Source organism: Cyprinodon tularosa, unplaced genomic scaffold, assembly GCF_016077235.1.
Source record: "Cyprinodon tularosa strain WSP-4 unplaced genomic scaffold, ASM1607723v1 ctg280, whole genome shotgun sequence".
In the NCBI taxonomy this organism is placed as follows: domain Eukaryota; kingdom Metazoa; phylum Chordata; class Actinopteri; order Cyprinodontiformes; family Cyprinodontidae; genus Cyprinodon; species Cyprinodon tularosa.
In genome coordinates this window covers 221,232-291,103 of record NW_024038986.1, presented here as the reverse complement: position 1 = coordinate 291,103, position 69,872 = coordinate 221,232, and the positions used below count along the sequence as shown (strand labels likewise).

The following is a 69,872-nucleotide window of genomic DNA, read 5'->3' as shown; positions in this document are numbered from 1 at the left end:
AAATGACCTGGCCCACTTTATCTTCAAGGGTCTTAACTGACAGTTCCTGTTTTCTTTATTAAACCTCTCTGCTCATCCTGTTTTCTTTCCATTTTTTTATGAAAAAGCTTTTGAGAGTCAATGGCAAAATAGAAAGAATAGAGTGAACAGTGAGATCAAAAAACAACAGGACGATTTAGCTTATAGCTATGCTACCTGCTACATTTCTTTACTTCTTTACTATGTCAAAAAAAAATATTACTAGTGTATACTTTTCATATTCTGACTTTTAAGTAAAAAAAAAAATCTCAAATAGAAATATTTCTATTCATCCTTAAAAATTATTTTCTCTTACCATAAAGTCCTCTTACGATGATTTTAATGTCTTTCCCGCCAAATATTCTGACCCCTAACCCGTTTGATCCATTTTTCAAATGATACAGTGTGAAAATAAACACAGATCTCTACATTTTAGTGGCATAAAGGTATTTAAATAATTAATGAGCAAGAATAATTGAACAGAGTAAAAATGTAATTAAGATCATTAAAAAAGCAACAAAAATGGTTATTTCTGATTCTTGAGGGGGAAAAAAAGAAAGTTGGACTGGAAAATTAACTAAAAATGGTTAGAGAACACAGTCAAATGTCCTGCATGGTTCTAGTTCTGGGTTTATGGATTTAATTCAGAGGACCTAAGAGGTCTGGTTAGTTAATACACCGATAAAAAGTCTGTAATGTACTTTGGAGCTAACACATTCCAGCATTTATAGCCTTAAGTCTATTCACTGAGATGTGGGAAGTCAGAAGAAGGCTGATATTCTCTACTTTCTTAGTGTAGTGAGGATGCTGGCAGCAGCATTGTGGATCAGGCCAAACTGATCAAGGTTAAACTCTGTAAGGCGAAGTCTTTCTGTATATATTTATTTATTCAATTATAATTCTGATATTTTTGCTTTTTTTATGGTAATACTACTATAATATCTATAAAAGGGATTTAAAGCAACACTGGTTTCAATATATTTGTTTACGCTGACAGATTTATGTTTTAATCAACCCACTGATCTTAAATGAATCCTGCAAAGAATGAATGTATCCACGGCTAAAGCACAGTCTTTTAATCAAAAAGTTGAAAAGCAGAATCTTCTTTGTTCTTTCAGCTAAATGACTTTTTAACACTCATGTGAGATTGTTAGTTCTGGTCAGAGGAGATCTCAGAAATGAAAGAATAAATCTTCATTGTAAATGCTTTTGTTTTGTCACCTGTCAAAGGACAACAGTGCAAATCAGGAATCAGTATGGATTGTCAACATTTATGTTCGAAAAGTAAACTTTCCCTTTTTAAATAAAGTTTGAACTATTCTTTTGATTGCCTCACTAAAAAATAGCTCTCCTTTCCAAACCGATTGTGCTGTAAAAGCAAATGTTCTTTAGCTTTAGGAGGAGGAAACACATGCATCTGGAAGAACCAGATTTGACACACAGTTAGCAAACTACCACAAAAATCAGTTACTACCAACAACAGAGCCGCAGGGATTTTCAAACAGGTGAAAAATAGAGGGATCACACCGGAAGAACCAGACCCTGGTTACTCAAGCTTGTTAATAGTTTACTCACAATGAAGGTGCAGTGAAGCCATTAGTCGCTTCAGCAGCAGGGCGTGCCACATCAGCACTGCAGTTTTTCCAACATTTTGTTCCTCTATAACCAGGCATTTAGGGAATTAAATATATATGCAAAAGGGCAACACAAAGCAGAGCATAAAAGCTAAGTAGTAAAAAAACGAGTGCCCTGAATAAGTAAAAATGTCCTAAAATAAATGTTTTTAGCCTTAATTTGAGCAGCTTAATAAGACGATCTGCCAATGGAATGAGTATTTTTACCCCTAAAATAAGATAATTAGATAATATGCCCTTGAAATTAGACGATGCAAATATTTTTTTTAATTTAAATTGTCTTGTTCCATTGGCAAAGTATCTCACTCATCTCCTTAATTCAAGATAAACTGCACTTATTTTGAGAAAAAATTACTTAGTTAGATTTCCATTTTTTGCAGTGTGGTTTTCAACATTTCTTTACAGTTTAAATTGAAAAGTCAGGAGAGAGGCTCGTGCTTAAAGTCTGACACTAATGCAAAAAAAAGCACATATTGGAGAATCTGCTAGGATAACTATTAGCCACACTTGGCTTATGAGATAGATGGAAAGAAGGAGGCCACAGTCACACAGAAACTAGAGGAAGTCGGAATGTGGTTTTCTACGAACCATTTGGAGCAAAACGAGACCTGCAGAGTGAGTCTTCCAGCAAGATTTACACTGCAATTTTTTAATTTGAGCATATTAAAGTGTTAGATTTGCTCAGTCTATGTCCAAACCCAGATCTGAATAGATTTTCATTTGTTGTTTACTGATATGTAAAGGTGGTAAAGACAAAACATGCAGCTATAGTTAGATTAAGAGGTCCAATATTTCAAGATCATTGTTGAAAAGATCCTTTTGCTCTGTCCCGTTGAGCAGATTTTTTGTGCTACAATGTGACTAGCAGGGAAAAAATAGCTTGGAAGTGTGAAACTTTTTCCATGGATCTTTGCTGTGGCCTACGAAAACCATGCAAATAAAGAAAAATTTCATAGTCAATTTTAAAAAGTCCTACAGATACAAAAATTATACTAGAAAACATACACATTTGACTAACACACAAACACAAAACAAACCTGCATGGAAAAAAACATTACAAAGGAGAAACAATCACAGAAAACAGAACAGGAAAATGGAAACAGCGCAAAACACATAACCTGCAGCAAATACATAAATGATGCTAACACACAAAACACATGTAAAGGAAAAATTTTGCAAGTAGCAAAATAGAGACAATAAATAAAGAAAAGTTCAGCACTCCTGACCACTAGGGGCAGACCGACATAGGGCTGCAAATACAGATTTGTGATTGCCGGACTTTTTAAACTTACTGCGATATTATATATTAATAAGCTTGGCCCCTCTCAGCCACCATAGATCTCAGCTGCTCTTATCTAAAAAAAAATCAACTAGTTGCTGACTTGTCTCTTCTATTGTAAAATAGAGGGGAATGTTTATTTTGGTTAAAACAGAGGAACCAGAAACTTTGCAGCTGTTGGATGTTATTCTGCTGAAATATCTAGTTTTGGCTGAAAGCAGAAAATGTTCAATGAGCAGCCCAACTTAAAATGTTGAGAGAAAATGGTTACTTAAAGTGGTTGAATTAACTTCTGAAGTAATGGTAGAGCAGGGGGCTTACATAGAATACATAAAGTTAGATAGCATGTCACTGCAGATTATTCTTGGAACAGGTATGTGATGTCCAATCCAACATAAACCAGCTTTATTTGAGGAGCGCTTTAAAATTATCCTCCACAAATCAAGTTTAAACTCAAGAGATATAACAAAAACATCATGATATTTGTCGTGTTAGACTTGAAATTGTGAAAATGGCTTTGGTATAACCTTAAATCAGTTAGATAATAATAATTTAAAAAAACATTATTTATGTTATTCCGTAAAAATTCAAAAAATATCCACTGGACTTGGTTTTCAAGATTTAAAGACGTTTCGCCACCTCTCCAGGAAGCTTTCTCAATTCAAATGTGAGCTTCCTGGAGAGGTGGCGAAACGTCTTTAAATCTTGAAAACCAAGTCCAGTGGATATTTTTTGAATTTTTACGGAATGACTATGACCTGGATGACTGAGAACCTTCATCAGCACATTATTTATGTTAGCTTTTGAAAAGGAAAAAAAGACTAATTGCAATTAAAAATAGTTTATATGTTCTATATTCCTGCTTTACTGAAGAAAATCTGTCTAATCTGACGTTCTCTTCCCAATTTCCCCTGTTTGTTTTAGGGGGGAAATTCAAAAATGCATTGGTCAGCTCAATAAAATGTACCTTTAATTGTACTGGTGTAAGTCTCCTGCGGTTAAACCTATGACGTTAAACATACAGCAATAAAACAATATTTCTAAAACAGCAACTGGCCTTTTTTCAGGAAGTAGAGATGTAAAGATAAATACCAATAAAGGTAACTGTGGTTATAATCCATCTACTGTCCTTCTTTATTGTTTTATTACAGATTTCTCCCACCCATTGAATAAATCTTCCATCACCTATGATTAAAGAATAAAATAATGTGAAGACTCTTTCGAGGAACAATGCAGAGTAAAAGAAAAGCAGGGCAAATTCACAGATTTTCAGCAACTACTATTTGAATTAGTTTTTTGTTATTTTTGTTATATAAATCAAAAGTGATGAGGAGAAATGAAAACTCTGCTTTCATCTTAATTTACCCCTAAAATGGATCAGGTTGAATCCAAATGAGCTGTTTTTGAGTTGTTTTAAGAATCAGTTGGATCTGCTTGTTCATGTCCTCAGTGACCAAGCTAACAGTTATTAGCAACACAAACTAACAACAGTTTGGTTAATTTTGATTTAATGCCAATAGTATGCAAATTTACGCTAGCTTGGAGGTCTTCAACAGGGGGTCCGTGACCGTGACCCCAGGGGGTCCACTAAGGTACTGCATCCAGTAATTAAAGTGTCTTTAAATATACATTAACATGAATTCAACACAAATATTAAAGGGAAGATGTAAGAAAAGGAAGCAGGATGCTTCCTATTGATATTTCACTTAGCATAGGGACCTCCTGACATTTCTCTCCCCCACATAGGAGCTTTACGGTTACCCACAATCCTTTGCAATGTACACGTCTTCATAGGCTTCAGTTTTTTAAGGGAGCCACAGCTATTAGCTATATTTGTGTAACTTTGGTTTTTGTAGTTGTTTAGCAGTAGGCTGTTGTACCAATTTAACAAGCATCATCCATGCGCATTTCTATTACATAATGAAGTTTTTGAAGCTAGAAGTTGTCTGGATTCAATATACCGGTAGCGGTCCGGAGCTCCTTCCCTACCCTGCCAAAGATGCTGAGATAGGAGCAAGGAAGTTTTTTATATGATGAGCTGCCATATTGGAATTTGGCTCAAAAAACTTTTAACTTTCCCCGAGTTTTTTTTTTACTTTTTTTCCAGTCTGTAAAGTCTTTAAAACTTAACTTTAAACTTAAAATGGAATACCTTGGCATTCTTCCATGTCAGTCCTCTACATTTCAAAAATGTACCTTGTAAATGTTCTAATACAGCTCATTTTAACATTTTGTCTCAAACTTGAATGTCTTTTATATGTAGTTATAGGATAGAGAAACACAAAATAGCAAGATTGAAAAGTAAAAGAAACATGGTAAATAGTTAAAATACTTTTCCTAATTCCAATCTAAGATACTAATGAAATAATATTTTTTTGAGCCTACATTCAGTCTAAATTCCTTCTTACGCCCCTGCCCTCCTCATACCCAGCATGCACAGATGTAACTTTCTTAAGGACTGTATATATACAAAATATAAAGTATATATACAATAATTAATACAATTAATACAATCATTTCAATACATAGACTTTGGCTCTCAACAATATGTGGGAAAATTTTCTACATTTGATTTTGCCAAATTTGAAGGAGGATAATCAGTGATGTAACTGAAAGGGAAAACATAAATCAGCCCATCCAAATTGGATTGATGGATGAATGAATGAAACTGAAATTGTGTCCATACTAGGGAGGCATGATATATTGTTGTTGGCATTCTACCAACTATATAAAAATAGTGTATTTTTGTTCTTTTGTGTTCTAAACAATAGGAAAGCATTCAATGGATATATGTTTGAGGTCATTTTTTTAAATATAAACCCTATTGAGTTGAGTAACTGTAGGTCCATCCGCCACCAGCCTTAAAGTGTCCCTTCCAACTTTCATCACCAACTAACACCCTTACCAGCATGCTTCTCAGAGGCTCCTTTATGGAGTGAATTTTCAGCCAAAACGTCGACAGCTGAAAGCAGCGTCTACTCCTCTCTCTGAAAGCCAACAGCTATTTGTACGTTTAAAAACGTTCTTTAAAAAAATATCTCATTGTTTCACAGGGTCTAAATGTTATCTCATTGAATGCTTGTCAATCAAGGGCGTAGGTTTGATTTCAACTTTGGTAGGGACACTATTGGTCTGATGTCATTGGTCCTATGCAAAAATATGCATGCTCGTTTTTTGTTTTTTTATGCTTGACCTGAAAATAAGGGTGTATTTTGTTTAAAGAGAAAAACAGTATTTCTTGCTACATTTGTAAAAATTGTATAAGCGCTACACACACTAGATGCTGTTTATCAATGTTTGAAGCATCATCGGCTCTGATGAATGAGGAATTATGACTTTTTTCCACTTTGAAAAGGTTTGCATTTGAAATTACCAGAGACTAAGACAGAAAGTAAATCTGTGCCTATTTAACAGAATATAGTCTAAATATGTCTGTTATATGTGGATTTATCCTGTTTTTTCTTTTGAAGATATAGAATTGTGCAGAGGTAAACCCCACTCTTGTTTCTCTCTGTATCATGAAAGAAAGCAAAATAATAGATTCAAGGGACACCAAATAAATTTATTGTATTTACATGAGCACTGGAACTGACATTGAGCATTTAGAATATTAATTTCACTCTACAAGTCATCTAGGCTGTAGTTACTCTATTTAACCCATATCATGTATTTTATCTTGCTCTGAAACAATTCATCTGAATAATCGATTATTGAAATATTAAAAAATTTAGCAATCGATTAACCGTTAGCTGGAGTATAGAGACTCTAAAACATCTCTTTAGCTCACAGAGCGACCCACTTAGTGCAGGAATTATACCAAAATTGTAAAAAAAAAAAAATATAAACAAAAATGTTTTCGTCTGTCAATATTATTCATCCCCTCCAGGGGCGTCTCTAGGTTTAAGAGACAAGCGTGGCTCAGCCCCTAGAAGATAATGCGCGCGCATAGCGCGCGCCGAATTTTTTCAGTGCACCTGCTAAGGCGTTGTCTAAGACAAGGGTGTAACTTTGTGTTGAAAGTTGGTGGGGACGGCTCATAAGGAAAGGGAGGTCCCTGCGCGACGCCTTTTTTTTTTGTTGGAAAGGATAAAGCCAAAAAAATGCGAATAACATTTATCAATTTAATGCTTACAGTTGAAAACATAACTGTTACAATATTCACTTATATATTTTGTGCAAAAAATATCACATAAATCTAAACAGACAGTTCAAATCAAAGAAATCAAATAAATATATCAATTTTGTAGAACATTTATTGACAGTCAATTTTGGGTCACTTTTTAAAATTAATTTACTTTTAAACCAGGACTCGGACAAGATCTTATGGGGCCTTAAGCAGAATATGATTAAGCAACTCCGTCTTTCTGTCAAGAACATCCACCAGCAGGGTATCCAGGGGGGGATTTACCATTAGGCAATACTAGGCAGTTGCCCAGGGCCCCAAGTTCCTGGGGGCCCCATAAAACTCTGTTTCCATGTATGGTTAATACAACTAATCCTTATTTGTGCACATTAATTATGTTTTTGATAAAAATCCTTTGGCTAAAATGCCATCAGAACGCTGATAAATAGAGAGGAAAAAGGGACAAGGAGAGAGGGACAAAACCTAGAACAAATAATAGATGTCTATTCTATTAACATTTCTCTATCTGTAGAATGGGGCTGTTTTATGGGTTTTCTTCTCAGGGGGCCCCCTGCCTGTCTTTGCCTAGGGCCCCAAATTTCCTAAATCCGCCCCTGAGGGTATCAATACTGATTTGATAGAATCTGGGAGAGCGGACTATGTTCAACCATCCATTTTCTTTACCCTTATCCCTCAGTGGGATCAGGAGGTGCTGGTGCATATCTCCAGCCAGGTTCTGGGTGAGAGGTGGGATCACCCTGGACAGGTCACCAGTCTGTCGGCAGTATGTTCAACCAGCTTAAAAGTAATCGGTAATCAGATTTATTGTTTGCACTTTTACTAAGTGAACTTTCTAACTCCCTTAAATCTGAAATTCCAATGCCAAAATTGTTTAAATCTTTTATCTTTGGACCCCCTGCAGAGTGACGTCACACCTGCAAGATCCTATCCTTACCTTCCTGCTAGATTGCAAAAAGCAGCTTGCTCATGAGTTGTCAACATAACACGCTAAATCTTAAATGTACGTGTACATATAAAAGAAAAAGGGGCGCAGTGCTTGCTACTGAATGGCAACACTATCAAAGTCAGGAAAAAGTTTTAAGTAAAGCCGGGATTAAAACAGTAGCTACAAGAAGCTTCAAATAAAAGGTGTTCTTTATGTTCAACCTAAACACCAACTCCGATAGACCATCAGTAGAGCAGCTGTTTAAATTAATCAATCACTGCTGCGAAAGCTTATAGCAGTGAAAGCTAATATACCACAGTCATCACTTAATAAACGCAAAATAAACAACCCTCTAAAAACGGAAAACTGTAATGGACTGAAAGTCCTGTTTTTTATGTGGGAAATTATTTGCGTGTGTTTTAGTATAATTCTGATATATTGGCGCTGTTGTCTGTTTCTATGGCAACGATACTGAATGTAGTGTAGCTTAGAGACCTGCATGGGTCGAGTTTTACCAACCCGCACCCGCCCGAACCCGTTAGGATGACTACCGAACCCGACCCGTCACCCGCGGATATCTTCAATTCAAATGTTATGGGGAGAGGTTGGAGGGGGGTGATGGGGAGAAAGCGAGAGGCAAAAGATTCTTTTTTCTGAGTTTTTGTCGGGGTTTGTGGACGGTGAGCAGCGGGGAGAACTTTTTTTATTTTCTTTCTGAGGAGCGGCATGAATGGGGTTTTAATCAGATATACACAGCACCGAAAGCAAAATACGTGTACAAAATATTGGTGGGGACTGTCCCCCTACCGGTCAAGATTGGTGGGGACTGTTGGGATCCTCAGGCTTGCCCACCAGAGGGCGCCGAGGATCCTTTTCTGCTCTCTTTGTTTTTTCCTTAGGGCTGGAGTCACTGTCAGGTTCTGGAGATTACCCTCTGCCTCCAGCAGAGTGCGCCGTGGGTCCTCCTGAGCTGAGCCTCTCACACACCTGTGGCTGATCTACTAATCAGGAGGACCACAGTATTTAAGCTGCCTTCAGACCTGGATTCCACACCGCAGTGTTGATCTTAGTTGGTTAGCTTCCTGAGCCTCTGTTACAGATGAATCTTTGTTATCTCTTGTGAGATCAGATTCTAATTCTTCCTTGTCTCTGCCTCACAGGGATCCTGTCTCTTCGTGAAAGCTCTGGATGAGCTAAACCCCCTGTCTCCTCGTGAAAGCTCTGGATGAGCTTAACCTCCTGTTTCCTTGTGTAGCTCTGGAAGAACTGTCTCTCTGGCAACCTGTCTCTGGCCTGCAGCTCTGGGAGAGTTGCATCATAGGAAGCCAGTCCCAAGCCTGACGCTCTAGGGAAGCTAACCTGCTAATCTGCCCTGGTGAGCCAACCCAAGAATTCTACGTGGATGCTACCTGATGACTTCCCCTGTGGAGTTTCCCTAAGAGGTTCCCATGTGGATTTCCCCTGTTGTTTCCCTGCAGTGAGCTGGAAGCTCAAATCCTGTCTTCACCCTTTCCCTGCACGGACCCCAGTGAATCAGCCCCCCGCCTGAACTGTTATTCACGTGCTTGTGCCTTAAAATAAACTCTTTGGACTTTTTACCAGTGCCTCTGTGTGTGTTCTGCATCTTGGGCTTTACTCTAAGAGAACCCATCATGACAGGGAAATGTCCACACCAGTCCTTAAAGGGACACTATGCAACATTTTTCAGTTAATTAATGTATTCCATAACGTTTTGGATGATTAAATGAGTCATTTCAGGTTGAACAAAGGTATTCTCGGCCGCCCTGGTGGTCTGTGGGGGAAATACTGCACTTGCAATTGCAGGAGCACCGACCCACAGGCTCAGAAGTCTCGTGAGAGTCAGTCTTGCTTTACGGCGAGAACTGCTACACGCCCCCAGTTAAAAGCATTCTTGTTGCTAGCACAGTGGCGATCTTTGTGCAGTTATGCTACGTTCATGCAGCAAAAGCAGCAAAATCGCGTCTGCTGCTTCATTTTTGCTGCTTGTACCAGTTAGTTCTGACGCGTGGCTGAAGCAGCTTTGCTGCTCCGGCTGTGTCTGACGCGCGTTGGGCGGAGCTTCACTATCCTTTCTCTGCCTTGCAGCTATATTTGCTGTGATCAGTGGGAATAAAGTAGTTTTAATGTGTTTAAGTGAGAAAATACACCTGAAAACGTAATCAGTGCCGTCAGTTCATTCAGATTATTATCCTGCCTTCAATATTTTTTCTGTCGGAGCCGCTCAGACCCCCACATACCAGCGGGGCGCCAACAGTATGGATCCCTTCATCAGCAGCGGTTCACCGCGGCAGCTGGTAGGTGTTTTTAATCTAAATAATCCAAACTGCATATTCTGCCGGCAGATTTCTGCATTTAAAGTTAATTTAGGCGTCAAACTGTTTAAGAGGAGAGATCATCAGCGCTGTGTCTCTCTCCCTGCGTTAAACGCACCAGACGCGCTGCTTCAGCCGCTCAGACATGCTGCGCCTGGTGCTCAAAACGCGCCGCTGGACCTTTTGCTGCGCCTTAACGCGCGTCAACCATTGACTTTGCATGTAAACTCGCTGCTTCTGTCGCGCCAGCTACGTCCAGTGTGAACGCAGCCTTAGTCATTCGCTGCTAAGCTCAAAACAACCGCGCCTGGCTTGACGGAGAAACCAGGAGAACAGCTGTGCATATTTACGACAGTGCACTTTTACTTTCGCCCTCTGGAGGGAGCCTCACTGGAAAATCAACACCGGTTGCATAGTGTACCTTTAAGGAAGTTACGCCTATGATTGTTCAGATTAACTTGTCTTCTTTATGGCTTTTATTCGGTGCTTTACTGCATTTGTTTTGGGAAAATATGAGGAAAAAATAAATACAGAAAATAAAATATATTTTTTTTTAAATCGCAAAATAATTATAGGGTGGCTAATGCCAAAGAGAGGGTGACTGAAGCCACCCTTAAATAGGTCTTACGACGCTTATGATCCCCTCTATTGCTGCAACAAAGCTGTAGTGTAAATTATAAACATGGTATTCACATCTAATTGTTGGTAGGGACAAGTAGGTCGGTCCAAAATTTTGGTATGTCCCTATGGTCCCTATGCAAACCTACGCCCATGCATAGTCTTGTAATAAAAATGAAATAGTAATAGTGTACATATTAAAGGGATAAACCCCGTAGGAATATTGCTTTATCAAATCAAGTAATTAAATCTATGTTTGTGTTTTATATTGACTCATTTCTTTATGTTGTGCTTTCCTTAATAAAAAGGGTTTATTTTTATTCCATAATTTTGGTAGAAATTTCCCCCCATACTCCTTCCATTGAAAGACTGTCCATCCTCCCTGAAAGGGTTAAAACTCGTAGTAAAATGTCATTGGCTCTCAGTCGCCTCCTAATCGTTGAGGGTGTGCACATAGAAATCACACCATTTCCAGATCCCGCCCTCTCCTTCCACGGGGCCCCCCGGGGCCCCACCCACCCACCCACCCGTGGACCACATTGAAATCGCTGTGATGTTGTCAAACACCGTACTACGTATCATACCTGGAAGCGAGAGCGTCTGCAGCGCTGCAGAGCAACAGGACTGAATTACTATTCCTACTGATTGCATTTCCTCTGCTGGGAGTCCAGTTTACTATAGGAAGCTGCAGTTCATTCATCCTCCAGGACCATGAGACTCCCTCTGCTCCTTCTCCTCTGCCTCATTGGTCACAGCAGTAAGTTAGGATTTAAACTTTTTATGGGGTTCACTGATTTTTATATGATTTTACAACTTAATTAGATTTTATAGTTTTTTTTATATTATAGCTGCTATAAAAATTATTATTTTCTCTGTTGATTTTGTGGCTTAAATAAACCCCCTCCTCTAACTGCACCAGACGCAAGCTGAGGAGGGGTGGGCGCATTTCTTTATGCATGCATGTAGGCCATACATATCTTCTCTGCCTCTGTGCAAATGCTTTGCAAAGACTGTTGGCAGGAGCTTTAAAAAAAATGGCTGATTTCAAACGGTCATTTTAGCAGTCTGTTTTGTTTCATTTACTTTTATTAGATTTTCTTCTTCATTTAAAATATTATCTGATCTTTTTGTCTTGAGGCTTTCTTCAGATTCTGCAACCAACAAAAAAGAAAAAAAAAAGAAAAAAGAAAAAGGTCTGCTGCTTTAAAAAGGTCAAAGCAAAGTTCCTGTACCTTTTGGTGTGCTTTTGTATTCACCCCCCTGTACTTTGACACCCTGAATAAAATAGAGAAACCAGCTGCTTTCAGAATTCAGCTCATTAGTAACTAGATACCACCCATCCAACTTAATGCTGGGAAGAGGGGTGATGCCATATATATATATATATATATATATATATATATATATATATATATATTGTTATATATATATTGTTTTTAAGATAAAAAAAGGTTTTTGCCTGTCAATATGCCTTATTCAGAACTCAAGTGGAAAAGCTTTGTTTCACCTGCTTTAAATTTCCTTCCACTTCACTTTAATTTAGATAGCTTCTGTCCAAACTTTATTTATTCATTTTATACTAAAATGCATCAGTATATATGCTATTTTACATAACTGTAAAAACCCTTTTTAAAGTAATATCCTTCTGTATATTATATTCCATACATATCCAGCTGTAAATTTAGTTCTTAACACTAGTTATCTATATACTATATTCATGTATTAGTAATATTATGTTTATAATGGTATTCATCTCTATACTCATTCAGTAGAAACCCATGTCCTGTATTTATGGAACCAATATTTATCCTGCACTTTCTGCTATTGGACTTCTGGTTAGACCTAAACTGCATTTCGTTGCCTTGTACCTGTACCTGTGTAATGACAATAAAGTTGAATCTAATCTAATCTAATCTGAAGAACTGCATACTACTTAGATGTAAATTAATTGCCATCATGGTTTTGTCAAGCTGCCTACCTTTGTAAAGCAGGAAAAAGACTAATAATGTGAATCCAGTAGAACCTTTTATTGCCTACCTGGAATGGGTGACAATAGTTGAATAAACTTTTGGCTCTCAAAATGGTATTGGTGCCCTATTTGTTGGTACTCGCCGATACCGATACCATTTTAGTGCAGCATTGGGGGCCCTGTCCGATACTTGTATCGGTGCAACACTAGTTAAGTTGCAACTTTGAATTCTCCATCATCCAAGTTCCGCACATCTACAAATTTAACTGTAAACCTAAGGTAACTGGTGCTAGAAGTACATTAATCAGAGGGGCAGTCAGGAGGATAGCATAAGCCAGGGTGGGAGCATCATATTATGGATGCTTTTCCTCATTAGTAACAGGAAAGCTTTTCAGAGTCGATTTGAAGAAAAACAAATGTTGGAGAAATCTGGAAGGAGAACCAAAAGCCTTTAGACTGAAGTGAAATTTCCAGCTGATACCAGAATTAAATCTCTTAGAAAAATCATGGTGAGATTTGAAACTAGATTAGATATTATTTCCCTTCATTCGGAGAGTAGACAAAAATATTTTAGTACCAGTGCCAAGATGGTAGTCATACCCAAGAAGACTTGCAGCTATAATTTGAAAGAAAATTTGTTCTATTAAGTTTGGTTTAGGGGGAGCTGAATAAGAATTTAACATTTAACAAAAAAAAAAAAAAAAGCAGACATTGTCTTATCTTTTTTCCCCCTCAACTTCACAGTTTTGCATCACTGTGTTGATTTGTTACATAAAAACTCACAGAAATGAAACAGTGGTGCAGATTTTTTTATTATGTTTTTATTCTTTTGAGAGGCTCTGCACCATTTCTGAATAAATTATTAGAATGCTTATTTTCGAATAAGTTGGGTTTGACTTGTGAGTTTTGGATTTTTTATTTTTTATTTTCCTTGGTACACAGAAGGGCTTGTGTGTCCACTACGGTGGGGATAGATGTTTAAAGAAAAAACACCCACAATGTGATGAAACTGCATTCCTTTAGTTTTAGTTTTAAACACAGACACTCCCAAAGTAACTGTCAGACCAGTTCTCTGTATGCTGGTTTTTACTATATGGTGCTTTGTTCAAACATGTTGGAACTGGTTGTCACCAATGAAGATCCCAACAGCGACCAGTTCCAATGACATAACACTTTCAACAGAAGTGTTTGCACCCCTGCGTAAAATAAAACTCTTATCCTTTCTGTAGATCTGGGCATTGTATATCTAATTTTACCATCCTAAGGTGAAATCAGTTTATTATAAGCAATTCTTTGTGTTTAAAAGTTCTGTCTCATGGTTCCTAATCAAAACAATCAACAAGAGGGGAGGCCTTGAGAGGATTGGAAAACAAATGTTAACATTTCAAAGAAGTGTAAGAACCAGGAGCTTAGGCACATTTGTCACTTTCCCAGAAGTGATTTGCAGTTAGTCAATAACACTGCCATTTGGTCCAGTTTGTCTTTGGAGTTCTGAACTTTAAGCCTATTAAGTAAACATCCAGCATGGAAATTACTTTGGGAACATGGCACGCATTTCAGAAAAAAAAGAACAATTATGACGTTGAGTTCAAATAGGGTCATCGTACCTTATTTATATACCTTAGATGTTTCTATCCTGTAAGATACACTGTGTCAGAAGCAGCACTTCCAGTTTTTAATTCATCAGTTTATTTAAAATTATATTATTATATGATTATGTAAATTGATCAAAAAAAGCTGTAAGATAATAACCCTAAAAATTGAGGTGTAATATTTTGTTTAAATTTTATTTTGTGTATTTCATTAATTATTTTTGCATTTTGTGCATTTTATTCAATATTTCTGAGCAAAAATAATAGATTTATTTGGTTAGTTATTGATTAATTACTTTATTTTTTATATACTAATCATTCAGTAAAAGGTACTAAGTCAAATTAAGCTGCTTAACCTGATCATTTTGCTTATGCAGTTTTTCCTCCCATTCAACAAAAATTGAAAAATAAATATTAGTTTGGGATTTAGTCATAAGATGTTTGTAAAATAAATAGACTAGTTTTTAATAAGATGTTGGTAAGCTTTTACACTTTCTAACACTGCTATTAGATGCTGTTTATTGGTTAAAACTGCCTCATGGTGAAAACTCAGGTTGCTAGCATATTTAACTTTAGCCTTAGCACTGGTGCTAGAACAGCATACAAATTAACATTGTAGCTTGGTGCTACAACAGCATACAAATTAACATTGTAGCTTGAAGAAAAAAAAAAATTATTAACCACAAACTTTCTGATAATTCTTAACCTTAAATGAGATTATATTTTCATTCATAATATAGCCCACATAGACATCAGTTTGATAGTTCCCCACACATGATGAATGGGAACGGCTAACCGCTAAGTTAGCCTGCATTTTAGTTAGATGCAGAATCTGATATCAAAATAAACTTTTTTTAAAGCGTAAATACTATAAAGCTATTCTTTAGAATCAAATATAATTCAACACTTATTTGAATGTGTAATAAAATCACACATTTCCTCTATTTTCTAGTGTAATATCAAAACAATCTTCTTTAATTTTAAAAGTTTAAAGCAACAAAGCAGAAATAATTTAGCAGATAAACATACATCAACAGTATCAAAAGTGGACAATTTAAGAAATTTAATGCACTAAATGATTTTAATTAAATGAATTTATTCTTAAATGATGTAAATTCCAAATTGACATAGTGAATAAAAAAAAAATTATCATTTTGTTGTTTTGACACAATTAAGCAGATTAATTGTGATTAATCGATTATTGAAATAATCATCAACTAATGTAGTAATCAGTTGATAACTACTGACTGTAAAATATGCTGTTAGCTGTCAGAGCAACCCACTCTAATTATAATTAACATTAAAAAAATTATATATATATATATATATATATATATATATATATATATATATATATATATATATATATATATATATATACAAAAAATTATGAGTAAGATGTGTCTAATTTTAATTTCTATAAAAACCTAAAAGAACTTAGAGAAAGCCTACTTTGCACCACAAGCCCAAAGATTTTTAGCAGAGAAAGGCTGGAATCGAGCTGCGCAAGTAGCCTGAATTGAACTTGCCAACTTTTTCAAGCACCAAAATAAGAAACCATAATTATGATTGTTGAATCACACCGTCTCAACATCACACTGTTTTCTAGTTGCAAGGTTCTGTTTGTTTTGAACGGTTCAGCAGAGCAGTCATTGCAATGGTGGAAATCTTTGGATTAGTTATTTTGGATATTTTCGGGTTGCATTTACTACTGTTGACAAAAAGCGTTTATAATAAATTTAATGTGAAAATTAAATTTTTAAAGGATTTGCATAGATAGCATTTAATCTCCACCTAAACCATTTTTCTTTTTTTATCTTTGTCTCTTTGTCACAATGGATTTTTTTTTTTTTTTTTTTTACTGATGGCTGAGGCCTTGTCAGCAGGGAAAAGTCACAAAGAAAACATTGATTTCCGTTTATGGTGTTTGATTTTACTTTTAAATTACCCAGAACATTTCAGTATATTTTATTTTACTTTTTAGATCTGAATCTGAAACCATGTCTTTATGTTTCTGTCACAGAGGCTTTAACGTGTGAGCCCGGCCATTTCCAGTGTGGGAATGGGATCTGCATCCCAGCCCTTTGGGTGTGTGACGGGACAGATGACTGTGGAGACGGCACAGATGAACTTCCTGGTACCTGTGGTGAGCTCTTGGATTGTATTCACTGTTACTTCACCTATTAAAAGGTCTGAAAACTTTCAGTAAAAATAAAGATTGTAAGTTTGTATTTTTTTATCATTATCAACTCTAGTGGCCAAAACATGCAAACCATCAGAGTTTAGGTGCCCAGACCGCGTGACCCGCTGCATACCGAACAGCTGGCGCTGTGATGGAGAAGCTGACTGTGTAAATGGAGCTGATGAAGAGAACTGTGGTATGCATCCTTTTGTTAGCTTCTCTTAAAGGTCTTATTTGGCTGTTCTGTGATTGACTCCTATTTAATTTACATTTGATCTGACAAACCGTTTTTTGCCATTTCTTTCCAGTTCCCAAGCTGTGCACAGATTCAGAGTTTACCTGCACAAGCGGCCAATGTGTCTCCTCTGCCTTCGTGTGTGACAAAGATGCAGACTGTGATGATGAGAGCGACGAGGCCTCCTGCCCGCCAATCACCTGCAGCTCTGCGTCCTTCCAGTGCAACAACACCGTCTGTGTTCCGCGGCTCTGGGCCTGTGACGGCGATGAAGACTGCTCTGACGGTTCAGACGAGTGGCCTGAGAACTGTGCCACAAAGACTCCAACCCGCTCTGCCGTTCACCAGTGCTCCTCCCAGGAATACCAGTGTGGCAGTGGGGATTGCATCCACAGCAGCTGGAAGTGTGACGGAGATACTGACTGCCTCGATCGGTCAGATGAAGCTCACTGTGGTAATTTTTTTTTTTTTTTTTCGGCTTTTCCTGTGCTAAAGGCGATTCATTCATTTATTCATTTCTTAATTTATTCAATAAGTTTCATTCCTTCCCAAATCGATGCGACTGAATTGAAAAGGAGCAGAAGGGAGAACAATATGGTGATATCGACCCCCCTAGTCATTCGGCATCAGTATTTGCATCCATCTTTTCTCAGTTAGCCACATTTACTTTGATTGCATTTTACAGCATTTATTTAACTATTATTTACGTATTTTAATAATCAAAATGTAATACAATCATTACGTCCATGAACTCTCAGCTTTCATAGTCTTAGCATTGTGTTGTTTATGTGTTTTTTGAATGCCATCATCACTCTTAAGTCCATTCCACATATTAATGCCTTTTAGTCTAATGGTTCATTCCTTCATTTTTGTTTGGAATCCAGATCTTTTAAAAATATCTGTTCCTTTTAGTTCATTCTGACTCTTTTTTCAAACCTTTCTTGGATGATCACTGGCAATATTTTCTTATTTACTTAAAACAAAACCTGGAGTATTTTCTAATCTCCTAAGTCATAAGAAGGATCCCAGTGTTTTGCTTCATTAATAGTTTTCAGGGCCCTTTTGAATTGCATGATAATAAAGTTTATCTTTATGCAATTCAAACTTTAAACTTTATGTATTTCAAATAAATACACTTCTTAGTATTAATTTTGAGTATGTATACTTTACTATTGCTTAATACATATTATTATATTATACATGTATTTGTACTTTATTATACAAATGAATATGTATAATAATTTTATAGTTTTGTGTTAAAATTGTCTAAAAAAATGTGTAAAATTACATAAATATTGAAATTTGGTTAAAATATTTTGTGAGCACCGTGACTAGGAGTACCCATTAATGTTCTCCATCCTTCTTCCTTCTCATATCTTTTCAAGAAAAACAGTTAGAGCTTTTTCCTAAACAGTTTAAAAAGCCAAAACAACAAATGAAGAAAAGCTTGAAATCAAGGGTGTAACTTTGCGATAAAAGTTGGTGGGGACGCTCTAAGGATGGTGGCTGATAGACCTACAGCTACTCAACCCAAATGCTTTCAATAGGGTTTGTATTTTCCCAAAAATGAGCTCAAACATATATTTATTGAATGCTTTGCTATTTTTTAGAACACAAGAGTACCACAATACATTTGTGGTATTTTTAGTCATAGACAGATGCCTGCCTTTAGTGCATTATTTTATAAAGGACTCAAAAACATTAATGTATAAAAAATGGCGAATAACAGCCGATACTGATAGCAAAATTAATATATCATGCATCTCTAGTATGGACACAACTTCACTTCCATCCATGCATCCATGCATGGCTTCCCTTTAAGCTGCATCAGTGATTATCCTCCTTCACAAGCAGCAAAATCAAATTTAGAAATTTGTCCCATGTGTCATTGACAGCCTATATAGCCTATATATTGACAGTCTATATATTGAACCTTATAATTCAAAAACTATTTATACACTGGTTTGTATTATTTGTGCTTTAATTCTTGTAGGTTTCTTATACTTTAATTTTAAGTCTGTTACCTATGAGTCTGGCTCTCTCTTGGTTGCCTGTGCAGCTATTTCTGCGTCTCATTGAGCTACAAAAGACAAAATTATATGTTCAATTTTATTATAGCATTGCATATTTTTTCTTTTAAACTTGGAGATATATTCTATTGCATGTTGCATATCCCACTAAATCTGTTTTACTTTTAAATCTGCAGCTCTCCCTAATTGTGTCTCTGCTCTGCTTAAAAACAGATTAATGAACCTTTCTACCAATATAATGATGCCAGAGAAAATCATTTTCCAGATCTCTAGAAGCTCTGCAGTCTGATTCTCTGTTCAATAAGAAAACAACAGATATATGTTAAATTTAATCTGTAGTGAGTATGGTTATGAGAAGCCCAGCTTTTTTAACTCATATAAATGTACAATCCGCGCCATTTTTAGCTGAAAAAGGTCTGTATGTGTAACTAACGGATTTTTCGATGGCATCTCTGATTTTTTTTTTAACCTAACCTATCCTAACTTTTATTTAAACACATATCGGAGTAGCTGCAAGTTAAAATTCACTGAGTACTACCGCGAATTTATGTTAAAACGGCTTGCCACAGTAGGTCAGACGAAACCAACTGTATATTAAAACGGCTTGCCATATCAGGTATCTCTTCTCATCCTCGTAACTGCTCTGTACGCAGTGAATAGCGACCCCAAATGATATTATGTCACAAAGTTGCAGATCTGATGATGTTTCACCGAGAGGTGGGACTGGAGAGGAGCGGGAGCGCGAGAAAAAAACATGGACTGAAAACGCTCTGAACACAGACAGCTGCAGCCAAACCCAGTTACTGTTGGCTGAAGTTATTGGTGGGGACTGTCCCCACCATGCCCAAAGTTGGTGGGGACATGTCCACACCTGTCCTTCAGAAAGTTACGCCAGTGCTTGAAATGGAGATAAACATTTCCATGGCAACCATTTCTCACTTCACTGTTGTCTCTTTTCCCCCCTCTAGCCCATTCCACGTGTCGTCCAGATGAGTTTGAATGCGGTGACGGTACGTGCATCCATGGCAGCCGCCAGTGCAACCAGCAGTACGACTGCAGCGACAGGAGCGATGAAGTCGGCTGCGTCAACGGTACACCCCCCCCCCCTTCTACTTTGTGTCCCCATAGACCTGCAGTATCTTGGTGTTGTGTGACCACATGTTGTACTATCATTCCTCATTTCTAGTGACCCACTGTGATGGACCGAACCATTTTAAGTGTCGCAACGGGGATTGTATAACCATGGAGAAAGTGTGTGACAAGAGGCGCGACTGCAGGGATTGGTCAGATGAGCCTCTTAGGGAGTGTGGTAATTACTGACACACTTAAATCTAAGCCTTCTGCTTAATTACTACTTTATGTAACTATTAATGGTGTCCTGAAAAATAGAATGTTTTCCTGTCTCTGCAGGCTCTAATGAGTGCCTCTACAACAACGGTGGCTGCTCTCATGTTTGCAACGACCTGAAGCTCAGTTACGAGTGCTTGTGTCCAACCGGTTACCACCTAGTGGATAAAAGACGGTGTGAAGGTAACGCATGGTTGGACTGTGAACTTAGCTCAGGTTAAGAAAGGATGCCAGGAATCTGTTTATTTTCTGTCTCTGTCACTGGCCGTTCTTTTAGATAATATTGAACTCATCATTTTTAAAGGCTCAGCAATGTTCCATTATGGTTTCACCTTTTTTGTTGTCTTCTCCGGATTAGACATTGATGAGTGTGCAAACCCAGAAACCTGCAGCCAAATCTGCATCAACCAGATGGGCGGCTATAAATGCGACTGTGAGGGAGGTTATCAGATGGACCCAGCAACGCATGCTTGTAAAGCAATAGGTAAGAGTGACATTACTTTTTTTTTTTTTTTTTTTTTAGAACCACAAACTTTATACCTTGATGCCCAAATGGTTCTGAGGTCGACTCTGAATGTTATTAAAACTGTCAGAGGGAAAACACATGCTATCTTGGCTATGTACATAATGCAAAGGGTTTGGTGCATATTTCCAACAATGGGTATCAAGAGGATGAAGTATTAAAGTTTTTACACCTATTATTTATTTTATCATTGAAATAAATGGCACACCCTGGTAAGATTTTCAAAACTATCGATACTCAAAAGCGGCATCTGGACTCATAACTGATGTGGCCTGTTTTCAATACTAAGGACATACGTTTTGTTTGCGTATTTATTGATAATTTTAGAAATCTGGTTTACATGTATATTAAAAGAATAATATCTCAGACAAACTTAAGATATTTTCTTAAGTTTGTCTGAGATATTTTAAGCTGTTCTATATTAATTTAGCACTTTTTGCACACTTTCTTAACTAGCATTTGTGATTCTATTCAAAAGCAGGTGAGATTTTCATGTTCATAAAAAATATATATATTTTTTTGCACTACATCATTTGTTGGGTGTTTTTCCCTTCCGGTATAAAGAGTCAAATATTTTCCGCGGTATTGATATTGAGTTTTAAAATTTGGAACCAAGACCCTTCAATCACGCCTTTCTAGATTCTGGAATGTTCAAACACAACTCAAGCTGTGTACGATTGGATGGAGAACATCTATGATCATTTAATTTCAGTGTAGGGACTTTGACTGGTATTTGAACCAATTTAAACCTCTTTTTTATATTTTTTGTTGTTACCCAGCTCTAAAGTAAAGCTCGACTACCTTCTCATTACATTGTATTAAACATCGTCCATCCTTCCAGCTATTTTGATCCCCTTCCCTGCCTCCACTGAGACGAAACATCCCAACTATGGTTCAGATTTGGGATGGTGCGGTCAGGGTGATGCGCAGTGTCAGTTGTAATAGAACTCTGTATGTAGGCCAAACAATAAAATTTTTCCTTTGTCTGATCAGACATGCTTCTTCTACATATGTGACCCCGCCCATGAGAACCCGGCTAAAGTCGCAACGTCTAATTATTCAATAAAGGTCGTCAAAGCTGTCATGTCGATAAAAATGTCAAAATTGTGCTATATGAGATTATTGCTGTAAATGATAGATTAAGTACTGAGGTTTATGGATGGCTTGTTTAAAAGTCAATTTCTAACATGATAAATAGCGTATTTTGTGATTTTATAAACCTTACATCGTGTTGTTTTTGCTAAAAATTTCCGGAAGTTTGATGCATTCGCGCTACTTTTTCTATGATCTTTGGGATTATTTTATGTGTACAAACAACGGTTAAATTGGGTGTGGTTTGGTTTAGGCACTGCATTTCTATCGAAAGACTTGTGTTTTCTATCATTAAAAAGTGTACAAACTTGTGTGGTAAAACTCCTCAAGTTAGTCAAATCAGTTCGCTAGTTTGGTTTCAGTCACTGTCTACTCCCTGCTTCCATTCCTCTGCTCGTTGTTTCCCCTGACCCCATCTTATGACTCTCCATGACTTGAGCAAAATGCAAAGTGACATTATGTGATACTATTAAATTACTACTACTACTACTACTACTACTACTACTACTACTACGACTACTACTGTTGCGGCGAACGCCCCTTTTGTTTACATCAGCTGTTTAAGCGTGAGCGCGCAGTTTACCTGTGTGCAATCAATCAGTCAATCAAAAGGTGAGACAAACTTCCTAGTTCAAGCAGAGGATCGCAGCATGAAAATAAAAAGCCCCCGTTTACTCGGGCAGTGGAAGAAGCTGTGCAAAATGTGTATTAAGGAAGCAAAGGACTGAACAGACAGCCGGTAAGCTTGCATTTCTGTTGTGAAAAGAATGTATGCGCCGCGCTGATGAGGCGTTGAGACGTGCGGGAAATGTTTGTTTGTAGTTTTAAGCTTATAAATACTCACACGGTACGTCATGAAAATTTTGGCTTGTAAGTCTTGCTTGCTTGCTTTATTTGGTTGGAAAAAATGCTGGTGTAACTTTTTTTTTCAGTGATTTAACATTGCGGTTGAACAATCCAAATTAATGTGTTTGTGAAACTGTTGCACGGGGTAATTTTTGCATCTTTCTTCTGTGTGTGATTAAAATAGACTTATAACAGTTAAAAAGAAATTTCATAGTCTATGTTATGCATATTTAAAACAAACTAAAAATCACTCACTGGTTATTTATTATTGCTATTTAAGAATTCATGTAATCTATGGAGTTAAATAACCTCCATAAATCTGCTTCGGTTAAAATGCGTTAATACGTTTTATGATGCATTTTTTATGATAATTAAAAACTAAATGGTCTTAATTTAAAGTTAAAAACATAGTCTATTTTCATAAATATATTTAATGTTGCATTTCTCAGAACTATTACAATTTGCTATATGGTAAATGCTTTGTTTGGTTTCATTTCTTTCAAAGGTTTTTCACCTGCTTAATTAAAAGATTCTGTAAACCTGTAAACAACACAAGAAGAAGAATAAAAAAGGGAAAAATGAAACAACAGTTTGGTCATTGAGTGGAATCCAGTTTAATGTTCAGCTTAATACAACCCTTCAAGTGTGGGAATAGCACAGCAAAGATCAAATCACTTGACAACTACTACTAATAATAATAATATAATAATAATAATAATAATAATAATAATAATAATAATAATAATAATAATAATAATAATAATTAAATAACATGACTACATGATCTGATAGTAACATCATGGTATTGTGTTATGCAACTGCTTACATAATCAGCTTCATCTGGTACCACCTAGACATTCATTTAGTGTAATTTGTATGCTTTTTCGCCATGATCATCATACTAAATAGATCCATTTTTATTAAACATGAACATTTTTATATACATCTGTTGGATATTACTTGAAAAAGCAGAATCTAAACTTGAATTTGGTGTATGACACACTGCCAGGATAATTGTGATTCCAAGATGCATCAGTGTTGAAAGTATTTTTAGTTTAGAATTTTGAGTTCCAAATCTTTACATTGGAATTTCTCAAAAGTCTGTTTTTCTGAACCCGAATGCAGCACAATCTTTGATATGGCCCTACTCTGTGAATTTTAGAGATATCGATCTGAATTTTTCAGAATACATTCTTAACATTGTGTAGAATGGTTTTATACATTAAGTTGAGATTCACCAAAAAATGACTTTAGCTGGGTTTTCATAGGCAGGGTCACATATGCTGGTAAAGATTATCAGTCATCCTGTTTATATAGTCATTCCAAAAAAAACTTAAAAAAACAAATCACTGGACTTTATTTTCCAAGGTTAAGGTCTAGGGAAGTCACATTAAAATTTCAAATCATTGTGGCTTAAACATGTATATAAATTTACTCTTTATCAGACCATATTGTCCCAAAAGTTAGAAACTTTCTATTATTAAAATAATCCTGTCTTAAATCTGTGTTGTTTTTTTCTCCACGTTATCTTATGCAGGCCAGGTAGTTATATGTTAGCTTGTACATCTAAATTCGGCCAATCATATATCAACGGTCATCTGTCAATCAAAATTTTTCAGTCATAGCATCTTGAATCATATGTTGCAGCTAATAAACGCAGCTGTTTAAATAAGAAATAAGAATAATTTACTTTCCCATTGAGTTCCGTCCCAGTGTTCAGAGGGATGGACGTCTGTGTCTTCGGCAGGCGTAGAGCTACACTAAACCAAGCTTCTGCCGCCCTGGCGTCCTCTTCCACAACATCTTCGTCCCTGCTTTCCTCCTATAAATAAAAAATGTATGATGGAGGAGACTCATCAACCTTCTCCGACAGAAAACTCTCCTCCTCTTGCATGTTTCCTCTGTCCATAGCGTTCCTTGACAGTGTCGTTTCTAAGTCACCAGTTTAGTGCTACTTGGTCCCAATGGAATTTCCCATTGGGAACCTACTAGCACTAAGTTGCTAACTGGTTAGCAAGATGTTTCCGACAAACCGGTCACAACCAAACTTGCTTGTGAAGCTTCCGCCACATCCCGTCACCTTGATAATCGACCAATCACATTCACTTTATTCACTCGTGTAAAGTCATGCACCACTCGGGAGAATTCGGAAATGCGACAGTTGGAACAGCGACTTTAAAGATGTTTTGCTTCCCATCCAGGAATTTCTCTCTATTAAAAATGTGTGGATTAGCTTTGAATCCAGGCTTTATAGAGTAGGCCAACAAAAGCCTTGTTATGGCTTAGAAAACATGCAAACTGAACCCTAATCTAGACATTTTGAATTGAGAAAAAGCTTCCTGGATAGATCGAAACGTCTTCAAACTTGGAAAACAAAGTCCAGTGGTTTGTTTTTTTTTTTTACTTTTTTAACTTTCTTCCACATACAGGTGCTGGTCATAAAATTAGAATATCATGAAAAAGTAGATTGATTTCAGTAATTCCATTTAAAAAGTGAAACTTGTATATTATATTCATACATTACATACAAACTCATATATTTCAGATGTTTATTTTGTTTAATTTTGATGATTACAAATGACAACAAATGAAAATCTCAAATTCATCATATCAGAAAATTAGAATATTGTGAAAAGGTTCAAAATTGATGGCCCCTGGTGCCACACTCTAATCAGCTAATTAACTCAAACCACCTGCAAAAGCCTTTAAATGGTCTTTCAGTCTAGTTCTATAGGCTACACAATCATGGGGAAGACTGCTGACTTGACAGTTGTCCAAAAGACGACCATCGACACCTTGCACAAGGAGGGCAAGACACAAAAGGTCATCGCTAAAGAGGCTGGCTGTTCACAGAGCTCAGTGTCCAAGCACATTAATAGAGAGGCGAAGGGAAGGAAAAGATGTGGTCGAAAAAAGTGTACAAGCAAGAGAGATAACCGCACCCTGGAGAGGATTGTGAAACAAAACCCCTTCAAAAATGTGGGGGAGATTCACAAAGAGTGGACTGCAGCTGGAGTGAGTGCTTCAAGAACCACCACACACAGACGTATGAAAGACATGGGTTTCTGCTGTCGCATTCCTTGTGTCAAGCCACTCTTGAACCACAGACAGCGTCAGAAGCGTCTTGCCTGGGCTAAAGAGAAACAGGACTGGACTGCTGGTGAGTGGTCCAAAGTCATGTTCTCTGATGAAAGTAAATTTTGCATTTCCTTTGGAAATCAAGGTCCCAGAGTCTGGAGGAAAAGAAGAGAGGCACTTCATCCACGTTGCTTGAAGTCCAGTGTAAAGTTTCCACAGTCAGTGATGGTTTGGGGTGCCATGTCATCTGCTGGTGTTGGTCCATTGTGTTTTCTGAGGTCCAGGGTCAACGCAGCCACATACCAGGAAGTTTTAGAGCACTTCATGCTTCCTGCAGCTGACCAACTTTTTGGAGATGCAGATTTCATTTTCCAACAGGACTTGGCACCTGCACACAGTGCCAAAGCTACCAGTACCTGGTTGAAGGACCATGGTATCCCTGTTCTTAATTGGCCAGCAAACTCTCCTGACCTTAACCCCATAGAAAATCTATGGGGTATTGTGAAGAAGAAGATGCAATACACCAGACCCAACAATTCAGAAGAGCTAAAAGCCACTATTAGAGCAACCTGGGCTATCATAACACCTGAGCAGTGCCACAGACTGATCGACTCCATGCCACGCCGCATTGCTGCAGTAATACAGGCCAAAGGAGGCCCAACTAAATACTGAGTGCTGTACATGCTCATACTTTTCCTGTTCATACTTTTCAGTTGGCCAACATTTCTATAAATCCTTTGTTTTTATTGGTCTTCAGTAATATTCTAATTTTCTGATATGATGAATTTGAGATTTTCATTTGTTGTCATTTGTAATCATCAAAATTAAACAAAATAAACATCTGAAATATATGAGTTTGTATGTAATGTATGAATATAATATACAAGTTTCACTTTTTAAATGGAATTACTGAAATCAATCTACTTTTTCATGATATTCTAATTTTATGACCAGCACCTGTATTTACCGTGTCTCTTCACATGATAAACTTCTGGGGGCTTTCTTTCTATAGTGGCCTCTCTTTTTCTTGCCGTCCCTACAAGATTTTTAGAAAACACCACTAACAGCTATGGTGTCCAAATATCCTCTGCAGCTCCATCAGAATTAGCTCACAGTTCTCAAATGCATCTCTAGGGGACTTTTTAATCTGTTTAAGTCAAGAGCCACTTGTTGGTTTGCAGCTTTCTCTCTGTTTTTTAACTTGTCCGTACTTTAAAACTATGACTTTCTCTCTGACCATTGGGCTGTGTTCTGAGGTCTTCATGACGCTGTATGTTTACTGATGTTCTCAAACAAACCTTTGAGGCCTTCACAGAACATCTGAATTTATACTGATAATAAATTACATGGACTTGGACTTTATCCACTGATTAAATCACCATTAGAGACAACACCTCGTTTGCTACATTGTTAAAAGTTTAACTTAATTTGAATTATTAAATCATAAAGTTGGGATTCTAGAAAGGAAGTAGACACACTACAATCAGGAATCAATGTGTTTTGAAACTAGCTTCTTGTATTTTTTTTTATATATATAACACCTTTAACATATGGCTGTCTTTTTGGTTCCTCGTGATACATTCCAAAAAGAGGAAATTTCATAACATGATGCCATTTCCAAGACCAATGTGTGTACTTAGTGTTTACCATTATTTAAAAAACAGGAGTTGATTTTAAATATATTTGAGTTGTTTGGCTTTTTTCCTTGCAGGTACAATAGCCTACCTTTTCTTCACCAATCGCCATGAAGTCAGAAAAATGACGCTGGACAAAAGCGAATACACAAGAGTAATCCCCCGACTAAAGAACGTGGTAGCCCTGGACATGCACATAGCCACCAAAGAGATGTACTGGTCTGACCTCTCCCAGAAGAAAATCTACAGGTCAGCAAGGTTAAAATAGTGAAATGAATGCAGGATTGTTTCATTTGCCTCTTTAGTTTTGTTTAATTCGTTCCCTTTGGACTCCCTCAGGACTCCAATGGACTCCGCGGAGGACTTCTCTCAACACCATGTAGTGATCGACAGTGACATTGAGGGTCCTGAAGGTATAGCGTTCGACTGGGTCCATGGTAACCTCTACTGGACCGACAGCATTCGGAAAACTGTTTCCGTGGTAACTGCTGATGGTAGCCGCCGCAAAACTCTCTTCTATAAAGACTTATCAAAGCCCCGTGCCATTGTGGTAGATCCACACAGCAAGTAGGTTTTTTATAAATTTTTTAACTTTTCCTCAATCTGTTGCCGACGGCATTTTTAGTTGATTTCTCCTCCTATGTTTTCACCTCACAGCTTTATTTACTGGACTGATTGGGGGAATCCTGCAAAGATTGAAAGAGGAGGCCTTAATGGAGTTGACCGCTCTGCTTTGGTCACTGATAACATCGTGTGGCCTAATGGGATCACACTAGGTAAACTCAGTCCCATCTGGTTTCAGCTTCTTTATTTATTCATGTATACATAAAGCTAATGGTCTCTTCTAACCCTCTTTTTCGGCCCAGATCTGCTGACCCAGCGGCTCTACTGGGTAGACTCTAAGCTGCACACGCTCTCCAGCATCGACGTACAAGGCGGTGGCCGGCGCACCCTGATCATTGATGAGGATAAACTGGCTCATCCATTGGGACTTACAGTCTTTGAGGTACAGTGGGGCAAAAAAGTATTTAGTCAGCCACCAATAGTGCAAGTTCTCCCACTCAAAGATGAGAGAGGCCGGTAATTTTCATCATAGACATACTGTAATTCAACTATGAGAGACAAAATGAGAAAAAAATATCCAGAAAATCACATCGTCTGATTTTTAAAGAATTTATTTGCAAAATATGGTGGAAAATAAGTATTTGGTCAATAACAAATGTTCATCTCAATACTTTGTTGTATACCCTTTGTTGGCAATGACAGAGATCAAACGTTTTCTGTAAGTCTTCACAAGGTTTTCACACACTGTTGCTGGTATTTTGGCCCATTCCTCCATGCAGATCTCCTCTAGAGCAGTGATGTTCTGGGGCTGTCGCTGGGCGACACAGACTTTCAACTCCCTCCAAAGATTTTCTATGGAGTTGAGATCTGGAGACTGGCTAGGCCACTCCAGGACCTTAAAATGCTTCTTACGAAGCCACTCCTTCGTTACCCGGGCGGTGTGTTTGGGATCATTGTCATGCTGAAAGACCCAGCCACGTTTCATCTTCAATGCCCTTGCTGATGGCAGGAGGTTTTCACTCAAAATTTGACGATACATGGCCCCATTCATTCTTTCCTTCACACGGATCAGTCGTCCTTGTCCCTTAGCAGAAAAACTGCCCCAAAGCATGATGTTTCCACCCCCATGCTTCACTGTAGGTATGGTGTTCTTTGGATGCAACTCAGCATTCTCTCTCCTCCAAACACGACGAGTAGAGTTTTTACCAAAAAGTTCTATTTTGGTTTGATCTGACCATATGATATTCTCCCAGTCATCGTCTGGATCATCCAAATGCTCTCTAGCAAACTTGAGACGGGCCTTGACATGTACTGGCTTAAGCAGGGGGACACGTCTGGCACTGCAGGCTTTGAGTCCCTGGCGGCGTAGTGTGTTACTGATGGTAGCCTTTGTTACTTTGGTCCCAGCTCTCTGCAGGTCATTCACTAGGTCCCCCCGTGTGGTTCTGGGATTTTTACTCACCGTTCTTGTGATCATTTTGACCCCACGGGGTGAGATCTTGCGTGGAGCCCCAGATCGAGGAAGATTATCAGGGGTCTTGTATGTTTTCCATTTTCTAATAATTGATCCCACAGTTGATTTCTTCACACCAAGCTGTTTACCTATTGCAGATTCAGACTTCCCAGCCTGGTGCAGGTCTATAATTTTGTTTCGGGTGTCCTTTGACAGCTCTCTAGTTTTGGCCATGGTGGAGTTTAGAGTGTGACTTTTTGAGGTTGTGGACAGGTGTCTTTTATACTGATAACGGGTTCAAACAGGTGCCATTAATGAAGGTAACGAGTGGAGGACAGAGGAGCCTCTTACAGAAGAAGTTACAGGTCTGTGAGAGCCAGAAATCTTGCTTGTTTGTAACTGACCAAATACTTATTTTCCACCATATTTTGCAAATAAATTCTTTAAAAATCAGACAATGTGATTTTCTGGATTTTTTTTTTCTCTCATTTTGTCTCTCATAGTTGAGGTATATCTATGATGAAAATTACCGGCCTCTCTCATCTTTTTGAGTGGGAGAACTTGCACTATTGGTGACTGACTAATTACTTTTTTGCCCCACTGTATACATTTAGAGGCCAAACCCGCCAAAATAATGATCCCTTACAGATTGCTTTAAAAATTTCTTTCAGCATTTTTCCAGATGTTTAAATTTCGTTTTGTTTGTTCTAGGAAAAAGTATTCTGGACAGATGTCAGTAATAATGCGATCCTCAGTGCCAACAGGCTGACAGGCAGCGATATCGCACCGGTGGCAGAACATCTTTCATCCCCTGAAGACATCATTCTTTACCATAACCTCAAACAACCTGCTGGTAAGACCATTATATCCCTGACTACTTGTAATGGGTTTTTTTTAACCTACCATGTATGGAAGCAGGAGTTTATGTGGTAGACTGTAGAAATTGAGCATAACTGTGAATTGGAATAACGATTATACCCCACTCTATAACTCTTTATAAAAAATGTGTGAAATGAAACATGGACATGTAATGTGTTAGAAATAAGTTATGTTAGAAACCAATCAACAGCACAAAACTTCTTTCTTAATTTTATTTTTTTAAGAAAAAAATGTTGCTGCTTTCATTTCAAGCAGCATAACTTTTAGCAAGAAGTTTAATTGGAAAAAAAGGGTCTATCAAAAAACAACCAAGCTGAATGGGGCAGATGGATTTCTATTATTTATTTATTTTTTTTTTTTTTTGACTAAGTTCCATGATTTTTTTCATATGATGGCTCAAAAGGCTATTAAGCTGTACTTTAAGACTTTAAAATACATGATGGGTCTATTAGAGTTCCTGCATTATAATCCCTAAAGCTCATCAAAATATGTTTTTTTTTTTTTCTTTTTTTTTTTTATTAAAGTTAAAAAATATTTTCATTTATCTATCAAACCGGACTTTAAATGTGTAAATTTCTTTCTTCATTGCTTTATAAACCCACCCGTGGAATTTTAAAGTGCCTAAAAGAAATATTTACACCCTACTACCTTTCTCATATTACATTCTTACTCTGAAATTATTTTAAGCACTTTTCTTTTTCAAGAAGTAGAACCAGAATTATGCAGTTTAATAATGTTTTGAGAAGGTTTATTGAATTTAAAAGAAAAGGTGAACATGTCTTGCTACACATTTTTTTTTGTATCACTCAACCTGAAAATATGTGGCCTCCCTCCAATCGAGTTCCAGGAACATTTCGTGGAAGTTAAATCAATTTAAAATCATCTCTTTCTTTAAAATGCTTGTAATTTTCATGTTATACAATAATATCTAAAATAAAAAAATAAAAAAGTTTTCATTGCTTATCCTAATCTGTAAGTCTTTCAAAGAAAACCATCTAAATGTGTGTTTTACTAAAAATAAAAACGTTACCACATAAAAAAAAGCAAAGTACTAAAACTTGTTGGTGGCACTGGAAGTGTGTGCAAAGATTTTTAACAGCTAAGCTGGACCTCCACTTTTTTTATACACTAAGCTAAGCTTCTGTTGGCTTCTTCCCACTTCGTTTTATGCTAAACTAAGCTATGCTAATTAGCTTCTGTTGGCTTCTTCCCACTTCGTTTTATGCTAAACTAAGCTATGCTAATTAGCTTCTGTTGGCTTCTTCCCACTTCGTTTTATGCTAAACTAAGCTATGCTAATTAGCTTCTGTTGACTTCTTTCCAATTTTCTTTATATTAAGCCAGGCTAATTAGTTTCTGTTGGCCTCTTCCCACTTTGTTTTATGCTAAAATAAGCTAGGCTAATTAGCTCCTGTTGGCTTCTTCTCATTTGATCACTTTCTGTGACACCTGTTACTGTTGAGCCACTGTTAGCAAAAACATGCAAGGAACAAAACTAAGAATGTTAATAACACCTTCCATTTGCAAAATAGCTGAACTAAAGCTGTATTTCATTTTTTTTGTTCCAGGAAGGGACTGGTGTCAGGTGTCCAACAGCAGCTGTGAATTTATGTGCCTAGCTGCCCCTCAAATAGGAAGACATCCTCCAAAATATACCTGTGTTTGTCCAGATAATATGATGCTAGCAGAAGATATGAGGACATGTGTGACTGGTGGGTAAATTATCACAGGTAGTTTTTGGTTAATATGTACCAGATGAGTTATTAATAGCTACATACTTCTCTTTTTGTACTCTAGCAGCTGTTCAAACTTCCACAGCTTCTTTTGAGTCTCAATCCACAACTATCCACCCTCCTCTTGGGCCTACCATCACACCAAAGACCACTCCAAAGACAACACAGAAGCCTCAGGTTCACACTACTACAACAGTACCTCTCATAATTACTAGCACAGTCACTCGGCCAGTCCGGCGTACCACTAGGCCTATAGTTCGTACCACAACATCTTTGCCAAAGAAGCCTTCTCCTCGGCCAGAAGAGCCTAAAATCTTGCACACCACCACAGTTGCTGCTGTCACAACTCCAGGCAAGTCAGCAAATTAGCAAGTCTGAATAGTTTTATATCTCTTTTCACAGATTCCTTGCTCTGAGATCAAAGGCGGTAACATTACTGTGTTTTAAATCTGCTGTAGGTGCTCCACCAAAAGTTGCTGCGTCTTTACCCAAAACTACCTCCAGCACCACAACAGCTCTTTACTTTGTCCTACCTCTGGGTAATTTCTTTCGCTCAAATATCAACTAATGCTTTTTATAGCCCCCCAAAAAATCTTTTATCAATTCTAACCTTTGATTCTCCCTCTCAAATAGCGTTCATCTGTCTGGTGGCAGTCGGAGGCGTGCTGCTATGGAGATACTATCGACTGAAGAACACAAACACAATTCACTTTCACAACCCTGTATATCAGAAAACCTCTGAAGACCAAGTGCACATTTGGAGGAGCCAAAGCTTTGAAGGTTACTCTTATCCTAAAGTAAGTCTCTAAAGATTCCTGTAAAGCACAGGAAGCAGTTATAAAAATTTATCTTTTTCAAATTTTGCTCAGTTACCACCACAATGTTCAAAGGATTTAATTAGAGTTTCTTTTCACATCATACAAACACAAAGTAGAAAAATATCCACCAAAAGTCTGGCCAATTATCGTATTGACCATTCTCCTCCAGAAAAAAAAACCCAAAAAAAAAGCTCAGTCAGTTCGGATAAAGATTATCTGTTATTATGAGTTTTGAATTCAGATTCTTCATTGGATGGTCTTTAATTGTGCAACTTTACCACTTGGTTCACCTTTCCTGTGTCTACATGGAGAAGTTTTGCCTACTATTTTTCTTTTAAAAATGATATTTCATAATATTTGTCGACTGACTTTACAAAGCCATGACTAGATCTTAGACATTTAATCGATGGAACAAGAACCCCTGTTTTTATGACCTTTAGCTATTTGTATAGTTTGTAACGAGTGTGTGGTTGGATGAATTTGGTTTGTGTGTTCCTGTGTGTAGGTGGGTATGTTTATTGAGTATTGCTGTGTGTATGCATGTGGATTTATCAGCTAGAGGTACATAGTTGTTGGAATGTTAAAGAGGGCAGAAGACTAGGAACGCTACCGTGCTAAAAGCAGCGAAGGGCAGTTTCCCTTTACTCCTGAAGGCCAGGAGACAGACACCAGACCCCCCACAGAGCAGACATATGCTTGACATAGGTAAAGGTCGGCAGCGAGGCACAGAAGCAACAGGAAGCCGAAAAGGCATAGGGACAGATTTGGGGCATTGCCATGTCCCCCATTGCAGGTCAAGCCTTGAACTCAATCCTCAGCTGCCCGGAGTCACAAAACCTACATGTTGGAGAGGCACCAGCCCAAATCAGTCAGAAGCAGGGAAGGGATTCCCATTGCCAACTCAATTTAAACAAGACTTAATGTTAAAGAAAAGCAACCCACACCATAATGTTACCACCACTATAGCTTATCTTAGGAATGCCTGCAGGGTCAATTTTCTGATCAACTTATGATAATTAGGCCAAATATTTGCTGTGTCCTCTTTAGCACGAAACACAAAACTCTTCTCCTCTTGCATGTTTCCGCTGTCCATAGCGTTACTTGACAGCGTTGTTTCTAAGTCACCAATTTAGTGCTAGAAGGTTCCCAATGGAATTTCCCATTGGGAACCTACTAGCACTAAGTTGCTAACTGGTTAGCAAGATGCTTCAGAGAAACAAGCCACAACCAAACATGCATGCGAACCTTCCGCCACAACAATCCCGCCCTCTTGATAAACAACCAATCACATTCACTTTATTCACTAGTGTAAAGTTGTGCACCACTCGGAAGAATTCGGAAATCCATCAGTTGAAACAGCCGCTTCCCTACGACTTTAAGAAATCCTGCCTTATAGGGTCCTATAGATAAGTGCTAACTAGACTGTCTTTTGGTTACTTTTTATGGCGTTCTACTCGTCGCTCTTCCGTTCAGAATCTAGATCAGATTTGTGCACTGAACAGCTAATCGTTGTGTTGGCAGATTCTCCCAAACCCACAATTTTTTGCATTAGAGTTTATATAGGAGTATCAGTGTAAAGACAATGGAATGTAAATAAATTCCGCACTTTTTTTTATTTTTTTGCCAGGCTATCACATAAAATTGTGTTAAAATGCAATGAAGGTGATGGTTGTAAAGGGGAAAATGTTAAAAGTTTTTAGGGTTGATATTGTGATAACTATTGCACGGCCTGGTACAATCTGTTGCACGTCTGACATCCTTTTTTTTCCTCTTCCCTTTCATCAGAGACAGATTGTGAGCTTGGATGAAGAGGCAGACAACCCTACCTTCTGTGAAAACTGAAAAAGGGAGTACTAAGTGGCAATAAAGTGCCTCAGTGATCGGTGCCATTCAGAGGCCTTTAGTTGTTTAGTTGTTTTTGTTTTTTTTACCTCCTTCAGTGCACATCCCACAGCCTTAAACCACTATATCCTCACTAACCAACAAGTGCTTTACTGTGAAAATGACAGCATGGAAAGCTCACGTTTGTGTTTGTGTTCTGCAGGTTTGTCGTTGTAAAAAAACTCAAATGACACATTTGAACTGTGATCCCGGTGATGAAACTTGGCAAGGGTTTTTTTTTCTGACCAGAATGATATTTTCTTTTGGCTTTATTTGGATTTGTTTCATGTTCTTTGAAACGTCCCAATGCTCTGTTTTGGCTTGTGTTGAGAAGTAGTCATAGAAACAGTCATATTTGTCCAATATGAAGCACTTTTAATGGAGATTCATTACATCTGTGCTATTTATCATTTCAAGTATATAGGACAGATTCATCAATAGTCTATTGACAGGGTTTATTTTACCTCTAACTGCAGCTGTTGGTTTATTATTTGTTGCTGCACTAATATTGCTGTTAGCACACAGCCTTATAAACCTTCCATTTTACTTCCACAGTAAGCTGTACATGCACCCAGTCAACCACTTGAGTGTCCCCCTAAGAAGGTTGCATTATTTTAAGTTTAGCAGCAGATACTCTTTTAGTTTCTGTGTCAAAATAAGTAATTTTGCATGTTTTCTAGTTCTGGTTATGTTTCACCAGCTTAATAGAAATGTCGGATCCGAACGCTGCATGATCCTGCAGCATTCTTGCAAAGTCCTCTTTATATTTTCCCCACATGTTTTTAAGTTGGAAACCTAAGCTGGTGATTTGCGATCAAAAGTCTGCATCCGACAGCTACCTTTAACATTTAACATTCCTTCTCTGGTTTAATGCAGCCATGTGGGACCAAGAGAGCCAAGTCTAATGCTCTGTATCCCATCACATGTATGTTCACATGCTCTCAGGACTAATTTATGTTATATCAGCATTCCTGATGAATGGATGCCACGTGCACTTGCAGTATTAAGTTAAAAAAAGCAGGTATTAGTCAGTGTCTTTGTACTGCAGCAAATGAGTGCCTTTTACTGAGATGTCTCAGTGTGTTTCATGTTGGGGCTGTAGAAGAGCCATAAACCTGCTCATCAGCCTGTGGACAACCAGCCATTGCTTCTGCTGTGCTAACGTGACTTCAGTTGAACAGCAAAGGAAATATAAGTGAGGTCGTTTTGTGTTCATAGAATAACCACTGTTTGTAAATATGTTCATAGCTGTACATATTTTATCCTCTGCATGCTTGTTAATGTCTGTTACTGACATTTTGGCTTTTAAAGGTGTTTTTATAAATAAAGAAACAAATCTATTTATTACTAAATACGATGTGTCCATGGTCTGTTTTTGGGAAAGCTTTTAATTTCTCCTTCAATATTCGCTCTCTACCATGTCTTCTGGCTGTTTCTGTTTCTTCATGGAATTAAAGGAGTCAAACTTGGATTCTAGCCAAGCCACAAGGCATACGTTTGGTTGAAAGCTTAATTATTTGTGTGTTCTAGTTAGCTTTCTCAAGCTGTTCATTAATGTAAAACATGAATATATATATATATATATATATATATATATATATATATATATATATATATATATATATATATATATATATATATATATATATATTCATGTTTTACATTAATAAACAGCTTGAGAAAGGGTTCCAAAAGATTCTGAATAAGGAAGGCTATCACTCCATTTTGCAATTCCATGCCATACCCAGTGGAAGGAGCTTGACACACACACACCTCCAAATTGTGCAAGAACTATTTAGAGCAGAAGCAGACAGCTGGTATTCAATCGGTAATGGTGTGGCCAGCGCAGTCACCAGATCTGAACCCCATTGAGCTGTTGTGGGAGCAGCTTGACCGTATGGTACGCAAGAAGTGCCCATCCAACCAATCCAACTTGTGGGAGCTGCTTCTGGAAGCGTGGGGTGCAATTTCTCCGGATTACCTCAACAAATTACCAGCTAGTATGCCAAAGGTGTGCAATGCTGTAATTGCTGCAAATGGAGGATTCTTTGACGAAAGCAAAGTTTGATGTAAAAAAAAATATCTTATTTCAAATACAAATAATTATTTCTAACCTTGTCAATGTATATGTATATATGTATAAGTATATATGTATATAAATATATATGTGTGTATATATATGTGTATATATGTATATGTATATATATGCATAAGTATATATGTATATATATATATATGTGTCAGACATGGGCAATGTGGAGTCAACAAGTCATCTCCATGTCATGTATCTACCCAGCCACTGAAGCAGGTGAGTCCAATCTTCACCGTGAATTAACCTGTGCAGATTGGACTCACCTGGTTAATTGGCTGGGTAGATTAAATACATGACATGGAGATGACTTGTTGACTCGGGTCGTTTGGTGCATGGCGCGTGTTTTGAAGCTGCTTATGGAGAAATGTCTTGGGCCGTGAGTAGTGAGGAAACAGGAAGCGATTCTTGTGGGATGGAAGAGGGAAATAGTGACAATGAAGGTTGGAAAATAGCAACATCAAAAAATGAGAAAAAGCGGAAAAAACAGAGATCAGTTCAAGGGGAATCTAGTTCAGAACAATCCAGTGATGATCATTCCATACACTCCACAGCACAACAAAATGAATTCAAAGTCATATTCAAAGTCGTTAATCAGGCAGACTCTTTTACAAATTGGAATCCGGTTCACTTAACAAAAACCATCAATAAACTTGTCGGAGAAGTCAAAGGTGCCAGAATTCTGTACAGTGGAGACCTGCTAATTAACTGCAGAGACAGCGCCCAGCAAGGCAAAGCAATACGTATCAACAAAATTGACGGGATAAGAGTTCAGTGCAGCCTAATGGAGAACAAAAAGATCAGCAGGGGAGTCATTGGAGGAGTTCCTCTAAAAATTTCTGAAAAAGAGATTCTGGAAAACATAAGCGGTGCAAAAGTAAAAGAAGTAAAACGGTTAAAAACAACAAGAAACGGAGAAAGATCTGACAGTTTATCTGTGCTAATTAAATTCGAAGAAGAGCAATTACCAAGCAAAGTATTCATCGGTTACATAAGCTATAATGTCAAAATCTACAATCCTCCACCATTGAGATGTTTCAAATGCCAAAAATTCGGTCACGTTGCAGCAGTTTGTAAAGGGAAACAGAGGTGTGGAAGGTGTGCAGGAGAACATGAGTACGGAAAATGTGGAAAAGAAGCTAAAATAAAATGCTGTAATTGTGGTGGAGAACATACTGCTGCCTATCGCGGCTGTGAAGCAAGCAAAAGGTCTGAGGAAATTAAAAAAATGAAATTTGAGCTCGGAATAACCTACGCTGAAGCTGCAAAAAGGATCCCATCTCAGTCAGAAAAACCCAAACCTACAGTTCAACACACAGCAAATTCCAAACCTCTAGAGAAATCTCCAAAAATTAATGAAGACTCACTTATTGTTAAAAAGACAAATTTTGTTCTTTTCATGGTAGAAGTAATTAATTGTACTGCACAGACAACAAAAAAAACGGAAAAAATCAAAATAATAGTGAAGGCTGCAGAAAAATATCTGGACATTAAAGATTTGAACTGGGAGATGGTTGGAAGTATGATGGGAGGACCGATGGGACCATCAGAAACTGGCAGAGTTAAGATGACCTAGAGTAAATTAAAATTATATGGGCAAATGTGATTTAGTATTATGTTGGTTTAAGTTACACAGGTTTTTTTTTTTTTTTTTTTTTTTTTTTTTTTTTTTTTTTGGGGGGGGGGTGAATCGTTTCCTGTTATCTTGCTTTACTCCATATCAGTTGGTGGCGGTAATGCACAATTCACAAGTCTGCCAACCGCCATAAAATCCCATAAGAAGAAGAAGACTTGTTGACTCGACCAGGGTAGTTAGCGCAGAGCGGGTGCATGGCCGTGTTTTGAAGCTGCTTGTGGAGAGATGTCCTGGGCCGTGAGTAGTGAGGAAACAGGAAGCGATTCTTGTGGGATTTAAGAGGGAAATAGTGACAATGAAAGTTGGAAGATAGCAACATCAAAAAATGAGAAAAAGCGGAAAAAACAGATCAGTTAAAGGGGAATCTAGTTCAGAACAATCCAGTGATGATCAATCCATACATTCCACAGCACAACAAAATGAATTCAAAGTCATATTCAAAGTCGTTAATCAGGCAGACTCTTTTACAAATTGGAATCCGGTTCACTTAACAAAAACCATCAATAAACTTGTTGGAGAAGTCAGAGGTGCCAGAATTCTGTACAGTGGAGACCTGCTAATTAACTGCAGAGACAGCGCACAGCAAGGCAAAGCAATACGAATCAACAAAATTGACGGGATAAGAGTTCAGTGCAGCCTAATGGAGAACAAAAAGATCAGCAGGGGAGTCATTGGAGGAGTTCCTCTAAAAATTTCTGAAAAAGAGATTCTGGAAAACATAAGCGGTGCAAAAGTAAAAGAAGTAAAACGGTTAAAAACAAGAAACGGAGAAAGATCTGACAGTTTATCAGTGTTAATTAAATTCGAAGAAGAGCAATTACCAAGCAAAGTATTCATCGGTTACATCAGCTATAATGTCAAAATCTACAATCCTCCACCATTGAGATGTTTCAAATGCCAAAAATTCGGTCACATTGCAGCAGTTTGTAAAGGGAAACAGAGATGTGGAAGGTGTGCCGGAGAACACGAATATGGTAAATGTGGAAAAGAAGCTAAAATAAAATGCTGTAATTGTGGTGGAGAACATACTGCTGCTTATCGCGGCTGTGAAGCAAGCAAAAGGTCTGAGGAAATAAAAAAAATGAAACTTGAGCTCGGAATAACCTATGCTGAAGCTGCAAAAAGGATCCCATCTCAGTCAGAAAAACCCAAACCTACAGTTCAACACACGGCAAATTTCAGACCTCTAGAGAAATCTCCAAAAATTGATGAAGACTCACTAATTGTTAAAAAGACAAATTTTGTTCTTTTCATGGTGGAAGTGATTAATTGTACTGCACAGACAACGAAAAAAATCAAAATAATAGTGAAGGCTGCAGAAAAATATCTGGACGTAAAAGATTTGAACTGGGAGATGGTTGGAAGCATGATGGGAGGACCGATGGGACCATCAGAAACTGGCAGAGTTACGATGACCTAGAGTTTATAAAAATTATATGGGCAAATGTGATTTAGTATTATGTTGGTTTAAGTTACACAGGTTTTTTTTTTATTTTTATATATATATATTTTTTATTTTTATTTGGGGTGAATCGTTTCCTGTTTTCTTGCTTTACTCCGTATCAGTTGGTGGCGGTAATGCACATTTCACAAGTTTGCCAACCGCCATAAAATCTCATAAGAAGAAGAAGAAGAAGAAGACTTGTTGACTCCACATTGCCCATGTTTGATATATGTATATATATAAATATATATGTATGTATATATATGTATGTGTATATATGTATATGTGTATATATATATATATATATATATGTGTATATATATATGTGTATATATACACACACACATATATATATATATATATATATACACATATATGTGATCGGGGAAGGTGGAATATCTGGATATAAACAGGAAGTGGATCCGCTGGGCAACTGGTGAGCTCAAAACAACCCGAAACTTCTGGAGAAGTCTCCTTAAAGATTAACCTCTGCCCAAGCCCCAAATGTTTTGCAGTTCATAGGTTACCATCCCAGAAAACCCCACTCATATTTCTGAAATGCTTTATGATTTTGCTGAACAAAAGCACCCCTAGAATATAATGCTTCCTCCTCAGTGCTTCATTGCACAAATATGAGCAGTAGGTAAGCTGTGGACTAACACTCTCCCACTACAACAGGTGTTTTAAATGCACGGCTAAAAGTTCACTTTTGGTCTCATTTGATGAGAGCCTTTGTCCATGTGATACTGTTCACGTCAGGAGATTCAGTTATGTTTTCATAGTGGTTTGTGGCTTGCTATTCCAGTGAGCAGATTTTCCCATCATAGCTTTCCATCTCTGCTGTTGCTCCAAAGAAATAAGCATATTAGCTGCATCCTACTCCCTTTGCTCAGCTCTATTTGGCAGATTAGGAGTTTCATATAATAATAATGTTGCATATTTGCCAGGTTCCCTGGTCACTAAGTGGTTTTCTAGAGGATTTTTTTTTATATTAACATTTATCTGGTGTTACCACAGTAACGGGGCCTGGTCCTCAAAGTAAATGCAGGCCACACTTCCCAAACGTTTATTTGAGATAAATATAGAAAATCATTAATCACTTTTCTTTAATATTATGACAGCTTGCTCCTTTAAGTTGGTCTGTGTCATAAAACCCCAGCAAAATGCTTTAGATCTTTTGGTTGAAACATGAGAAAACGGGAGAAAGTTCGTGAGTTATGCAACACTGTGGGTGCACAGGGAAAATCTTTTCCCTGTGCACATCTAGCAGATCCATTCATCTCTGCCTTCTCTGTGCTTATCCAAGCCATATAGTTTCTGTATGCTGTGAGAGCTTGAAATGTGAGGCTGCTTTAATTTTTTTTAGAGCAGCTGTAACTCTTTCGAAGAAGGCCGGCACTTTCCTAGAAGAGCCTCAGTTCACAGCAAAAAAACAAGACCACAGTTTGGTTGAATTTTTATTTTATATTTTTGTTTTTTTCTTTGTGGCTGTAAAGTATGAGAAAAGTAACAACAATGAGCCTGTGGTTGTTTTATTATAATTTTTATTTAGTGCAAACACAAACAGCTGAACATTCATTCTTTTATTTAGGTCACAGAATGTGCTAGCAGAGTATTGGTTATTTTCTAGTTATTTAAAATAATAAAACAGCTGTCAGATGAGCTCTGCATTTTGAAATTGTCCTTGTCGATATATCAAAACACATTTTTGAGGTCGTTTTTTTGGTGAATGTCCAAAACTAGCATGTCTGTGAATCAGCCCACATGTTGTCAAACCCACTAACTTTGCAAATATCAAGGGCAAAGATCAAGGCTATCAACACAGCAAAAAGAAGCAGTGACACATCTTAAACACACAGAATTAAACATATAAACTCAGAATGTTTATGTTCATCATCCCCTTAGTGTTTACTCAAGTGTTTTTTTGGTGCTTTGTATAATTTAGTTTTTTATTGCCACTTTAAACTTTACAATATTTTATTGAGATTTAATATGATAGATCAAAGGGCCTGTGAAGATAGAGGAAACTGAAGACTGATGTAAAAATATGTTTTCGCTCCCTCAAGTTGATTCGGATGAAGGACAGAATTACTGCACCATTATGTTGCCGTTACCATGGTAACAGCTTAAGGTAATTGGTTTTATTTGGTTGCTGTTAATTTGTTTCAAGGGATCCTTGTAGAATATGCTAAACATCATTCTTTATATGTGGAACGTTTTTAAAACATGTAACTTTTTTCAAAATCCTCTACTTTTCATTGGTCTATTACATAAAATCCTGATTAAACACACCATTCTGTGTCAGTAACTTAGCAACATATAAGCTACTTTAAGGGGTGTGATGCTTTGTCACTATTTATCACTCTGGCTATTTGTTAATTGTGGTCTCCCCACCAGAGAGGATGTGACATCACTGCTCACCTGATCCCCTATGGTAAACAAAAAGCAGTCAGCTGGATTAACCAGTTCCTGGAGATTCACTGACCCTTGCTCACGCTGTGTTTTGTAGGAGAGAAACCACCTCCAACTGAAATCCAAAATCTGCTGAGTTGGTGTTAACATTGATTAGTGAAAAGTTTCACCAAACAGAACAATTGATTTGCTCACCCCCTTTTAACTTTTTATTTCCTGTTGCATTTTAACTTTCACGGTCACATAAAAAAGTCACTTATATCTGAAAGTACCCCTCTAGCTACTCTGATATAGTAAAGAAATCTAACATTTTTACACAAACAGCCATATTCAGTAAATAGGTATATGCACTTTGTTTCCCAGATTAAAAGTTTTTATTTTTTATTTTTTTTTATTTATAACTTGGTGCAGCAAATATTAAATGGCCGCATTTAGCCTAAAGACTGGGAGGCAAACAGAGGTGGACCCAACAAAGATTTCACCAGGGAGAAAATATGGTTGGGAATCAAACTTTCCACAGCTGGGGTCATTTCCTTAGCTTAGTGCATCATATGATGCCACACAGATGGTCTGCACATCACCTCAGGATCTGATGGAAGCAGGATTAGGATATGGGTCCCCACCCATGGAATTCATAAACTCAAATATTTGGTCATGCAACTTTTTTTTAATAATTTTTAAGAAACTTTATTTGGTTGCAAGTAAAGTTTGATTTGTAAAGCTAGAGATAATAGAAATTTATGATGGCAGTAAAGTAAAGATAAATGTTGAATTATTACCGATTGCTTAAAAAATATGCAATCATTTATCCATTTAGGATAATATATATTTGTATTAAATTCTATAAATGTATCACAATTCACAAGATAGATAGATAGATAGATAGATAGATAGATAGATAGATAGATAGATAGATAGATAGATAGATAGATAGATAGATAGATAGATAGATAGATAGATAGATAGAATGTCGCTAATATTTTTAATTGAAACAGCAAAAACTTGGATACAAAGTCCAGTGGATATATATATATATATTGTTTTTTTTTTACTTTTTTGGAATGTAGCTAAAATTGAATTTAAATTGGCTTGATTTGTTTTCTGTTTTTAAAAGTGTACCTTTAAGGTTTCGACTATCTTGTGTTTGGTATTTATTTTGGTGATTTTATATTTTTCTGTGGCTTAAATCATGAGAAATAAGTTTTCTTTAAGTAGGCTAGCACTTAAATTGACATTCGTTTAGGCTTTAGAGTCGAACTTGCCACTCACAATATGGCCAACGTCTTCCTCGAATGAAGCTAAACTGGTGTGACTGCGCCCTCTGCCGGAGGTTCCGTTATCCTCACCGGAAGCAGCGTGGTTCTACTAGTAACGTGCTTGTTTTCCCAGCAGTAACGGCTTTTCTTCCTTAATGTCTGCAACACATTTTCATTAAAACATGCCGGGCGGGTCGGAATTTAAAATTAACCCCAAGTTTGCACAGAAATATGATAAATACCGACAGAAAGAGGAGCTGCAGAAACGTAAGTGTTGTGCTGATAGCTAACTAGGAGGCTAACCATCCAACGTGGGTCAAAGTATAGTAGGATAGAGTTTAATTTTTTTTTTTCTAGGATTTTTTCTTGATAATTTATGTGTGTTTTTATACAGTAAAGGACCGTTTCGGAGACCGAGGCGATGACAGCGACTCTAATTCATCTGAATCGAGCTCTGATGACAGTGAAGTGGTTAGCATCTGTAGCTAAACGCCATCGTTTAACGTGTCCTTTTCCAGATGCCTCACTGTTAACTGTTTTCCCACAGGAGTTGGACCCTACTGTGGAGAGGGACTTTTACCGAACCCTGTCCCTGCTGAAGAAGAGAGACCCGAAGATCTATGAGAAAGATGCCAAGTTTTACTCAGAAGGTGATTGAGAGTGACCAGCAGGCTCTGTGATCTTCTACACTGTGGGCTCATTTGACCTCTGCTTTTAGATGCATCCCAAGATGAGGAAACTCGCTCCACATCCAAACAAGCCAGAGTGAAGCCCATGTATCTGAAGGACTATGAGCGGAAAGTCATTCTGGAAAAAGAGGGGTGAGTGATTCACATCCAGGTACCAGGGGCTTTGGCTTCAAAGTGCATTTTGAATAAAATAAAATGAAATATTCAGGAAAATATTTTTCTTATCTCAGAAAATAATGTGTAAGTGTGTTGACCGTATATTAAGGTGACCAGATTTCTGAAATCCAATCCAGGGACATTTCCCTCTTGTTGATAAATAAATAAATAAATGGGGACAGTGATGCTTTCATCCATTTCTACATATTTATTAATATTTAAACAACAAAAATCAAGTGTGAAATCCAGGAATGTGACTCTCCTATTCCTGTTAATGAATCAATCTATAGTGTTTATTGGTCCAATCTGGTCACTCAGTCTTCTCTCTCTTATTCCTGCTCCATCTTCTTTTTCTTTGCCCTGTTTTATTCTTCTAATAAGATTTTTCTTCCTTCGCTTTAACTATTCTTTCCATCGGTTTTCCTATTTTCCTCCACTCTCATTCATCAGTCTTCTAATGTTCTTCCTCTCCTCTTCTATCAGTCTTACTCTAATTTAAAACAGAGACATAATACAATCAAAATCCTTTCCAAACACATACATCTCATCATAATTATTAATATCGTTATGATCGTGATTATCATTATTATTGTTATTATTATCTCACCTGATTACCGTAAATACTACAAAGGATAATTACTACAGTATTTGGAGCTACAAATAAAAACATGATAAATGAACATTAAACTGGTGGTCATCTCTTCCTCCATCATTCTCAGATCACGCAGATCGTGTCTCATTCAATTTTACTTTTACTCTTTCTTATTTGTTATAATGAGCAACTTTCATATATCCAAACTTAGAGGTAGAAAAGTAGACTTAAGAAACTTATAACGCTAGTTGCTATTACTATCTGAAGATATAAAATAAAGGTCACCGATCTGTTCTAAAAACATCTTTAGGTGAAACCTTGTTGATCCCTAGAGAACCGCTGTACCAGATTAGCGCCTTACAAGGAATTTTCAGTTATTCTGTTTAATTTTAGTCTCTAGATAATAATAACTTCTTACTTTTTTCAATTGATGGGGGAATAATAATTAAAACAGTCTAATGAACATTTAGCCAAATAAAACAGAGAAATCACCATCAAAGCAAGCGGTGCTTCAGACACGGCTATGCTGAGAGCGCTGTGCTGCAGACGGGTTTAGGATTATACCTGGCTGCCGTTGGCCTCCGAGGTCCGCTGGTTGCCGCGGTCCTCTCAGCTTCAGAATTTTTTTTATTTAAATTACGCATTAAATGGGTCATATAGTGATGCTTAAAAGTATAATGTTCTTGCCTCAAGTTATCTTAAAACATACTTTTATTGAACAACAGCAACAGAACATGTGAACGGAGCACCGTGCAGTTCCCACTCAGGAGTAGGGCTGCAACTAACGATTATTTTAAAAATCGATGAATCGGACGATTATTTTTTCGATTAATCGATGAATCGGACAAAAAATATTTTTTATATTAACCTCTTTATTCCAAAATAAACATTTTAGACAGAACAAACAAGCACACAAGTACAGGTTGCTCATTAACTGTACTGGTGCAATATGAAAAATAAAAAAACTACGCAAACTTACATGAGAAATGTAGCTGTACATCCACAAAATAGAGGGTACTTTGTTTCATAAAGCGCAAAAAGAGACATGCATTTTTGTTTTTTAAAGCCCCTAAGGGGTTCAAACAATAGGTCCCCCCATTTCAACAAATGAGTTTTTTTTAGACTAGAAGAGTTCTGCCTTTTAAGACAGGAAAGTATAGCAGTTAAAGTTGCTACTTGAGAAAATACTGAACCATAGAGATAAAAATAGCCCTGTGATTCAAATTATAAATTGTATTTGGAATCAAAATGAGAGAACTAGGGGTGCTAAAAAACACATCCTCCAAAGACAGATATTTACATGGGAATGTGGCAGATAATTAATTGACATATTACTGATCTTGCTGGATTTTATTCTGCTTTACTTCTATAAATTGCAGGATCTTCTTTACTTTATCTTTGCCAGAAGATTTAAACTTTAAAAGCCTTGCCCTCATAATTTGCAAGTTAATTTATTTATAAAGTATATGTAAACGCTGCTTAAGCTAATTCAAATGAAATTAAAAGTAAAATAAGTAGCCAACCTTATCACTGTCTGTAACCTACTAACACGGTAAGGAAAGCATCAGATGAGCTACCTGAGAAACTAACGTTACGTTTCCCCACTTTAAAACCGAACAAACATGGTGCTTCCGTGTCATGTTAATTTGTTTTGACAAAAGTTGCATGTTATCATTTTTTTCGCTTTACAAAGCGCAGGCTATTTTAATTATTGTGATCAATTTGCACCGTCAATCCCGTTGCATGCACGCTTCATTTGCAGTCTGGACGCTGAGGCTCTGACTGCAGCGCTGAGAGGGACTCCTGCGGGAAAACGCGGTTGGGATGGGGGAGGCGCCCGACGGCAGAGTAGGAACGATGCATGCTTTCACGTAAGAGTCTCCAAAAGCCGCCAGTGACACCGAAAAAAGTCGCCAGATTTGTCGCTAGTCGCTTTTTTGAAAAATAGTAGCTGGAGGGGTCTGAAAAGTCGCTGAGTTGGCAACACTGCACCTGCGGCGCAGGCTCGCTCTGCCATATTTTTTTTTCTTCCTCTTTCAGTCAAGAGGCAGTGATGACGGCGCGGCGGATGACGCATTAATCGCGCGACACAACTAATCGATGATGAAATTCGTTGCCAACGCTTTTAAAAGTCGATTTTTATCGATTCGTTGTTGCAGCCCTACTCAGGAGGATGTTCGCTCATTGGCTCCACCGCTCAAAGTTCCGCCACGATGTGCCGCTCAAAATCAAAATCTGCTCCGCGTTCACCTTAATCTTGCTGCCGCTCCGGCGAAATCACTCCACGCTAATTTTTTAGGAGAAGACATTTTCTGACATTTTTCCCTCATGTAATTATGCCAAGGCCCTGTGACACACGGCGTTTGATTTATTGATGTGACCGATAAATGTGTACTGTCTTATTTAACTGGCTGATAAATTATTGCACTTTTCTGCCGCTCCGCTCACATACTCATTCATTTTTTATGCTTTTCCACATAACGGTTAGATGCTCTGTGATGCTCATGAAGGTCGTCCAGTGTCCCCAGATGCAACTAATGTTTCTGTTGCTTCTGTGTTCAATGGCAGAGAGCGGCGCATCTATATTTGCTGTGATCAGTTTTAATATGTTTTTAAGTGATAAATTGAAATATAAACATTTCTGCAGCTTATAAGATTTTGGCCTGAAATAGTTTACCAAATCACCAAGTAATGTTTTTTCAGACCCATAATCCACCACCTTCCTTACACCATAAACAGTGTTTTAGAAAGACTGTGGAAAGAGGTGAAATGAAGAGATCAACTTGGACCCTGGATGATCTGGACAGATGGTGCAGCGAGAGAGTCAAAGATCTCTCGCTGCAGACTGAGTGAAGTTTTTTTTTATACAAAATGGATCATAAAACGTCTCGACAGCAGAGGTAGAAGTAGGGCGCTATAAAATACGTTTTATTTTTTCCCAAATTCCGTTTTATTTTTTCCCAAATTCAGTTTTTTCCGTTTGAATTTTTGCAAATTCAGTGTTTTTTACTCTTTACTGTTATTTCAGTCGTAAAAAGAAAGTGATTTTAATGTTAATGATTAAAAATGTACACAAATAATATAGGAATGACCTTAAATTTATTGAGGTAAAAAAAAAAAAACACATTTACTCATTCCTTTTACTGCATGATGCAATACTGCACTCTAAGTACTAACAAAATATTAATGGTTATAAATAAAAGTGCTCCATTAGCTTTTTCAAGTAAAAAAATAAAATAGGACCTCTCAATTTCAGAATTATAAAGTATTTCATAAAGAATCCTATTTTCCATACAGCACATTAAAGTGCATAAAAAACAAGGCAAAATACAGCAAGTGCTCCTGAGTTATACAATTAAAGTGAACTTTGTCATCATGTAGAAGAGAAAAACTTTTGATCAAAAGTTACTTTTTCAACTTTTTCGCCGAAAGTGGAGCTGTGGAGAGCCATTTTTTCAATGTTTTGATGGGGGAGGGTGAGCGGAAATGACGGAGCGGGAGGGGTTGTGTCACCCAGACTTGCGTCCCCTGGTGTGATGAAAAATCAGCAAATCTTATGGGGCATTACATGTTTAATAAATTTAATGATTGTTACAGGAACATCGAGCATCCTGCTTTTTATTTTATCTAAATGCTGCAGAATAATGCCATTTTTAGAGAAGGGGTCTCATAGTCCAGTTTTCAGGGGCATATCCATATATCTCAGATCATAAAATGATTGAATCAGAGAAATGTTGACTGTTTAGAGATAGAACTCAAGATTTGAGGAAAATTAAAATATAAAATCTTCCTTTGTTCAAACTGTTATATACACTATATTGCCAAAAGTATTTGCTCACCCATCCAAATTATTGGAATCAGGTGTTCCAATCACTTCCATGGCCACAGGTGTATAAATTCAAGCACCTAGGCATGCAGACTGTTTTTACAAACATTTGTGAAAGAATGGGTCGCTCTCAGGAGCTCAGTGAATTCCAGCGTGGAACTGTGATAGGATGCCACCTGTGCAACAAATCCAGTCGTGAAATTTCCTCGCTCCTAAATATTCCACAGTCAACTGTCAGCTGTATTATAAGAAAATGGAAGTGTTTGGGAACGACAGCAACTCAGCCACGAAGTGGTAGGCCACGTAAACTGACGGAGCGGGGTCAGCGGATGCTGACGCGCATAGTGCGAAGAGGTCGCCAACTTTCTGCAGAGTCAATCACTACAGACCTCCAAACTTCATGTGGCCTTCAGATTAGCTCAAGAACAGTGCGCAGAGAGCTTCATGGAATGGGTTTCCATGGTCGAGCAGCTGCATCCAAGCCATACATCACCAAGTGCAATGCAAAGCGTCGGATGCGGTGGTGTAAAGCACGCCGCCACTGGACTCTAGAGCAGTGGAGACGCGTTCTCTGGAGTGACGAATCGCGCTTCTCCATCTGGCAATCTGATGGACGGGTCTGGGTTTGGCGGTTGCCAGGAGAACGGTACTTGTCTGACTGCATTGTGCCAAGTGTAAAGTTTGGTGGAGGGGGGATTATGGTGTGGGGTTGTTTTTCAGGAGCTGGGCTTGGCCCCTTAGTTCCAGTGAAAGGAACTCTGAATGCTTCAGCATACCAAGACATTTTGGACAATTCCATGCTCCCAACTTTGTGGGAACAGTTTGGAGCTGGCCCCTTCCTCTTCCAACATGACTGTGCACCAGTGCACAAAGCAAGGTCCATAAAGACATGGATGACAGAGTCTGGTGTGGATGAACTTGACTGGCCTGCACAGAGTCCTGACCTCAACCCGATAGAACACCTTTGGGATGAATTAGAGCGGAGACTGAGAGCCAGGCCTTCTCGTCCAACATCAGTGTGCGACCTCACAAATGCGCTTCTGGAAGAATGGTCAAAAATTCCCATAAACACACTCCTAAACCTTGTGGACAGCCTTCCCAGAAGAGTTGAAGCTGTTCTAGCTGCAAAGGGTGGACCGACGTCATATTGAACCCTATGGATTAGGAACGGGATGTCACTTAAGCTCATATGTGAGTCAAGGCAGGTGAGCAAATACTTTTGGCAATATAGTGTATATATTTTCTTTCTGTGCAGCAAATATGAAGATGATGAGGACAGCGACGATGAGGAAGCAGCCAAACGAAGAGAGGTGAGTCGCTTTTCTGCTTGAATGAATGATTTTTATTTTTTATTTTTATTAAAAAGATAAATCGGATTAAACATCATCTTCTTCCTGTGGAACAGAGGGCAGCCTCGCCAAGCTACATCCAGGAGCAGAAGGAGATCAAAGAGAGGTGAGATCAGACGTCCTTTTAGCTTTTATGGGCCCGCACTCGGATGCCGTTTAACAAAATCCAAACACCCTGCAGCTTCCGGAAGCTGGTTCAGGACAGCGATGATGAGGGTGGCGAGGAAGGAGGAGCGTCCGAGCTGCTCACCAGGAGGATCAAAACGCAAGCAGAGAAGGTCAGAAAGCTCTCCCTGCTATCAGCAGGGCTCACCTTTTGTCGCTGGATTACAGAAACCAGATTTCCTGTGTTTTAGGACAAAGAAGAGGCAGATTATTTGGAGTGGCTCAAAGGCCAAGCGGAGCTGGAGGGTCCGGAGGAGGTGAAGGACATGGTGAGGTCACAAGAACGGACTAGAAGGCATGAAGGAAGGTGATTTCTGTTAGGAGGACCTGGATTTAAAAATTCCTTCATGTTTTAATAGAAATACTTGCGGGATTACTGGAATGACCCGGAGCTGGACGAGAAGGAGCGATTCCTTAGAGATTATGTGCTTAATAAAGGCTACCTGGATGAGGAAGAGGACGATGATGAACGGTGCGCTGCACAGATTCGATTTTTCTAAATGATATAAAAATCCATTAAAAAAATATATATATTCTTAAATTTGGAATTCTCTCACCTGCTCAGGATCCCAACGTACGACGAGGTGGTCCAGGACGATGTGGAGGATTCTGAAGAGGAGGGCGAGAGTTTCCTGGAGCGTCAGGAGGACTTTGAGAGGAGCTACAACTTCCGCTTTGAGGAACCCGGCTCCACGCAGATAAAGACTTACCCCCGAAACGTCGCCACGTCAGTCCGCACCAAGGATGACCGCAGGAAACGCAAGAGGGAGGAAGTGAAGGAAAGGAAGCAAAAGGTGTGTTTATACAAACGCTTCATTCACAGAAGCCCCCCCCCCCCAAATTTCAGTTCACAAACCTCTCCTGTGGCGACTGATTTCAGGAGAAAGAGCAGAAACGGGAGCAGCTGAAGCAGCTGAAGAACCTGAAGAGGAACGAGATCATGGAGAAGCTGAAGAAGCTCCAGGAGCTGACAGGGAACGAGCAGCTGGCTTTCAGTCAGGCTGACCTCGAAGGGGAGTTTGACCCAAAACAGCACGACCAGCTCATGCAGGTCAGGAGATAACACTGAACGCACAAACAACCCTTTACTTCTACACCTGAGCTCAAACTGAGCATCTACAGTCATGGCTGTCTAGTCTCCCGTTTTAACCAGGAAACTACAGTATTTTAACCCTGTTTCCCGTCATCCTCCCTTATTATCAGTCTCCCAAAAATTCCTCTATTATTGTTTTATAAAGAATACTTAAAGTCATAGGGAAATCATATTTAAATGTCTAATCATTCAGGCTTAAACATGTATATAAATGTACTTTTTATCAGACTATATTGTCCCAAAGGTTAGAAAATGTATATAAAAAAAAAAAATCCCATCTTAAAATCTGTGGGGGGTTTTTTCCGTTATCTTATGCAGGCCAGTTAGTTATACGTCAGCTTGAACACCTACATTTGACCAATCATATATCAAAGGTCATCTGTCAATCAAATTTTTTCAGTCATAGCATCTTGATTCATAATTATAGCTAATATACGCAATGGTTGAAATAAGAAATCAGAATAATTTCCTTTCCCATTGAGTTCCGTCCCAGTGTTCACGGGGATGGACGTCTGTGTCTTCAGCAGGCGTAGAGCTAACAGAACTGGCAGCGTTGCGAGGCAAGGACTCAAACATGTACGACTGGAAGCCTTCTACACCAAACCAAGCTTCTGCCGCCCTGGCGTCCTCTTCCACTACATCTTCATCCCCACTTTCCTCCTCTAAATAAAAAATGGATGACGGAGGAGACTCATCCACGACTCATCCACGACCTCCGACACTAAATTCTCCTCTTGCATGTTTCCTCTGTCCATAGCGTTCCTTGACAGTGTCGTTTCTAAGTCACCAATAGGCGGATTTCAGTCACGTGATGATTATGACACGGTCAGGGGGCGCGATTTCAGATGGAGGGCAGGAAGTCTATGAAGTTAGCGTAAACATGGAGGACACCGTTACCGAGAGCCCGTATTGTATGGAGTTAGAGCCTGTTACAAGACATAGATACAAGGGGTTGACTGACAGATATGTTGGACGTGACCCGTACCTCATGAAGATGCGGGAGTTTTCGGTGGACCTTAAAGATTTGCCGACAGTGGAGGCCGGTGACATAACGAACTATCTGGTCCTTCAGACTTCGTATTAGAAGGATGGAGATGTCATTGCAGCTCATTGCAATTGCATGGCAGGGTAAGTAAGGCTAGGATGTTTACCACGAGATCTCTCTCTTTCTCACACACACACACACTACTACTAGCATACTGCCAGTGTACTTCAGAACCAGGGAGAGCTGTAACGTTAAGGGATATACATCAGTGTTTCCCGCAGCACTATCTTGGCGAGGCGGCCGCCTCGCCAAACTCATGCTACCGCTTCGCCAACATTCCAAAAAATAAAAGTTTTAATTAATTGCCAGGCCCAGACCTTCTGATTTGGGCTTAGTTTTTTGGTAACCGAGGTTGACCGTCGGAGCCCAGTCTACCGACTCAACGTCACCCAAAGCGCTAGGACAGCCTAAACAGTCACAATGAAGTCCATATTAGACTACCAGTAACTTATTAATCATTACTAAGTAAATGAGCATTTAAGGACAACCTTATACTATATAAACACAACCACAAAAAAAAGTTAGCTAGCTAACATAACGTTATAGCTTACCTCCAACGAAGTGGTTGCTGCAGACACAGGCATTGGCAGACTCTGCTCCTCCAGACCGCGGACGTAGGTTTAAAATCTATTTTTTACAGCGTTGTTCTGTGAGCTTTTTACACTTTTCACCTTTATGAATGACAACCTTTGGTACTCTGTAAAAGCTCTTTTCCTTTTCTCGGTTCGAACGATTGGAGCAGCAGTAAACTACACAAAACATAGGCATTATTTCAGACGGCAGATCCTCATCTACTTCACTTCCTGCCCTCCATCTGAGTTTCACGGCGTGGCGAAGCAGCACTGTGACGTCACGTGAAACCAAGCTATTTAGTGCTACTTGGTCCCAATGGAATTTCCCATTGGGAACCTACTAGCACTAAGTGGCTAACTGGTTAGCAAGATGCTTCACAGAAACCGGCCACAACCAAACGTGCTTGCGAACCTTCCGCCACAACAATCCCGCCCTCTTGATAAACAACCGATCACATTCACTTTATTCACTCATGTAAAGTCGTGCACCACTCGGGAGAATTCGGAAATCCAACAGTTGGAACAGCCGCTTCCCTACGACTTTAAGAAACCCTGCTTTAGCCTGCCCCCGACACAAACTCTCCTCCTCTTGAATGTTTCCTCTGCTTGCGAACCTCTCTTGATAAACGACCAATCACGTTCACTTTATTCACTCGTGTAAAGTCGGGCACCACTCGGGAAAACAGCCATTTCCCTACGACTTTAACACATGTCAACAATCAAATAACTTACCTGTAACTTATGCCCCACGCACGAGCATACGCACTTGCCGTATGACGACGTGTGCCAGTGTGCTTCAGCGTGATTATATCTTATACAAAACTGACCCGTAACTTATCCATAACTTATACGTCAGGCATACGCTGGCTAAATGGTCAAGGTGTGACAGGGAATTTAGGAACATAATAGTGGACCAACAGGCGTGGCGCCATCTGCTGGCAGTTTTGCAGAACTACCAGAAAAGCCAGATTGCAATTTCTGCTTTTGTTGATGGAAAAGATTGAATTTGAATTCTACACATTATCCACAGTAACACTTCCTTGTTTTTCCTCTGCACCCATGCGCAGAATTTTACCTCTATTCATTGTAAAAAATGCACAGAAGAGTATTATTTACTACAAAGTAAACAACTAAAAAAACAAATGATATGCCAACAGGTCAAAGTAATCTTTTAAGAAAAACTTTTTCTGCAACATGGAGTTAGCTACTGGTTTATAAATGTAAAAAAAAAAAATGCATAATGTGAATACGCTACATTGAGTGAAATGCAAAAATCTAACAAATTATAATCATGTAAATCTTAAACATGAAGCTTTTTAAAACATCTGAAACATTTTTTCTGCAGAAGTTCTTTGGCGATGAATACTACGGTGAAGAGGAGGAGGACAAGCCTCAGTTGGATGACGATGGTGTTGATGAGCTGGACGGTGAGCTGCTGCTTTGTTTTTGAAATTTTATTTAACTGTAGTCAATCTGCTGCTTCGTCTGTATTTTTGAAGCACTTTTGCATTTTCAGAGCCCTGGAATTGGGACACTTGGACCGGAGAAGAACAGCAGGAGGAATACGATGAAGAGGAGTACAGCGTCTCTGGACCTCACTGCGAGGATGAAGGTTTCATTGTGAGCTAACTCTTTTTCTTTTCCTCCCAATGAGTTTTATTGAAACGCAGGAATCAGCCTTAACAATTACCTGATTTCTGCAGATGGATGCAGACTATGACCCGAACCAGCATGCTGCCTCCAAGAAGAAGAAGAAGAAGAAGTTGAAAAAGGATGATATGCCACAGATGGGCAAAAAGAAAAAGAAGTCTCACTTTGCGGAGGTCATCACTAAAGCTAAGCCTGTGTTTGATCCCGGTAGGTATCACCAGCCGTCCTGAACCCGACTGGTCCTCAGGCGGTTCCGTCTCCAGACTAGAAGCTGTTCTTGTCGTTTCAGAGGAGAAAACCTTTGAGCAATACTTGGATGAATACTACAAGCTGGACTATGAGGACATCATCGACGACCTTCCATGCAGGTTTCGCTACAGGCAGGTTGTCCCCAACGATTTCGGCTTGACAACCGACGAGGTGAGATACGGAGCAGAGCCCGGTTCCTTCAGTCCAGAACTTGTCAGCTGGTTTATCTGCTACCAAAGAAAGCCAAGGATTTGGACTAAATGTTAGATGTACTGTAGTAACTAAATGGAGCAAAAATATAGACAGATTCATAGTGATGAGATGCTATGTCTTGAATTGTTTATTTAAATTTTTTTAGGTGTATCCCTGCTTCAACATAACCTTAATTAACAAACATTAATGCCTCTTTCCCACCGGCTCCTCTTAGCTCGGCTTTATTCCAAACGTTTCCATTATTGCTTTTCCAGTCCTGGTATTGAAAAAAGGAGTAATGGTGCGTTCACACCAGTGTGTCATCTTGGACTCTAGTGCACTTTGAAATGTGTGCAAGCTTGTCTGACGCATTTTGTTGATCTCTATGGGCAGCAAGGGAGCATCTTAGCTTTATTTGCTGGGATGATGAATGAATGATGAAATCAATCAATGACTGGTTTTGAAAAAACGTGAAAATCACAAAAAAAAACCCAGATAAATTACACAAATTAAAAAAAAAAAAAAAAAATATATATATATACACTATATTGCCAAAAGTATTTGCTCACCCATCCAAATTATTGGAATCAGGTGTTCCAATCACTTCCATGGCCACAGGTGTATAAATTCAAGCACCTAGGCATGCAGACTGTTTTTACAAACATTTGTGAAAGAATGGGTCGCTCTCAGGAGCTCAGTGAATTCCAGCGTGGAACTGTGATAGGATGCCACCTGTGCAACAAATCCAGTCGTGAAATTTCCTCGCTCCTAAATATTCCACAGTCAACTGTCAGCTGTATTATAAGAAAATGGAAGTGTTTGGGAACGACAGCAACTCAGCCACGAAGTGGTAGGCCACGTAAACTGACGGAGCGGGGTCAGCGGATGCTGAAGCGCATAGTGCGAAGAGGTCGCCAACTTTCTGCAGAGTCAATCACTACAGACCTCCAAACTTCATGTAGCTCAAGAACAGTGCGCAGAGAGCTTCATGGAATGGGTTTCCATGGGCGAGCAGCTGCATCCAAGCCATACATCACCAAGTGCAATGCAAAGCGTCGGATGCGGTGGTGTAAAGCACGCCGCCACTGGACTCTAGAGCAGTGGAGACGCGTTCTCTGGAGTGACGAATCGCGCTTCTCCATCTGGCAATCTGATGGACGGGTCTGGGTTTGGCGGTTGCCAGGAGAACGGTACTTGTCTGACTGCATTGTGCCAAGTGTAAAGTTTGGTGGAGGGGGGATTATGGTGTGGGGTTGTTTTTCAGGAGCTGGGCTTGGCCCCTTAGTTCCAGTGAAAGGAACTCTGAATGCTTCAGCATACCAAGACATTTTGGACAATTCCATGCTCCCAACTTTGTGGGAACAGTTTGGAGCTGGCCCCTTCCTCTTCCAACATGACTGTGCACCAGTGCACAAAGCAAGGTCCATAAAGACATGGATGACAGAGTCTGGTGTGGATGAACTTGACTGGCCTGCACAGAGTCCTGACCTCAACCCGATAGAACACCTTTGGGATGAATTAGAGCGGAGACTGAGAGCCAGGCCTTCTCGTCCAACATCAGTGTGCGACCTCACAAATGCGCTTCTGGAAGAATGGTCAAAAATTCCCATAAACACACTCCTAAACCTTGTGGACAGCCTTCCCAGAAGAGTTGAAGCTGTTCTAGCTGCAAAGGGTGGACCGACGTCATATTGAACCCTATGGATTAGGAACGGGATGTCACTTAAGCTCATATGTGAGTCAAGGCAGGTGAGCAAATACTTTTGGCAATATAGTGTATAAGGGATGGGACGATTTATGAAAACCGCCCGAACCGTTCGGTTTGACTGTCTCGGTTCGGTTCGCATGTGTTTCGTTTGGTTCATGCGCTGCTCCTTTTTCTCATAGGCGAAGCGTTTACACTCCAGAGCAGAAGGTGGCGGTGCTGCGACCAAAGCCAACCACCAGTAGTAAACAAGAAGAAGAAGAAGCGAAGCAGCTTAGCCGGGTGTAGCAGGGAAAAAAAATCAGTCGTTGTGGAGAATTGTGTCGGACTGGCGAGTGAGAAAGAACAGGAGTTGGAAGACGCGCCAGCAGCACTTTATAGGTCAGCTGTATGGGAGCGCTTTGCATTTAGAGTGACCTACGATGACGGCGGAAAGAAAGTTGTGGATAAAAGTGCAACAGAGTGCATGCATTGTGCAACACGTTTTGTTTATGCTAACAGCAACATGTCATGCTAACCCCGAAATCCCTCATACTCCGTCAGCGCTCCGCCCCGCTGCGCTCCAGACCGGCTGCTTAAAGCAAAGCCTGCAGCCTCCACTGTGGCTCCCTCTGTCCGCTCCCCTCTGAGTTCCTTGGAGATGGTAGAGAGCATGCGCGAGATGATTAAATTCAAAGCAGCAAAACATACGGAAATGATCCAGGGTTTCCGCGGATCATTAAAAATAATTACAATCCATTATTTTTGGGGGGATTTTTCATTAATTCCATACATTTTTATGGGATTTCGGTGTAACAATCAACATGTATCGAACCGAACCGAAAACCGTGACCAGAAACCGTGAATCGAACCGAACCGTGAATTTTGTGAACCGTTCCACCCCTAATATATATGTACCCCCACTACGTTGGTCCACACTGCAAAACGTAGTGGAGGTACATTAATGGCCATTTTTTTGTGGTACTGTTACGTTTCTTCTACCTATACGCTTTCTATTGTTTTACGTCCTAGTCACGTGACTTTCAAGATTCCAGCTGGGAGAAGAAAAAAATATATATAGATGGCTGACATTCGCTCATTTTTTTGTGGAAAGATTAATGACTTGAGTTTGTTTTTGCATTAAAATGAGTTTTGATTACATTTCTAGTGAGAAATGTATAGTTTGTTGCCAGAATATTTACTCAGGGAATGTACATATTCACTTGCTTGTTCGTTTCTTGCAAAGATTTTTCAAGATAATGTGAAACTGTAACATTTTGGTATAAACATGGCTGAGATTTCTCTAACTTTTAGTGGGAAAATCAATAATTTCAATCAGTTTCTGCATTTAAATGGGTTTTGATCACATTTATAGCGAGAAGTGTAGGGTTTATTTACATAATATTTACTTAGTGAACATACATAATCACCCGCTTGCTAGTTTTTGCTACGTTTTTTTCGGATCTCGTCAGGATTATGTGAAATTGCAACGTTTTGGCTGCTACCCATCGCCTAGCATTTAGCTGCCGCCCCGATTCAACATTGAATTCTTTGTGATTTAACTCCATCTGACGGATCAAACCCTCGCCACTGCGGCGTTGCGTCTGAGGTTGATTTTCAGATCAATGCATTACGTCGTGGCATACGGGAGAAACTAATTAAACTAGTTAAAAAAAGGATCATGGGTTAAGATCGGATGTGTTTTATTTGGAAATCTACCGGATCCTTTGTGCATTTCACTTCCTGTTTGGTGCGATCTCATTGATGGGTTTTGACCAGATTTTGACCAAAGAGGAACTAAAAAAAAAATAAAAAACAATTTAAATACACAACCAGCATATCTGGAATCAATGACAGAGAGCATACATAATCACCAGCTTGCTAGTTTTTGCTACGTTTTTCGGATCTCGTCAGGATTATGTGAAATTGCAACGTTTTGGCTGCTACCCATCGACTAGCATTTAGCTGCCGCCCCGATTCAACATTGAATCCTTTGTGATTTAACTCCATCTGACGGATCAAACCCTCGCCACTGCGTGCGTTGCGTCTGAGGTTGATTTTCAGATCAATGCATTACGTCGTGGCATACGGGAGAAACTAAACTAGTTTAAAAAAGGATCATGGGTTAAGATCGGATGTGTTTTATTTGGAAATCTACCGGATCCTTTGTGCATTTCACTTCCTGTTTGGTGCGATCTCATTGATGGGTTTTGACCAGATTTTGACCAAAGAGGAACTAAAAAAAACAAAAAACAATTTGAATACACAACCAGCATATCTGGAATCAGTGACAGAGAGCGACTGGGACCAGAAGTTTATTAATTTCTCCCCACTGATTTCCATTCAAAATGTTTTCTATCCCACCGGGCTCTAGGGAAGGGGCGGGCATACCGCCACCTACTGTTCATGAGTGTGTAGCAACATTGTTTTACATCTATTAAATTCTATTTTTTAATTTTGTATTCTGAAGATAAATAAATAATGCTTTCCTTAATCTATAAATATCTTTTATATTTCCTTTATTTCCCAATAATCCTATAAGACTCCATTCTTGGCCTGTCCTCTTTTCAATTTTTTCCTTTCAGGTTCATATGTTTTACAGTTCATCAATACGTCTACATTTTCTATCTCTCCACATCCTTCACATTTATCATTATTTTTCCTCCCTATTAAGTATAAATTGTCATTTAAATAAGTATGACCTACTCTTAATCTGATCATTATTATTTCTTCCATTTGTTTTCTCTCATTAATATTTCTATTTAATACTGACTTTTGTACTTTATATAACCTTCTTCCTTTTTATCTTCATTCCACCTTTTTTTTTTTGCCATTTTTCAATTTCTTTCCTCTTAATAAATGATTTTCCTTCCCCTTTCCCTAAAGGAATTGTAATTGTTATTTGTCTACTTTTCATTCCACCTAACTTTCCATTAATTAGCTTGAAAACAGCACTTTGTAGGCACCCACTTTCTCTAACAATGGCCCTTTTTGGGTTACCCTCCATGCATTGGGTGTCAGTTCAGTGGCAGTTCCAGAACATTTTCATAGGGTTGACCAGGCAGCACAATAATGTGCATGTGGCCAAAAAGTAATAGGGATCAAATTCGGTTCAGAGTCAAGCTATTGGGATCAGGCATCAGGTTCAATTTGCATATTTTCTTAGCCAAAACAAGGATTTGTTGGGCTACTGTAATTTTGAATTGAAAAACGTCCTGAATGGGAAGTCTTCAAACTTGAAAAACAAAGTCCAATGTTTTTTTTTTTTTTTTTTTTGGAATGATTATGATCTGGATGTCTAAGAATCTTCACCAGCTTATCAGGGAAATGAATGCCCACAATGTCTATATTCTCCAAAAGAGAATAACAGAACAGACCTTCATGAGGCCCTTGTTAAAGCTATGCATATATTTATGCATCTATGCTCTTCAAATAACTTTCTGGTTCGACGCAACATTTACATTAAATGGGTTGAGAGGTTGTTCTTTACCAGTAAATACATAAAAGATTCCCAGATGACTGCCGATGCAAACTCTCCCCTATAAAACCTAAAACTAATTCTTATAAGAGAGTAAAATCTGTATTAGTCTTCATTAAATGTAGCATATTGTTGTAAATAATCGATTGCTTTATTTTTGGTGTCAGCTTTTGGTCAATATGCTAACCTTAAAAGGTCAAAGTGGGAAAATGTAGTATTAGTAGACAAATTAGCAATTAGAGGAGGCAATAACAATTACAATTCCTTTAGGGAAAGGAAAATCATTTATTAAGAGGAAAGAAATTGAAAAATGGCAAAAAAAAAGGTGGAATAAAGATAAAAAGGAAGAAGGTTATATAAAGTACAAAAGTCAGTATTAAATAGAAATATTAATGAGAGAAACCGAAGGGAAGAAATAATAATGATCAGATTAAGAGTAGGTCATACTTATTTAAATGACAATTTATACTTAATAGGGAGGAAAAATAATGATAAATGTGAAGGATGTGGAGAGATAGAAAATGTAGACGTATTGATGAACTGTAAAACATATGAACCTGAAAGGAAGAAATTGAAAAGAGGACAGGCCAAGAATGGAGTCTTATAGGATTATTGGGAAATAAAGGAAATATAAAAGATATTTATAGATTAAGGAAAGCATTATTTATTTATCTTCAGAATACAAAATTAAAAAATAGAATTTAATAGATGTAAAACAATGTTGCTACACACTCATGAACAGTAGGTGGCGTTATGCCCGCCCCTTCCCTAGAGCCCGGTGGGATCGAAAACATTTTGAATGGAAATCAGTGGGGAGAAATTAATAAACTTCTGGTCCCAGTCGCTCTCTGTCATTGATTCCAGATATGCTGGTTGTGTATTTAAATTGTTTTTTATTTTTTTTTTAGTTCCTCTTTGGTCAAAATCTGGTCAAAACCCATCAATGAGATCGCACCAAACAGGAAGTGAAATGCACAAAGGATCCGGTAGATTTCCAAATAAAACACATCCGATCTTAACCCATGATCCTTTTTTAAACTAGTTTAATTAGTTTCTCCCGTATGCCACGACGTAATGCATTGATCTGAAAATCAACCTCAGACGCAACGCCGCAGTGGCGAGGGTTTGATCCGTCAGATGGAGTTAAATCACAAAGAATTCAATGTTGAATCGGGGCGGCAGCTAAATGCTAGGCGATGGGTAGCAGCCAAAACGTTGCAATTTCACATAATCCTGACGAGATCCGAAAAACCGTAGCAAAAACTAGCAAGCGGGTGATTATGTATGTTCACTAAGTAAATATTATGTAAATAAACCCTACACTTCTCGCTATAAATGTGATCAAAACCCATTTAAATGCAGAAACTGATTGAAATTATTGATTTTCCCACTAAAAGTTAGAGAAATCTCAGCCATGTTTATACCAAAATGTTACAGTTTCACATTATCTTGAAAAATCTTTGCAAGAAACGAACAAGCAAGTGAATATGTACATTCCCTGAGTAAATATTCTGGCAACAAACTATACATTTCTCACTAGAAATGTAATCAAAACTCATTTTAATGCAAAAACAAACTCAAGTCATTAATCTTTCCACAAAAAATGAGCGAATGTCGGCCATCTATATATATTTTTTTCTTCTCCCAGTTGGAATCTTAAAAGTCACGTGACTAGGACGTAAAACAATAGAAAGCGTATAGGTAGAAGAAACGTAACAGTACCACAAAAAAACGGCCATTAATGTACCTCCACTACGTTTTGCAGTGTGGACCAACGTAGTGGGGGTACATTTTCCCATGAGACTGGGTTGATATATATATATATATATATATATATATATATATATATATATATATATATATATATATATATATATATATATATATATATATATATATATATATATATATATATATATATATATATATATATATATATATATATATATATATATATATATGGGTTGTCAAAAGTATCAAAACTCAAAAAAGTATCGATACTGAAATGTTGTATCCGGATACAATACTCGTTTTTAAAAGTATCGATACAGTGCCACCACCAGTGGCACCTAAACAGTCATTCATCTAAACTGCAGAATAGAGGACAATGCGCTTTCAGAACACTGTGTGATTTAATAATTCTACGCACTTTTCAGTTTCAGACTTTTTTTTGTAAGAGGTGCAGCTGCTGAGAATTATTTTTGTTTCTTAACCCGTTTGGCTAGTGTCATTGTTATGTGTGCAAAGCATAGCCAAGGAAGGAACACTTAATTTTTATTTTATAAGTTTTTTATCAAGCTTGCTTAATATTGTACACAGCATACAACCTTTATTGTATTTATTGTATTTTATTTATTAATGAAAATATTTCTGTAGAATTTTGGAGTCTTTGTTTTTATCCTTGTGGTATTGAAAATGGTATCGAGTATCGAATATTTTCCTTAGTATCGGTATCGAGTTGAAAAGTTTAGTATCGTGACAACCCTAATATATATACACACATACACACACTAGGGCTCCAACTAACGATAATTTATGTTATTTCAGTTATAGCACTGCCTTTATTTCTGGAAAGATAGGAGCCACATTGGGGAGGGACAGGGGGAAAACACTTTTTCCTCGTCAGGTTACAGTTTAAGATATCAAAAAACACCTCAGCATAAAAAAAGCACATTTAATCAGTGTTGGGCACGTTACTTTGAAAAAGTAATTAGTTATAGTTACTAGTTACTTCTCCTAAAAAGTAACTGAGTTACGAACTAAATTACTCCATAAGAAAAGTAACTATTTTCTAGTAAAAGTAACTACTTTTGGATTTCTCGCCCCCGTAACCCTCACCACCCGGCCCCCACCTTCACGCCGTGTGTTTCAAAAGCCAGCTGAATAGAGCGAACGACAAAGACAAGAACCTGCAGAGAGTTTTGCAGTTATTGCAACTCAACGTAAATGACATCAGGGGGGAACGCTATCTGACGGGCCTATAAACCCCGGCAGATAGCGTTCCCCCTGCTTAACATGGGGGGAACGCTACCTGATGCGGTGTAAATATCATCAGGCTGCATTACCTCTACTTATGGGTGTGAAGTTTTTTAACAGGACGTTCAGATCTGGTGAGTGTATGAAATTAATAACTGGGGATGTCTAATTCTGAAATCCTCTGTGTTTGGGTTGTTATAGATACTGCAACATCTATTGATCTATCTATACTCTGTGTGTGACATTAAAATATGTATCTCCATCCCTGCCACAAAGCCCATCAAATAATTAAAATTAAAAATACAGTAGGTTGAAAAGGCAGAGTATCTATCTATCCCTCCCTCCCTATTTCTCCCTTTCGGCTATCATTTGAGCGTTCACGCTCTCCGTAGTTCTCCCTGTGGCGCAAGCACAGGGCGACTGTTACGCGCCTTTAGTGACCATGCGTCACTAAAGGCGCATGGTTGTATGCTGTGTACAATATTAAGTTTATCAACCGGCGCTACAGTTCTGGACACATCCACAGGTTTTTGTGGGTAGGGGGGGTGGAGGGGTCCTTGCAGTTCGGGCCCCTTCCACCATAACATCCTGGGGAGATTTGATAAGGGGGGTGCTGAATCCTAAATAACACTTTTCGTTTTGAGAGCAGGCTGCACAGAATTTACTGTGAGCCTGTAAATTCTGGCTCCACATGGCGAATATGGAGAAATTGTCAGGCTTCTCCGCCTTGAAGCGAGCGTGCACATCCAGGATATGATCCCATCTCACCTTTGACTTCAACCACCGCAGTCAGCCTGCATTCAATCTAGGGCTGCAACAACGAATCGATAAAATCGATAAAAATCGACTTTTAAAAGCGTTGGCAACAAATTTCATCATCGATTAGTTGTGTCGCGCGATTAATGCCTCATTTGCCGCCGCCGTCATCACATCCACTTGACTGAAACGGGGGAAGAAAAAAAAATACGACAGAGCGAGCCAGCGCCGCAGGTGCAGTGTTGCCAACTCAGCGACTTTTCAGACCCCTCCAGCGACTATTTTTCAAAAAAGCGACTAGCGACAAATCTGGCGACTTTTTACGGTGTCACTGGCGGCTTTTGGAGACTCTTACGTGAAAGCATGTATCGTTCCTACTCTGCCGTGGGGCGCCTCCCCCCATCCCGACCCCGTTCTCCTGCAGGAGTCCCTCTCAGCGCTGCAGTCAGAGCCTCAGCGTCCAGACTGCAAATGAAGCGTGCATGCGCCGGGATTGACGGCGCAAATTGATCACAATAATTAAAATAGCCTGCGCTTTGTAAAGTGAAAAAAGTCGTATCATGCAACTTTTTTCAAAAGAAATTAACATGGCACGGAACCACCATGTTTGTTTGGTTTTAAAGTGGGGAAACGTAACGTTAGTTTCTCAGGTAGCTCATCTGATGCTTTCCTTACCGTGTTAGTAGGTTACAGACAGTGATAAGGTTGGCTACTTATTTTACTACTAATTTCATTTGAATTAGCTTAAGCAGCGTTTATATTTTCTTTATAAATAAATTAACTTGCAAGGATTTTAAAGTTTAAATCTTCTGGCAAAGATAAAGTAAAGAAGATCCTGCAATTTATGGAAGTAAAGCAGAATAAAATCCAGCAAGATCAGTAATATGTCAAATAATTATATGCCACATTCCCATGTAAATATCTGTCTTTGGAGGATGTTTTTTTAGCACCCCTAGTTCTCTCATTTTTATTCCAAATACAATTTATAATTATAATCACAGGGCTATTTTTATCTCTATGGTTCAGTATTTTCTCAAGTAGCAACTTTAACTGCTATACTTTCCTGTCTTAAAAGGCAGAATTCTTCTAGTCTAAAAAAAACTAATTTGTGGAAATGGGGGGACCTATAGTTTGAGCCCCTAAGGGGCTTTAAAAAACAAAAATGCCTTTTTTTGCGCTTTATGAAACAAAGTAGCCTATATTTTGTGGACGTACAGCTACATTTCTCATGTAAGTTTGCATAGTTTTAACACAAACATTTATTTTTCATATTGCACCAGTACAGTTAATGAGCAACCTGTACTTGTGTGCTTGTTTGTTCTGTCTAAAATGTTTTTTTTTTTGAATAAAGAGGTTAATATAAAAAATATTTTTTGTCCGATTCATCGATTAATCGAAAAAATAATCGGCCGATTCATCAATTTTTAAAATAATCGTTAGTTGCAGCCCTAATTCAATCGCACCCAGCATACGGCTCACAGCCTTTGTAAGCTCGTCAACCGCACCAGCAGCCTGATCGATGCCCAAATCGCCACAACATCCTATGTAATAGTAGATTCATCAGGTATCCTTATCAGTTATTGCTTTGAAACTGTCTGATTGAACCTTGCATGGTTTGAGTGCATCATTAAAAGCTAAATATGATTTTGATGGTATGTGAGGTGTTGATGTGCAGCTTTAATGGATGGAGCTCAGTGGTTTTTACTCTGCAGTGATGAGATGTGTTCCTTCTGATCTGGTATTGCCTTCCTCCGGGGAGAGCTCTGACCAGGGAATGATCCCACTCCAATCTTCTCTCTGAGCAGACCATATTCCAGTGAGATGAAGCTGCTACCTAAAGCAGTTTGCTTTATTATGTGGACTTGTTTTAATTCGGAGAAATAACTTTTTTTTTTTTCACCTCAGATCTTGAATGCTAACGACCAGGAGCTGAACCGCTGGTGCTCTCTGAGGAAGACCTGCATGTTCAGGTACTGACTCTGGGCTGATTAAGATGTTTGAACAGTTCAGATTATTTAGTAACGTCGTTCTTTGCTTCCTAAGGTCTGAGAAGGAGGAGCTGTGTGATCTGAAGAATTATAAAGTGAAGGCACAGAATGTGAGGAAGAAGAAGGAAGTCCTGAGCTCTGTGTATTCTGAGTGAGTAGAACTTTAAGCAGCTGGACTCCATCTCTACCGTGGTTAGAAGGTGAAGGTGTTGATCTCTTCCTGATCTGCAGGGAGGACAAAGAAACAACTGAGGCTAAGACCAAGCTGGGAAAGAAACGGCGAGACCGTCTGAAGAACGCCGATAAGCAGATCACAGGAGCGGAAGAAGCGAGCATGGATTCTGCAGAGGAGACGATTCAAGCTCTCAACGAGGCTTTGGACAACACTGAGGAAGGAGAGGAGATCCTGGTACCCAAGAAGAAGAAGAAGAAGCTAGAAGAGCAAACCAAGGATACAGCGGAGCAGACAGCAGAGAAACGAAAAGAAGGCAAGAACAAGACTGCATGGTCCAAGAAGAAGCCCAGGAGGTTAGGTGGACGCCTCCAACCAGGAACCAAGAGGGTGAAAATAGGTGGCCGGGAGTTCAGCAGACAGAGACTGAAGGCCTACGGGCTGAACCCCAAAAGGCTGTACTTCAGACAGCTCGGCAGACAGAAGCGGAAAGAGCAGGAGAAGAAGCTGAAGCAGAAGAACAAGGAGGGATGAGAGCTTCCATTGAGCTGCTGTCTGACCTTATTGGACCATCAGAGAACAATAAGCTAAGATTTGAATATTCTTTAAAAATGTGTAGAATAAAAATGTAATTGTGCTTTAAACCAGCAATGTCCTCGTTTGCTTCTGTCAGCTGTTTGCCTCATTAAGCCAGAGCGGTGTTCCTCCTGTCACAGCCCGGTTCTACAGCTCAGTCCTGGTGCTGAGATACGAGGCTGCTGGAGTGTTTGCAGCTTTACGCAGCATCACTGCTTGAGTAAATACTGGGAAACCAAAGTCTTTTACTTTTATCCAGGCTACAAATTAGCCAATGAGTTGTTTCAGTCTGGGTTACCAGAAAGAAGACGAGAAAAAGAGCAGAAAAAGTGGACTGGGAGAAACGCAGTGAACTAGTGAAAGAAAAGAGAAATAGTGTGCTCAAAGATGACCCTGTATACAGTGGGGCAAAAAAGTAATTAGTCAGTCACCAATAATGCAAGTTCTCCCACTTAAAAAGATGAGAGAGGCAGGTAATTTTCATCATAGATATACCTCAACTATGAGAGACAAAATGAGAAAAAAAAAATCCAGAAAATCACATTGTCTGATTTTTAAAGAATTCATTTGCAAAATATGGTGGAAAATAAGTATTTGGTCAGTTACAAACAAGCAAGATTTCTGGCTCTCACAGACCTGTAACTTCTTCTGTAAGAGGCTCCTCTGTCCTCCACTCGTTACCTTCATTAATGGCACCTGTTTGAACCCGTTATCAGTATAAAAGACACCTGTCCACAACCTCAAACAGTCACACTCTAAACTCCACCATGGCCAAAACTAGAGAGCTGTCAAAGGACACCCGAAACAAAATTATAGACCTGCACCAGGCTGGGAAGTCTGAATCTGCAATAGGTAAACAGCTTGGTGTGAAGAAATCAACTGTGGGATCAATTATTAGAAAATGGAAAACATACAAGACCACTGATAATCTTCCTCGATCTGGGGCTCCACGCAAGATCTCACCCCGTGGGGTCAAAATGATCACAAGAACGGTGAGTAAAAATCCCAGAACCACACGGGGGGACCTAGTGAATGACCTGCAGAGAGCTGGGACCAAAGTAACAAAGGCTACCATCAGTAACACACTACGCCGCCAGGGACTCAAAGCCTGCAGTGCCAGACGTGTCCCCCTGCTTAAGCCAGTACATGTCAAGGCCCGTCTCAAGTTTGCTAGAGAGCATTTGGATGATCCAGACGATGACTGGGAGAATATACGGTCAGATGAAACCAAAATAGAACTTTTTGGTAAAAACTCTACTCGTCGTGTTTGGAGGAGAGAGAATGCTGAGTTGCATCCAAAGAACACCATACCTACAGTGAAGCATGGGGGTGGAAACATCATGCTTTGGGGCTGTTTTTCTGCTAAGGGACCAGGACGACTGACCCGTGTGAAGGAAAGAATGAATGGGGCCATGTATCGTCAAATTTGGAGTGAAAACCTCCTTCCATCAGCAAGGGCATTGAAGATGAAACGTGGCTGGGTCTTTCAGCATGACAATGATCCCAAACACACCGCCCGGGTAACGAAGGAGTGGCTTCGTAAGAAGCATTTTAAGGTCCTGGAGTGGCCTAGCCAGTCTCCAGATCTCAACCCCATAGAAAATCTTTGGAGGGAGTTGAAAGTCCGTGTTGCCCAGCGACAGCCCCAGAACATCACTGCTCTAGAGGAGATCTGCATGGAGGAATGGGCCAAAATACCAGCAACAGTGTGTGAAAACCTTGTGAAGACTTACATAAAACGTTTTTTCTCTGTCATTGCCAACAAAGGGTATACAACAAAGTATTGAGATGAACTTTTGTTATTGACCAAATACTTATTTTCCACCATATTTTGCAAATAAATTCTTTAAAAATCAGACTGTGATTTTCTGGATTTTTTTTCTCTCATTTTGTCTCTAATAGTTGAGGTATATCTATGATGAAAATTACCGGCCTCTCTCATCTTTTTGAGTGGGAGAACTCTCACTATTGGTGGCTGACTAAATACTTTATTGCCCCACTGTATCTTGATTATGTTTGGCTCAAACTGCTGTTGTGAAGCAGGATTCTCCACCATGAACATAATCAAAAATAAATATTGATCAAGGCTCAAAATATGTTAGTTCAGGTGTTTTATATAGAAAGTGATTCAGGAAACCGTCTATATACCAAACTGAAAGATTCAAAAACTACTTAGATTTTAAAATGGAAAAACTTTTTATAAAATTCAATGTATAAGATGGATGCATAAACACCTGCATTTTATTTCAGTGTTAAATGCTGTTTAAATTAATGGATTATAATTATAAATTTCTCCTAACCTTTACTGGTTGATGATGGTCTTTATTCGGACCCGGACAATCATTAATTGGTTTCTCCTGTTCTAAATCAACATGTTGGGAAAGTCCATCTGTACCAACTACAGGAGAACTAGAGAGTCTGCCTTCTCTGTCAGAGCCCCCAGCACCTGTTCATGCTGGGTATTGCTTGGGGGGCATTTCAGGCCAGTGGTTTATGAGGGTGCCATTTATTTCAACCATTTATATTAGCTATAAACTAACTCGAACTATAGTTAGAGTGGCTCTGGTTACTAGAGCTATTTCTATAGTTATGCTGCTATAGGCTTAGACTGCTGGAGGACATAGGGGACCCATTTTCATCATTCTTCTTCATTCTATCTCTATTCTCCCACACTGTAGAATTTGTTATTTCAATCTCTGACGCTATGCTTTCTCTGCTTTTTCTCATAGTAGCTTCATCTGGTCTGTTCCTGTTTGGCTGTGACACCATCCTGGAGAGAAATATCAGCTGTACTGCCACCGAAACCTTTGTTTATAGATGTTCGAGATCACCTGGTTTTTCAATGTAGTCCTGTTTGACTGGCTGGATGTACTCTCTTCATCCTCTGACATGGGAGGTGGCTTGGTGCTTGTCTGCCTGGCTGTGTGTTTCCTGGACGGGGCCCCCTGTGGAGATGGTTGACTGTTGCCTTTGTATCTCTGCTTCTTTTTATATGCCTGCTTCAGTCTCCTTGAAACCCA

At 38.6% G+C, this 69,872-nt stretch overlaps 2 protein-coding genes and 1 non-coding gene across 4 annotated transcripts; all 3 read left to right on the top strand.

Annotated features, from left to right (window-relative positions):
- The first annotated feature begins 11,478 nt into the window (after window positions 1–11,478).
- ldlra (low density lipoprotein receptor a) lies at window positions 11,479–36,159 on the top strand. 2 transcript variants are annotated; one of them, XM_038290404.1, is made up of 18 exons: window positions 11,479–11,708; window positions 16,536–16,658; window positions 16,768–16,890; window positions 17,003–17,383; window positions 19,928–20,050; window positions 20,146–20,268; window positions 20,370–20,489; window positions 20,665–20,790; window positions 27,557–27,728; window positions 27,819–28,046; window positions 28,137–28,255; window positions 28,346–28,485; window positions 30,208–30,349; window positions 31,944–32,087; window positions 32,176–32,460; window positions 32,567–32,647; window positions 32,742–32,905; window positions 34,712–36,159. In XM_038290404.1, the coding sequence occupies exons 1-18, from the start codon at window positions 11,663–11,665 to the stop codon at window positions 34,766–34,768; spliced, it is 2,697 nt and encodes an 898-aa protein (XP_038146332.1). In that variant the 5' UTR covers window positions 11,479–11,662; the 3' UTR covers window positions 34,769–36,159. The 2 variants fall into 2 exon arrangements, with proteins under 2 accessions (XP_038146332.1, XP_038146331.1); XM_038290403.1 differs by having other exon boundaries at window positions 32,173–32,460.
- Window positions 36,160–43,725: 7,566 nt separating this feature from the next.
- kri1 (KRI1 homolog) lies at window positions 43,726–66,927 on the top strand. The gene is made up of 18 exons (XM_038290446.1): window positions 43,726–43,911; window positions 44,039–44,115; window positions 44,192–44,294; window positions 44,363–44,465; window positions 50,163–50,217; window positions 50,313–50,362; window positions 50,438–50,534; window positions 50,613–50,690; window positions 50,781–50,893; window positions 50,987–51,215; window positions 51,302–51,472; window positions 54,477–54,558; window positions 54,648–54,751; window positions 54,835–54,988; window positions 55,071–55,201; window positions 66,022–66,086; window positions 66,160–66,255; window positions 66,336–66,927. Exons 1-18 carry the CDS (start codon window positions 43,827–43,829, stop codon window positions 66,808–66,810), a joined length of 2,268 nt encoding a protein of 755 aa, XP_038146374.1. The 5' UTR covers window positions 43,726–43,826; the 3' UTR covers window positions 66,811–66,927.
- LOC119786889 lies at window positions 65,823–65,921 on the top strand. Its single transcript, XR_005281249.1, has one exon. It is a non-coding gene; the product is annotated as a Z30 small nucleolar RNA (small nucleolar RNA).
- Window positions 66,928–69,872: the final 2,945 nt, after the last annotated feature.

What these genes read in the sequence shown, in the direction of transcription:
- ldlra (XM_038290403.1), top strand. Translation starts at nt 11,663, where the DNA reads ATGAGACTCCCTCTGCTCCTTCTCCTCTGCCTCATTGGTCACAGCA. An exon ending in CTGCCTCATTGGTCACAGCA is followed by an intron (nt 11,709 to 16,535) that starts GTAAGTTAGGAT and finishes TTTCTGTCACAG; the next exon opens with AGGCTTTAACGTGTGAGCCC. An exon ending in AGCTGATGAAGAGAACTGTG is followed by an intron (nt 16,891 to 17,002) that starts GTATGCATCCTT and finishes ATTTCTTTCCAG; the next exon opens with TTCCCAAGCTGTGCACAGAT.
- kri1 (XM_038290446.1), top strand. Translation starts at nt 43,827, where the DNA reads ATGCCGGGCGGGTCGGAATTTAAAATTAACCCCAAGTTTGCACAGAAA. An exon ending in AAGCAGCCAAACGAAGAGAG is followed by an intron (nt 50,218 to 50,312) that starts GTGAGTCGCTTT and finishes CCTGTGGAACAG; the next exon opens with AGGGCAGCCTCGCCAAGCTA. An exon ending in TGAAGGAAAGGAAGCAAAAG is followed by an intron (nt 51,216 to 51,301) that starts GTGTGTTTATAC and finishes GACTGATTTCAG; the next exon opens with GAGAAAGAGCAGAAACGGGA.